This window comes from Glycine soja, chromosome 8, assembly GCF_004193775.1.
Source record: "Glycine soja cultivar W05 chromosome 8, ASM419377v2, whole genome shotgun sequence".
Lineage (NCBI taxonomy): Eukaryota > Viridiplantae > Streptophyta > Magnoliopsida > Fabales > Fabaceae > Glycine > Glycine soja.
The window spans coordinates 37,323,673-37,395,761 of record NC_041009.1 but is presented as its reverse complement, the minus strand read 5'-3'; the positions used below and the strand labels follow the sequence as shown (position 1 = coordinate 37,395,761).

At 33.3% G+C, this 72,089-nt stretch overlaps 2 protein-coding genes and 1 pseudogene across 4 annotated transcripts; 2 read left to right on the top strand and 1 right to left on the bottom strand.

Annotated features, from left to right (window-relative positions):
* Nucleotides 1–30,492: 30,492 nt before the first annotated feature.
* Nucleotides 30,493–41,372, bottom strand: LOC114423045 (uncharacterized tRNA/rRNA methyltransferase slr1673). Of its 3 annotated transcripts, XM_028389652.1 has the most exons (4): nt 41,017–41,372; nt 39,964–40,255; nt 38,052–38,102; nt 30,493–30,944 (listed from the first exon to the last, which is right to left on the bottom strand). In XM_028389652.1, exons 1-4 carry the CDS (start codon nt 41,253–41,255, stop codon nt 30,552–30,554), a joined length of 975 nt encoding a protein of 324 aa, XP_028245453.1. In that variant the 5' UTR covers nt 41,256–41,372; the 3' UTR covers nt 30,493–30,551. The 3 variants fall into 3 exon arrangements, with proteins under 3 accessions (XP_028245453.1, XP_028245454.1, XP_028245455.1); XM_028389653.1 differs by lacking the exon at nt 38,052–38,102; XM_028389654.1 differs by lacking the exons at nt 38,052–38,102; nt 39,964–40,255; nt 41,017–41,372 and adding an exon at nt 33,005–38,027.
* A 1,070-nt stretch (nt 41,373–42,442) lies between these two features.
* LOC114423046 lies at nt 42,443–50,753 on the top strand (annotated as a pseudogene).
* On the top strand, nt 43,010–43,554 carry LOC114424135 (protein phosphatase 1 regulatory inhibitor subunit PPP1R7 homolog). Its single transcript, XM_028390996.1, has 2 exons — nt 43,010–43,258; nt 43,327–43,554. Exons 1-2 carry the CDS (start codon nt 43,010–43,012, stop codon nt 43,552–43,554), a joined length of 477 nt encoding a protein of 158 aa, XP_028246797.1.
* Nucleotides 50,754–72,089: the final 21,336 nt, after the last annotated feature.

Here is a 72,089-nt window from a genome sequence, read left to right as displayed (position 1 = left end):
TAGCAAACTGAGTAAAATGAAGTTGAAAAATTGTAACACCTATGCTAGTCTACTTGGAATATAATGATTCAGGTTATACATTTTGCAAGGATATGTAAATAAAAAGCATAGGCCAATAAGCCATGGGCCATACTGCCACAACAAGGATATGTATCACATTTTGCAAAAAATACAAAAATTTATATTGGTGCTAGGTCCACGGGCCATACTGCCACAACAAGGATATGTATTACATTTTGCAGAAAATAACAAAATTTATATTGGTGCTAGGTCCATGAACAATGTATATGGTTTATCTTAACATGCATCAAATGATCAAAACATATGAAAACAAAAAATTGCTACTGTCATTTTCCCTTTTCTGCACATGTAACACGCATCAAATGATTGTGACACATGTAACATTTTAAATAAACAGGAAAATCATTTAAATCTGTAAAGTTTCTATCCTATTCAATGACCAATCGTGCAAACAATAAGATCTTAGTTACAAGCATCATTTTGAGTGTTCAGTACAAAGTATAATAAACAAATCCAACATAAATGACAATGTAAATCCAGGTGGGTTAATTACAACATACTACTGCAATTGAAATAATCCCAATGTAACACCAAAAGCAGCAGAGAAATCCCTGCAGATGGGATGCCTTTGTAAATGTTTGATGTTGGTTGGCTTCTTGTGGACACTTCAAAATTTGTTCAAAGGGTTCAAGTAAGGAATGATTATTATATAGAAAAATAATAAATAACATCTAAACAGCAAATAAATCCATCACACTAGGTAACCTGACAAGATCTGATTTACATTTATATAGTTCATACACCAACAAACAATTTTGAAGAATATAAAAAGATCATATGTTTATTGCTCATGATTCTATCCTAGAATTAGCAGCAAATATAATCACAATTAAAAAAATGGAAATAAAATAAATTCTAGTATGTAACTACATAATTGCAGTGGAATCAATAATGTACAGTGACTACAGTCAAAGGAAACATGGGTGGGAAACAAACAACTTACGGAAAAAGAAAATCACCCTATAGATAGAGAGGCTATTTTAATCACACAATTGTGTGGTTAAAACTAATTTCTTAGCATATGAAACTAGTACTTCTGAGTTCTGAGTATAGAATGCATCTTTAAAATAGAGAATATCACTACAATTCTGAGTTTTGATTATATTAAATCAATTTCAAATCAATTCATTTGTATTTTGATATGTGCCTTAAGTGTATCTTAGTTAATCTTTATCATTATCTATATCTGGTGAGTGGTCTATATGTACAGGCCAATCATGTCCAACTCACTTTGTATGTTCTGCTTTGTACCTTTTGTCCTGAGAGGAAGCTCAGAAATTTCAATCAGTGCCGCCCAACACCCAAGCCAATCCATTAATTATTATTTCGTGCTGTCAGCATAATACACAAAAAGAGAAATGAAAACTACCAAACTGGACCAAATTATAAATATATGCTCTAGTTTTGCATGATGTGGTTGTTTCACACTGAAAGTTGTTGCTACGTTCTGTTTAGCCTGTTTAGTAGTAACCCACTAAATCGTAAACACAAAATGCAAAGGACAACATGCGCCCACAAAAGAAAACAATGGCATCAGTGCATGTCCAACACTTCACTTCACCCATATGACATGAATATGAAGCTTCCAATTAAGACAAACAAACCCAATGGAGTGAGGAGACACACTTTGAACCACTCCATACCCTATGCACCCTAGGGGAGCCCTGACCCTACCCTCATAGGTCAACACATAATATTATGAACCTTTCTCTTCTCTCTGCAATGCCTCACCACCCTACTCTGCCTAATCCAAAGGACAAACAAGTATATTCATACATTTATCTAGCTTTTGGGTTTGGATTTGATCATTTGAACTTTGACGGTTTAATTTTAAAGTGGTCCTCCTTCTGACTTGTTGGCTTGGACCATTGAAATACATAGGCTTTTAGGTCTTGAACTGCATGCTATTTTGTTTGTTTGACAAGGAATTGAAAGAGAGACCTTGGTTGATTCTACCATCATTTTAAAAAAAATAGCAAAATGGAGGGACATCTCATGAGGAACCTCTAATATTATTGAATAGGGAGGGGATCAAATACACATTGAAACTACTAATAGAAGCCTACTTAGAATATTATTACACATATTGCAAATAATTTTATTGAATTGTAGTTCCTCAAGTTCTTAGAGTATGTTTGGATTACCGTTACATCTAATTGATCCAATGATAAACTCAGCTCATCACTCACGTAGCTTTTTCGTTTGTGTGTTGAAAAGTGCAAATTTTTCATTCAACACTCTTCAAACAGATATCCGAACACACTTAAACATTAGAAAATCTCTCTAGAAAAAGGTGCTAACCAAGTATTATAAGGATGGCAAGATCAAAGATTTAAACTTGCACTCGTAAAAAAAGTGAGAATTCCTACACTCTTAACCACTCATATCAAATCACATTGATATAGTATTATTGGTGCATAAAATAGAGAATATTCACTACATTCAGGAGGGAGTCAACAATTCCTATGATACTAACACACAACAGTTACCACATAGCAACAATTATATCTAAAGCACTAAAAAAAAGAAAACAATAAGAGGAAGAAGAAGCAAACCAGTGCGAGGTGAGCCAATGTGTGGATAAAAAAAATAAGAAGCTAAAACTCATCCATGTGACGTGAGCCAAACTCAGCCATGCCAGGTGACCCAAACTCAGTCATGATATTGAATACAAAAAGATGCAGAGGAGAAGACAAAGTCGCGAAAAAGATGCAGCAAAATACCTGGGTACGATGGTGAGCTGTCACGGTGGCTGTAAAGGGAGATAGAATCGCGAAGATGAAGCTTAGACGGAGAAGAGAGCACGAGGAAAATAGGGCTCGTGTTCTAATTTTTTTAAATGTACCTTCAACATTGGTTTTCAATACAAAACCAATGTTAACAAAGCAATGTAAACGTTAACATCAGTTTTATTGAAAAAATCAATGTTGACTTATCAAACGTTAACATCGGTTTTTCAGAAAATCGATGTTAACGAACTTACATTAACATTGGTTTTTGAAAAACTGATGTTAACGAACTTACATTAACATTGGTTTTTAAAAAACCGATGTCAACTAATTTACATTATTTACAATTATGTCACCGTGTTTATGTTAACATTGGTTTTATCAAAAACCGATGTTAGCCTGACGATGTTAAATCTACATTTTCTAGTAAGATTTAAAGGCTTGATTTTTATGAACATTTTTTTTAATCATTTGTGTTTGTGTAACCACATATTACTTTTTTTTCAACATATACTTTCTTCAAACTAATAATAATACTCAAAGAGATTTTTTAAGTTTTTATTTTATTTTTTTCTATCTTTGTGCCTTTAGGGAAAGGAAACCATTGGAATATTTAACTTTAACTTCTTCTTCTTTATTTACTTACTTTATTGTTTGTTCTTAAGTATTTTTATAGGTATGCAAGAAAAAATATAATGATTTTTCCATTATTTCATTCACTTGCTATAAGTTTTTTTAGTTAATTTGTTATTATCTTTGTACCTTTAGGGAACAAAAGTCATGAAATGAGAAGAAATGTGATAGACAAAGTAAAGAATATCTTACATTTTATAGACTTTTTAAACTATTTTCTTCTTATGTATTATTTTTGTTTACTTTATTGTTTCTTCTTAAGTATTTTTACAGGCAAAGAAGAAAAATCAAACAATTTTTTCCTTATCTTTCATCCATACTATAAGTTTTTAATTGTTTCTTATTATCTTTGTACCTTAGAAACAAAAGTAATGGAAATATATAATTTTCTAATATTCTAGGATGGTAAAAACATGTATGGTGCTGTGTTGGAAAAATCTTTGATTTGAAGAGAGAACAAAGAAGAAATGGAGTAAGCAAAATAAGAAAATCTCTTACATTTTATAGACTTTTTTATTTTTCTTCTTATGTGTTAACTTTATTTACATTTTCAATTAATTTTGTCTTTTATTAATTTCCTTTTGTTTTTTATTGCTCTGATTTTCTTTCTCTCATTTTTGTATGTAGTTGACAAATTTGAAGTTTGTATGCCATGAGCCTATAAGAAAGGAAAAAGAAAAAAGGAACATAATTGTGAAGAAAAAGATGATATATATATATATATATATATATATATATATATATCTTTTGGTCTTTAATCATGTCATGTTTATATTATTTAGTCATACAAATTTGTATTAAAAATTGATTTTTGGATTTGTATTTGGATAAATTTTTTGTTGAATTTTATATTTGGATCATGAACATCAAATTATGAAAAAAAATGACTTAATTGATAATTGATAATGTTAGAAAATAGTTTTGTTGAATTTTTATAAGGTATTTAAGATGATCATGGTTATCAAACTCTCAAGTTAACTCACTAACTCTTATGAGTTTAAGAGTCTACTTGTTCTCTGCGAGTTGACTCTTGAGTAAACTCTGTTTTTAGTATATTCTGGGCAAACTCTATAAACTTTAAGTAAACTCGGAAGACTCTCAAGTTTACCACCAAGTCAACGAGTTAGCAAGTTAAAAAAATTAGACCAAAATGTAAGTTATTTTTTTTATCATTTTTTGTCTGTTTAGCATATACCTTCATTTAGTGTGTATTCTCAAATACAAAATTTTCACCTTTAATAATATCAAACCCTTTTCTCTAATAACATCAAACTCTCGATGAAAATGATCTATCACTACTATAATCTCTGTAAGTTATTATCTAGTAGTGTTGTATTATTACTAGACTTGATTATTTAACTATTCTGAACTTTATGATTTATTGTTTTGCTTTATTATATTGTTGAAATGCTTAATTAATATGTTATTTATAGATATTTTGTTATTATTTTTATATGAAGTAGACTCTTACGAGTCTACGAGTTGAGTTCACGAATCAAGTTTATGAAACTCTTACAAGTCTGCGTAAACTCTCGAAAGATGACTTTTCCTCTTAAGGGGAGTTTATAAAATGAATTTATGTAAGCCATTCAAATATTCTTTTACAAAAAAAAAAAACATGAATTTTAATATCTTTAAGCTAATATCTTCCTATAATGACTTCAACATAATATAATCCTTCATTTTTTCTCTTATAACAAAGTAAATAAAAAAGACTAATTAATTATTTCCATTGTCCTAAAAAAAATTTATTTATCAAACGCTAACAGAAAAAATAAACATCATTATATATTTTTTATAATTTGTTAATTTTGGATATAAATATTTTGAAAAAATAACAAACTCAAACACTGTCAAAGGCAACATGGTTTGATTTTTTTTTATTTTTTTTTACAATTACAAATATGTGAGTCATATTGGATCTTTGGGAACCATCACAAGTGCGGCCGGCCTATATTTAAACAAGAATCTCCAGCGGAGCCTTTTGAATCATTTTTTATAAGCATGAAATTCTAATCATTAAATAATGTGTTTCCATATTGTGACAAAAATTAGATCCACGATATGTACATGTATTTTTCCGACTACTAATCACAAAAAATTATTTGTTATTATTTTTGTTAAAATTTTGAGAATTTATTTATATCTCATTTATTTGGAAATGAATTATGGCCTATTAAATTTAAGGTACATGTGCTCTTGAAACATTTAGAATTTTTAATTTTATATATATATATATATATATATATATATATATATATATATATATAAATTGTTTTAACTAATAGGTAGTTCTTCAATCAATTAATTTGAATAAATTATTTTAAATTATGATATAGTAAGAAAATAACGTCTATATTTACATTGCAGTGAAATATATTTTAATTTATTTACTTTCACAAAAGAATATATTTTAATTTATTTAAGTTGTCTCACAAAATCTGTTTACCTTCTCAATTTCTAAAATATTAACTAATTTTGTTTATATTTTTTATTTAATTATAAAAACTAAGAATTTTTAGGCAAATTGTTATTATTATTCATTTCTAATTTATTATTTTCTCATTTAACTAAATTATTTAATATTTACTTTGACCTAGATAATTTTTTATACATTGATATTGAAATGTAAATTTTTTAATATAGAAAAAATATATAAAAAATAACACATGGAAATGATTTCTTTTAAAAAAGCAAATAGGATAATTTATATTTAACTCATTGGAAATGAAAATTTTACATAAATCACATTATCATCTAACTTATTAGTGTACACTATTTTTTTTTTATTTTGGTTATAATAAATTTAGAACAAATATTTTAATATAAATATACTGAAAAACTTATTCTAATTTACCGAGAACTACTAAAACATTTTTTTTATCTATTATTATACTAGTTTGAATATAAATATTTTTTTCTTACTTCCTATCTTTTGGCTTAATAGCTTTTAATTTATTCAATATTTTTTTTTATCTAACATGGAAAGTATGAATAATTTAGAACAAACCGGATAAAAAAATCAAAAGCTTAAAAAAATACACTTACATCATAGGATTAACAAAATAGCTTAAATCACATTATAAAAAAAAAGGATTACACACTGATGATAATTTAAAAAGTTTTACACCAGCATCTAATCACAACCCACCTTGTATGTTAAAATTGTTTATTAACAATAAAATTAACAAGAGAATCATGTTTTATTTTAATTTGAATATTTTTTAATTGATTATTGTAATAAACAAAGATTTCTCTTTTCTCTTGCTTACTAATTGAATGTATTCTTTTATTTAATCTAATTTGATTTTTTTTAAAAAGTCATTAATTTATATTTAATTAAATGAAAAAAAATGAAATTCAATTTAAATTTTGGTTTCAATTGTTACACATTTAAAATTTAAAATCTTAAAAAGCCGCAGAAAATTGTTACTCTTTTCTTATTTTTACACATTAAAAATGTATCTAATTAATTTATTAGTATAGAAAATATGGATAAAGCATAGCAAAAGAATAAATATTTGGTACGGAAGTACATTAGCATATGAATTATTATAAAACTTATATTTTATTATAATTTTAGTATCTTTTTATAATTCATTATTTTAATAATTTTGGTATGAATATATTTTCTTCCTCATTTTCTCACAACTTATTTTCAAAATATTTTTATATAAACAAATTTAAAAATTATTTTATCTAATTAATTTATATTTAACAACGTAATAAAAAAAACAAATTAAATACATGTATTTGTTAATACTTCCATGATGAAAGTTGATCATAAAATGATTCACCCCCTTATAGCTTTTTAATTAAGCATTTAAGTTATTTTCACACTTTAATAAGCATTTTTTTTAACTACAATTGCAATATTATATTTCTTTAACCTAATTAAAATCTTTTATTCTAAAAAAAACTAATCAAAATCTGAATTTCTAAATTAACTTTTCTCAAATCCTCGTGGAATTATCAAAATAGTCTAACTTAATTAATTGAACAGGTTGTATGAGTATTGTTAGTATTTGATATTATCTTTGATTCCTAGGATAAAAAAAATCCTGCTATAATTTTAACAATTTAATCAATCAAAGTTTTTGAGTAATACTTATAAGTATTTTTTATATGTTGACAACAAAGATAAGTAAATATTTGTGTCGTCCATTCACTCATGAGTCAATATACTAGGAATGTGAATAAAACATAAAGGAAGTGAATAATTTGTCATTTGTTATTTTTATTTAGTTTCAATCTTTTTTTCATAGTCCTACGCAAAATAGATGAATAAATATTTTAATTCATATCCATGTTTATTACTGGTGAGATGCATCATGGGAAGGTGAGTAATATATGTTTTTAAGTTTGTCGTTTAATTTTTTATAATGTTTGTTTTATGATAAGTCAAAAAACTCTTAAATATTCTGTTAATTCCGTGTAACGCACCGGTAAAAGAACAGTTGTGAATAAAAGTAAAACTTGAGAATAGTAAATGGATATAAACTTTTTCCTTGATAAGTTGAACACTCCATTTAAGTGGGAAAAAAAGCCAAATTACAATACTACCTAACATTAGGAGTGCAAGTCAGTAATTGAAACTTCACCAACAAAAAAGTCAGTAATTGACAACAGTGGTCAACATCACCCAATATTAGAACAGAAATGCATAACATGAGGATTTAAAAAAGATGAGCGCTGGACGATTACGACTTGACTGTGAATAAAAGTAAAACTTGATAATTTTATTATGTCTAGCATGAATACTTGAATAGTGGTTAACTCTTATTTACTGTGTTAAATTCCATACCGCTAAAACCAAAATATCATGTTCTATTGATTGAACATTAGAGGAGGCTTATATGTAAATGGATTGGAATATTTCTTGCGCATTTATTTGATAATTTTTTTGTTCTATAAAAAAATTATTTGTTTCTCTTTCAGTTTTATGCCCCCTTTATTTACATTGAGAAACAATTTTTATTCATAATCTATACATAAGTTTTAATGTAAAATTTATGATTAACATTAATTTGATAGTATTTCAATCACATTAATCTACAGTTTAATATTAATTTTATCGAAATTAATTTTAAATAAATTAAAACAAATGGACACTTATTCTATAATGACAAATTAAATGAAAGTAGTAATGTTATCTTTATAGTTTTATCATTGATTATAAAACCTTAAAAAATCATTTGATTATAGAAATTAATTATTCAAGATAACTTTTTTAAACATATGCATAATTAATTTGAGAGCTTAAATTTGACCATAAAAAACATATGCACGTACTCCCATATTTTTTTATCAGTCGTCGATCTTCTTTTTCAACAAAAGATTCTGTCATTGAAAAATATTCCAAGCGAACAATAATTTTGGGATGAGATAACAGTAAAGTTTATATTATAAAAGTATATCATAAAAGAATCATATTTGATATAATGAACGGGCACGCGCCCACGACTCAACTTGATTTTCGGATATATAGTTACGAATATACTCTTTTATCTCTTTTTACGGTGAACTTTTGAGTACATGAAGCATTTACGCATTTTTTTTCTTAGTACGAATGTTTGTCATTTTATTTAAGTTAACATTGCTAGAAATAAAATTTAAAATTTCTGATTAGAAATATGATCCATTATTTCTTCAGCAGTTGGACTAGTAGTCAAGGAGGTGTTCCTGCCTTGATAATTTAGGTTTGAAAATACCGCCAGCACCAAAAGGAATTAATTCTTCCAAAAACTATAAATTGATGTTGGAGGTGCCCACTTAATATGTATTGGAAAGATCTTAGCCCGGTTAAAAGCTTGTCGGACATACTATAGGAAAAATTAACATTAAAGTGAAAGTTCCGTTAATAAAGAGAAACTTGCACTATTATAAAAAGCGTCGTAGACTGATTTTATGACGATTCCACAAAAATCAATGTCGTAAGTAAAGAGGTGATATTTTTTTAAATAATTGAATAAAATCATCTTTAAAAATACATTATGACATCATTTTCTTCAAGAACTGATGTAGAATGCGAGAATACAATGTCGGTTTTAGAAAACCATCTTCGAAAGGAATACTAGAGTACAATGTCATGGGCTCTCTCTCACTCATCCTTATTTTCACCTTCTTTTTCATCTCTCTCTCCCTCCTCCCCAACCTTACCTCTACATTCGTGACCTCAGCATCTGCAACATCAAGGTCTCTACCTCATTCTTATTCGTCACCGTACTCATCTCCCCTTTCCCTCCCTCAAACGCATAGTTTCAAGAACCCAATGATGCAACCCTATTCGATCTACTCCAATTCCTTCACGACACCAACTCCTCCTTCTTCATCAACCTCTACCCTTACAATCTTTATCACCTTAACCCCAAGATTCCTCTCGGAATCTCACTTTTTCAAAAACATTCGTTTAACTTCTGCAACGACTTCACCTTCGATGTTCGATACCGAAACCTCTTTGATGTCATGGTCAACGCCATCATTTTCTCTCTCTTTAGTTTCCATTTGATTAGAGTCTTTCATTGTGGTTTTTGATTAGTGTCGAATTAGCTCCATTCTCCAGTTTGGCTTGATTCAATGGAGCAGTACGCCTGGTCTAGTGAAGGTTCGTGGTCTGATCCGCCACCAGAATGGGTCAGGCCTGAAGCCCAAACCAGGCTCGAAGGTATCTAATTAATCTATTTTGGTATTATGTTTTTGGTGTTTGTGATTTAAGGGGTTTTTTTTGGGGGGGGGGGGGGGATGTGAAGCAGGTTTGATCTTGATTGTGGAAAATGGAGAGCCTATGTGGTAATTGGGAATGGGTGGGGCTGGGGAGGAATTGTATTCACAACACCCCAATGAGGTTGATTGCACTTATTATTGGAGGACTAGTTTTTGTGGCTTCAGTTACCGCTGTCGGTTCAACCATCCTCATGATTGTGTCGCGATAACTATTCTTCTTCTTGCTTTAAAGGGTTTTCATGATGTCATTATGTGCTTTTATGTTCACAATTTCATTTGATCTTGCTGAAAATCATGATGTTTTTCGTTATTTCATTGAGATTAAGATGTTTGCATTGTGCACTATGATTTGGTGTTTTGTAATTTGTTTATGTTTATGTGTTGTTTAGGTTGTTGGAGCTTAGAGGATTGTAGGGGAGTATCCGAAACGAGTAGGCCAACTTATGTGCCAAGTGTTTTTTATGGTTTTGCTGAATGATTGAGTTTGGTGGTTAGGAGGTGTTGCTACTACTCTCGTGTCACTAAGTTATTATGAATATCCATTGTGACCGGTCTGTGTCACTTTTTTTAATTTACTTATGGCTAAGCGTGTTTTGTGAATGTTCAATTTTGTTTTCTGACTGTGGAAAGATTTTGATCTGAATTTGAATGTTTATATATGATAATGATAACAGGGAGAGAATGAGTGTTCTTATTATGTGAAAATGCTCACTTACTGTCTCACACACAGTCACACTTACTCTTTCTCTTTTTCAGTAAGAGAAAGAAGTTGAAACATTTCTCTTTTTGTATTTCTTTCTGTTACTAAGTATGAATAAATTTGTGGTATGATCACATGGTAGGAGGATTTACTCTTTGTATTTTTTTTTTGTTTTCTAGAGTTTGATCTATGTATGTGTATATGGTAGGAGGATTTGCTTCTTATCTGTTGGGATTAAATAGGACGACTTATGAGTTGTCAGGAGTTGGAAATGAAGGTAATAATCCAGGTGCTATTAAAGAACATGCATTTGGTTGGATGATTGGCTTCCTTTTTGTGGTTTGATTTGTTGGTCTCTTTGTCTTGATTCCACTTAGAAGGTATACTTTATATATCCTTTTTTTTTTGCTTTGTTTTGTTTTGGATGTCTATGTTGCACATATTTCTATGACTTGTAATATTGGATGCATATATGTAGAACTTTGTAACAACTCTTGTTGAATTCTTCAAAAGGAAGTGCCTATATATATATATATATATATATATATATATATATATATAATATTTTTCTTCCTAGTGTAAATTTAACAATAGAGACAACAATAGTTTGTCCTGTATGTGAAGCAAAAAATGCACCAAATTGGCAAAAGAAATTAGCAGAGGCACTTGCAAAGCATTTAACTAGTTGTGACTATAATTCTAGCCTTCAAGGTATATTTTCAAGATCACAAGTTTAAGATTATATACACCTCGTTATTGTCCATTTCTATGTTTCCAAATTCTCATCATCTCTAAAGGTTATTGTTAGCTGCTATTATTCTTAGTTGTTATTAATACTAGTATTTAGTGTTAATTTGTAAAGGTTTAAGTGTACTCTATGGACTGATGCTGAAGTTAGGATTTTAGTTTGAAATTCTTAAATATGTGTGAATATAAATGACCAACAACTAATCGTCCTACATAACTTCAATTTAGGAACAATATGTGCTAAGCTCTTTCTGGAGAAAGAATAAGATTTATAAGCATGGGGATACCTTTGAATTGTTTAATAACCATAAAATGCACATGTTGTAGAGTTTCATTTGATAAACATGAAGTTGGCAGGTTAAGTGGCAGGTGAAGAAGCTAGTTATTGAAGGAGTTATTTCACCATATAAATGCAAAAAGTGGTTTGTCTGGAGTCAATGGTATGCTCTCAACTCATAAGGTTCTAAGTTTTAACACATTAACTTTTGTATGAGTAAACCTTTTTTCAAATTTACTTGGATTTGTAACTCATTTCCTTGGATTTGAAATTTCCTTGGATTTGAAATTTACTTCTACTCTGATACTCTTTCTAATTAACAAAATATCATGTTTCATGGTGTGCATGAAGGGGGGGTATTGGTTCTTAATCTTGCACAATTAAATTTGTTATGTATAAATATATTGAAAATTTGAATTAGCAATTCAAGTTATTAACATATGCCAATCGTATTATATTACATTATCCTTGTTTATTTCATACACAAGTTATATGAGGGTAAGAAAAGAAAGGGAGAGAGTGAAAGTCTCTTGAAAGAAAGGATTTAGGAGCACTAATACCAACACCATCATTTTCATGAACATAAGCAATCTAAAGCTTTAAAATTCCTTTTTATGTTAATTTAAATTTGTTTTCTTTATCAGGGTATGCACAATTTTATTGTAAGCCTCACTTTAAGGTACAACTAATGTCTCTTTGTTTTTTGGCCTGAGAATATGCTCGATGTTCTTTCTGCATGCCACAAGTTTTGTTAATTTCTCTTTCTAATTTTAATTTATATGAGTATAAAATGTCAAAATTATGGTCAGAAGACAGTGAGCTTACCTCTATTTGGGGAGATTTCTATTTTTTCATTGGCAGTACTATTATTCTATGTGGCATTTGCAATTTTCTAGGCTACTACTAGACATGAATCATATTCATGGACTGGCCAAGACTTCCTTGTAAGTTTCATATTCTAGTACCTGCAAGATGGGTCTTTCTATTATTATTTTAGTTTCTAAATTCAAAAATTATATTGTTCAAGATGCTTAGAAGTTAGAATAAGAATTTTTCTTCTTTGACAAAACTTCTCCATGAATACAGAAGTTAGGAACTTTGTATGAAGAACTACAACAGAAGTTGTAGTGGTTTTTAGTCTACATCTTTGTAGTGTTTATTTTTGGATAATTCCTATTTCACTTTTACACACATTTAACCGAATTCACTTATATACAAACATAGATGTGCACAAATACACACACACACACTGGCACATTCAAGTGTAAGTATGTTAGAGAAATTACAAAAAAACAAATATTCTTGGTATAACAAGTCATCTAGTTTAGGTATGGTGTATATATCAAGTGGTTTATTATATTAACAGGTGACTATTCATTGACCATTCTTTGAGTGTTGTTAACTACTTGAGTGGTTAGTAGTTCATAAATTACAAATATTTTTACCAATATTTCATTGTAATTTACCCTATTCCTAATCTTTAAATTAGTTGTTGTCAAATCATTAAATAATAATGTCCAAGGGTAAATATGCATTTATGAGCCAAATACAAAATTAGGATCTTGGTTGGTTCATAGTGGGCTTTCTGAAGTATTAAACCATTGTTATATTCTTGTTTATTTTTAAAACAATATTCATAGGACTCAACATTGCACATGTAAAGAGCCATTTGCAGGTATATTCATTATAAAAAAGTTCAAATATACAACTTAATAGGGTAATTGTTAGCTAGATTTCAAAATAATTTATTGTTTCTACTTTTGTGTAATGGCTTAGTTATATTTTTTAATTCAGATGTACCAAAGTAAAAAGCTTGATGAGTCTGACTAAGGTAAAATTATACTTCACAGCTTTTTGCGTTGTAAGTTGTTGTTGATGCTAATAGTGTTTTTAAATATGCCCAGGTATCAATATTGTTATAAATGTAAGTGTGTGTGTGTGTGTGTGTGTGTAGAGAGAGAGGGAGAAAGAGAAAGCGAAAGAGTGTTCTAATATTTTGGAATGAGAAAATACTTTTCATTACATTGATTAACATAAGTGAACAATATTTATATAAAAGTAGAATGATTGCAGTGGAAGCTTAGTTGTTTGATACAACTGCCAACAAGCTTAACAGAATTCAAATAGAATCCTAATAAGCTCTAAAACACTAAACTAAATACTCTAACATGGATTTTGTGTGTTGTGTTTCTGTTTTTAAATAATACTAAATGGAAAAACTTGCTAATAAGAGGTGACACCCATGCGAATTATTAGCATAGATGTATTGGAATGGTAGTTGTCAAGTCCATATTATAATGGTGATACTGAAAATTGGAGAAAAGGTTTTGTAAGATAATCAGAGATTCTGAGTAAGACAAACTATGCAAAAATTGCCCCCAGCTAGATGCTTGAGAAATATTGATAACATATTTTGTCACTGTCATAATTATAAGGTTTAAACTTTAAATGCATTTTTCATCCTTATTTTATTTTATTTTTTATGTTGAGGAGGGCTAAGCCCCAAGAAAAAAAGGCTAGACAGGAACAAATCTAGGAGACGAAAGCCCCATAGCATCCCTCAATAGGAGGAGCTGACATGGAACAGGGGGGGTCCAAAATAACATGCAAACCCATGGGCTTAGATGAGCAACATTTGCCATCCAATTAACATTTCCATCCCTATAGTTGATCTCAATTTTGGTTTAAATGTTTAATGTTTGGTCTATATAGTTTCGCTTTGTTTGTTTAGGTTTTTGCTCTATAGTTTCATTCTCTTTAAGTTTGAGCTCTTATAGTTACATGCTGGTTTGTTTTTGGTCCCTATAACTTACTGGACACTGGTTTTGATGGTTGTCTCTTAAAGGGTACATGTGATGTTATACTGTTGGTAGGACAGTCCCTAACCTAAACTAAATAAAAGTATATAGATCAAAAACCAAACTTTTAGAATATGAGAACTAAAACCATAATTGAGATCAACTATACAAATAAAGATGTATTTAAACATAATTTCTTTTTTGTCATTCATTATATTTACATTTACTTGGAATTGGAATTACAACAATTATGGGGTAGTAAATTCAGTATATTGGTTCTTCTTCCTACTTTTAGCATTTCCAAATTTCAATATTTTGTATGTGATTGTTTACTTTAACAATATAAATTTTATATGCCTTTGATTTGTTTTTTAGGTTTTATGTCAAGCTCGATACTTTTCTTTACCTATGCTGGAGAGAGATGGATTGCACTTTCACTCTTTAATTTTGCGTTAATTTTTCAAAAATGCTACTTTTTAAGTCAGTTCTATGAAAAACCATCTTAGAAATAAGACAGTTCTCAAAAATCGTCTAAGAAAGATTCTTCAGAAAGTCGTCTTAGAAAAGTGACTTTCTAAGTTCAAAAAATTGTCTTAAAATGTACATTTTCTAAGACAGTTTTATGAAGAATCATTTTTAAATCCTCAATTTTTTACATTTTTAAAAGAAAAAAAATTCTAAAACAGTTTCTATGAAAATTGATGTAGAATCCGAAATTCTAAGTCGGTTCAAAAACCGTCGTGGAAAGTGTTAGCTTTCCACAATGGTGTCTTCAAAGACGATTCAAAATCGTCATGGAAAGAGTGTTATAACTGTTTTTGAAAGCCTTTTTTTGTAGTTGTGTTGTAATAAATTATTAAGAGGTGGATTCGATTACCTAAATAATCTTGGAACCTTGGGTTGGTTGTCTTTTGGGTTCCTTTGAGAATCCACTGGGAACAATCTTTCTATATAGCATGAAGGAGATCTATGTCCTTTTTGCATATAAAAGTGACAAGTGATGAATGTAGAGGCAAAAGTTTTTGTAAGATTTCCACTTCCTTTGAAATTCATATCCTAGACTAGCCTTCCATGACACACTTTTGAGACCCCAATAAAACATCTAAATTGGCTCTTACCATTGTGAATTTGACAAGAGTCTTTTGTAAGTGCTAAATTTTACTCTCTAAATGCTTGTAATTTTCACAGGTAGAAGTAGATGCCTCGTTGATGGATTTACAATTGCAAGAGAGATTTTCCATGGATTTTTCAAGTTCCACTTTTTCTTTCTTAAATTATTAACATCTTTTTATAGAATTGTAAATTTCTCAATATGCCATGCACCTAACTTTACCTTTTAGAGTTCTATTGATAAAAGTGAGTCTTTGGACTTCATCATGCAATTCATTGAAGGCATTAAGTAAATGATCATAATTGTTATTGGATTCAAAATCACTTACATTGCTTCATGCTTCTTCATTAGCCATTAAACATAAATTAGCTTCCCTTTCCTCTGAACTTTCACTTGAAGAGTTGGAAGCATTTTCTTCCCAAGCTTCTTTCCTTGACTTCTTCCATTTTTCTCGCCAATTTGTTGGTTCTTCAAAAAGGCAGATCATTTGGATTTGATGTGGCCTAGTTTTTACGTTCAAAGCAAATGAAGTTGGGAGAAGCAGATTCACTCTTCTTTGGAATTCTCCTTTGAAATGATCTCATATCCTTGTTGTTGTTCTTCTTGAGAAATTTTCTGAACTTTCTCACTAAGAGAGTTAGGTTGTCATTGTCTAAGCCTTCAATTTGTTCCTCATCTTTATCCTCTTTATTGGAAGTAATGAGCTCTTATCCTTGCTATTGTTCTTTTCCTTTTCTTCTTCATCATCCATGCAAGTTATGTTTATCTAATGCTCCTTTAGTTTTGAGGCTGGATTATGAAGTTGTTGTCACCTTAGCCTGGTCAGTTCTATTTAATGATTTTAGAACTTTGACATTTAGCTATTCTTCCTCGAACAACTTTCCTAATGCCTTTAAGTGGTTGACTATGTGAGTAAACCTTTTATGAACATCAACAAGTGTTTCTCCTTTCAACATTTGGAAAGTCTCATATTCTTGTATGAATACATTCTTGATATGATCCTTACTAGGAGCGGATCACTTGATATAGGTCACGGAGTTTGGATGATGCCACTTTTAGAGAGGGAAGATAAGTCAGGGTAGATGCCACAAGGATTACCTTGATAAGTTCGAGATTAGTTCAACAAGGAACCCAAAGAGAAGCTCTCACAAAATATTCGCAAAATTCCAAAATTCCCTTCTATTGAAAACGAGTTCAATACATATAGTGTATCTGAGGTGCAGTTGGAAAGACACAAATTTTATTTAATTAAAATGACAATGAAAAATAGAAGTAGGCATGGGCCTTCAAATTAGTTTGGGCCAAAATGACAATGAAAAAATTAGAAATAGAAAAAAAAAACATATTTGGCATGGGCCTTCAAATTAGTCTAGGCCTTCAACAACAATTAAGATTCTTGGTAGTGCCTCTAGGCCTTCATCCTTCTCCACTTGGACCTTGTTAAGTATATATGATACCATTTGTTGGAGGGTATCCTCTGACTGTTTGGTCCTACTCCTGGTCATAGGTCCCTGTATTTGGACAGTTTTAAGAGTCTCGTCAATTCTTCCTTGATCTTCTATCATCATCTATGTCTTCATGGTGACTTGAATTAAATCCCACATTTCTTTGGCTGAATTACTAGCGAAGATCCTGAAAAATTCATTAGAGTTTATGGTATAATAAATTATATTCATAGCCTTAAAGTCATGTTAACCTTTCTTAATTTCTGCATCAGCCATATGTCTCATGTGGTTTTTCAACTGTTTTTCCATCAACAACAACTATTAGAAATTAGGCCATTTATCACTACATTCTAAATCCATCTATCAACAATTTCCATTAAAAAAAATCATTCTTGTTTTCCAAAAGGGATAGTTTATACCACAAAGCATAGGTGGTACGTTGATTGATGCACCTTCAGCAAATGGTAATTGATTCCTTGTCATTTTCCTTATCTTTAATTAAAGTCTTGATTATCTTTCAAGATCTATGGTACCAATTGTTGGTCCATTCAAAACTATCTAGAGGGGGGTGAATAGGAGTTCATGAAAAAATCTTTTTCACTTTTTCAAAATCTTTTGAAAACCCTTTTTACCACCCTTTTATATTGGATCAATTGAACCAAATGGAATCATGAAATCAGAGTTATATGTATGATGGAAGACCCTTGAAAACATTAATCAAATTACAAATATACAGAATCAATTGAACAAAGATTCAATTACTAAAATCAAACAAATCACAAAACACATAAAAGGAGTTAAGGACAAAAAGATATATGACTCAAACAATTTATATTGATTCAATAATTTTTTACCTACATCCAATTAGATTCAACAAACCTAGTCAAATATTTTCACTAAAATCCTTTTTAGTTACAATCACAATCACACACATAACCAGACTCAAACCATTGTTGAACCCTACAACAATGCGAGTCAAAATAAAACCTTTTATTAAACCCTACAACAAAGACCCTGAAAAGCCCTATTTCAGAAATGAAAAAGAATATTAAAGGAATGAGATCCCTGAATCCTTGAAGCTCTAAATCAATTTGCTCAAGGTTGAACACTAGTCATAACTTTGTCTTCAATCTCCATGATCAAGGTTGTAAATCTTGGTGATCTTTATCACCTTTGCTTGAAAACCCTTTTGGCAACTTCGTTTCAAAAAATCACAAATTTAAAAAATGATTTGGAAGCTTATGGACTCAATAGAGGTTGGGTTATTTATAAAGAATCGGTTAATTGACAACTTTAATCTATTAAGGTCATCTTATAATCGATTAAACCATTCTTACGGACCTGGGTTTCCAACGAAGAACAATGCAATTGATTACCAACACCTTGTAATCGATTAAATCGATCTTAACAAAGTCATCAATGAAACTTAGAAGCATTGTAATTGATTACGACAAAGTTTTAATCGATTAAATCGAATTCATAGAGACTCCTCATAAATTTAAAAACAATGTAATTGATTACCAAAATCATGTAATCATTTAAATTGATAAATCTTAATTAAATTGAGAATTAAGTAAGCCTCTTAGACCAATTTCGCCTTGTATAATTGGTTACACTCAAGTGGTAATCAATTACCAAGCTCATAATTATTCAATGAATTTCTAAAATTTCAAACATAACAAACCAAAAGTACAACAACTGGTAAAGCTAAGAAATAACTAATCCAATAATCAGTTCTAATCACACATGTCTAGCTCTAAACAAACAATACAATGCCACATCCACTATATGTGTTTTGGTATGCCAAATTATCAAAATCAAAACTAAACTTGTGAAGATGAGTCTTCAATCAACAACCAATTAGTTTTTTAATTTTTAGTTAATTTTTCAACTTTCAACTAGTTTGCCGAATATGAAAAAAAATTAACTGATAAGTTAGCTGATAAATGTCAAATTACATAAAAAAATATATTTAATATTTCTAATGTTTAAATTTATTTTTTATAAATATTTTTATCATCTTAAGAAGTGGGACAATAATTTTGTATTATAAAATAATAGTGAAGATTTGGTGATTTTACTTATATTTTTTTAAATAATTTTTTTAATAAACTAATATTGTTTTAAATCAATTTTAATTTTTCCTTTTTTCTGAAAAAGTATAATTAAATTAAAAAAATTATTTTTTTAGAATCAAATTTTTAATATTTAATATTTTATTATAATATTATTTTAAAATGAAAAATAAAAATTATTCTTTCTTTATAATTTTGATTTTTTATCACCTTTTGTTTAATGACCAATTATTTTAAATAAACATAAAAATTAAACAGTAGATTAATTTATTAAAATAAATATTTTAACATTAACTAAAATAATAAAAAATAGAATTTCAAGTTTCATAATAGCTAAGCAAATAAATATGGCATCTAGTGTTTGTAAGAATGTTAAATAAGTAAAAAAAATTTAAGTTGAATAAAAGATAAAAATGATTTTTAATAAATTGGTGAGAATAAAATTAAGAAGAAAAAAGCTTTTAGTTTATAAGATAGCTTATTTTTTTAGCTACTTGAAGTAGCTTATGAAAAATAAAATTATGTCAAAATAACTTATAAACTAGTAAAAAGATTATAAACTCTTTAAAATTCTTACCAAACATAATATATATATATATATATATATATATAATAATAATTTTATAATTATATATTACAAACTTTAATTATATCAAAACATCTTTGTACTGTCAAAATAGTTTATAACTAAATTTTAATTAAATTTTTCAACAGGTTTTTTAAAATAAATATTTAAAAAATCAATTTAATAAGTATTATGTCAACCTTTTAAAAATAAATTAACCTAAAAAAAATAAGCAATTGTATATTAATTTTCTATATTCAAGTCAAGGAAAAAAAATCCCCCAATTGTATACGGCGTTGTAGTAAACGAACATATATAAAAAAGAGGAAAAAAATTACATACAAAATTTGATATAATCATTTAATCACAATTCATCATACATAATATATTTTTTAATTTTTATAATAATTAATTTAAAAATTATATCAATAATGATTTATGATTATGTAAAAATATTTTACACCGATGATAATCATTAAACTTTACAAAAAATATGTTTGTAGAAAAGACAAAGTAAATATTTTTTTTTAAAGAAAAACAAGATTACAAATTTCAAATACCACCGAGAACCTTTGTGATTTTTTATAATAAAAATTGGCATATTCATTAACTACAAATTCTATAGGAAAGTATCCTATTAATTACATAGTGTTTATAAACTTTCTCCATTGCAAAAGCTTACTGAATAACATTAAATTATCAAATCTATTATAATCAAATCAACATATGAACAATAAACTAATAAAATCATTTGAGGGTAAATTTATAGTATTATTTTAGGTCATCACAATATTAGTGTAAAATATTTATACTGACTTTTTAAATAATTAATTTTTATTAAAAAATTTGATTAATTATCTTGAGAGAATCTTCTTTCCGTTGTAATAAAATAAAATGGAGATCAGGAGATGTACTGTAAGTAGGAAGAGACGAGGAGTTTTGATGCTGTTTTGCGCGGTTCTGAAAAAAGAATCTCGATTGGTGAGTTGGTGAAAACTAAAGAACAGAGGGAACAATATTGCCCGCCTCTATACTCGTAGAATATTTAAATGGGTATAATTGGTCACACCAATGGCGTTAGTAGTTGTTCTACAGGTAAATTATAGCCAATTATAATGTCAGATTTTTGTGCAAATCATTTGAGATTGATAGTGATAGGTTTGGCTTTGTGAAATACTGTAAATAGACAGCAACCGCACTTGTTACCACTAGGCTGACTAGTAAGGGATCTAGAATCTTATTTTTATTTTTAGTTTACGAATCATAGATAAATATTTAATTTATATTTTTCAAAAAATATTTAAGTTAGATGATTAAAATTTAAATAATAAATAAATAATTTTTAACATATAATTATGTTATAATTAAAGTTCATAATGAAAAATATAATTTATATTTTAAATTTTAAATTTAAAATGAAAAATTAATTATAATTTAAGATTATTTTTAACTATATTGATAATTTATTTTCAAAAAATATTGAAAATTAATTGAAAGATGAAAATAAATTTTAAATGATAGACAACTAAAAAATTCAAATATTATATATGTGTATAAAGATAAAAGAAAGATAATTTAAAATGAATGAAATAGTTTTTTTTATTAATTACAAATATAGAATGTAAAATACACCTAAAGAATGAAAAAAAATAGTAAAAATGCTTAATTGAGAATGAAAAAAATAAGATTAAAAATAAATTTGTGGGAGTAATATTTATATTATAAGTAGACTTATTTTATTATATTTTAAATTATATAAATAAATAATAATTATACATATCTATACATAAATAAATAACAACTAAAAAGTTAATAGAGACAATTGCCCCCACAATAATCAACCTGCATCGCCCTACACACAGTACTGTATAGCAGTTAGCCAGCTACCTTTTCCGTTGTTCTTGTTTGGTAAGAAATTTCGAAATTAAGATACGAATTAAATACATTAGAAAGATGAAAATAACTCATTTTTAGATTAAAATAAAAGATTTATATTTAAAATATTATAAATTTAAATTAAAATCTCATTTAACAATAAAATTATCAATAGAAAATCAAATATATAAAAGATATAATTTATCATGTTTAAAATATCTCAAACCATCATAATCATTATCTTTATCATTATCATGATCATTACTATCATCAAAATGACTAACTTTGGTCCCTTATTTATAAAATCCTTGTTTTTCTTATAACTAATAAGACTATTTTAACTTTTTTATTTATAAAAATAAGATTAATAAATAGTCATTTTAATCCCTTAATATGTAAATTGGTAATAAAAGAATGAAAATTCTCATTTATTTATTCCGTATGTAAGAAAATGTGTTAATTATATTTTGTCATTAGTTTTGTGAGATGATTTTATTATTAAATTATAATATTCAAGAATTAATTTGATATTAACTTATGTTTTTTAGGATTAATTTGACATCAAATTATAAAATTTAGGGATTAATTTATTGTTAGGACTTGTATTTATCGCATTTATTTCATATTTAAAAATTAAATTTGAAATTTTATTTTTTAATTATTAAATTATGATCAATTTACACATGAGATAAAATGATAATTTACCCAAATAAAATCACAGACGACACATTCTTATAAATTAAAAACTCAAAAGCAACACACTTTATTTTTAAAATGCTAAAAACGAATATTATTCTATCGATAGAGATTAAAAATACATTTAATATGAAAATAAATAGTCATGGTAAATTTTTGTTTTAAAATTTTTGCAAGTGTAAATATAGCTATGCAATAAATTCATGTTTTTCATATATTGCATTTTGGTCATTTTTCTTTGCTCCAATCTCTCACTCTCGTGTCTTAAAATCTCAACTCCATCTTTTTGTCCCTCGTTATTTTTTGCCACCCTTCTCCATTTCAAAATCCAAATCCTCTCATGATCCAGTACTCCATTTTTATTTGATATTTAAAGTGCTTTAAGGAAAAAAAATATTTTATAAGAATTAAAATAAAAAAACCACTAAACAACATACACGAAAATTATATTTAATTTTTTTAAAATCACCCTCTTGTATCCCACGTTTCCGTCTTAAACTTTACGACTAATTTCCTCCGTCCTGCTCGGCTGCACCCTCATCTCAAAACTTCAACCACCAATTATTTTTGCCACCTTTCTCATCTCAACTCTTCATACTCAAAACTCTAACTCTAACCACCAATATTTTGTCCAACTTTTTTTTTTAATCCCATTTTCCTATCTCATAACTCAACCAACCCCTTATGTTTTTGTAACCAACTTCCTCTGCTCCACTTTCCATCAAGTCCAACCTCATTTTAATTAAAATATAATCTAATGTGAGAAAATAAAGAAATTTAATAGCAGTTTGTTGTCTGTCAATGTAAAATAATTTACATCGATAAATAATGCATAACCATGAAATTCAAAAGAATAATCTTACTTTCATTTTTCTATTTTTTTACATATGATGAATAAGTGTTAATTATTGCAAATATTAACACAACTAATTTGTGGATGATCTAAGCTTTGTTAGATACATCGGTATATATATATATATATATATATATATATAAAGGGGTTTAGTAATTAGTTTATTATGTATGAGTTATTGTATGTCTTTGATTTTTAAGAATAAAAAAATACATTTATTATTATTATTTAAACAAAACACAAACCATTTGAAAATGGAATTCTCCTTTAGAGAATGATCCAACAACAAAATGTTCACACTTATCTTTAGTTAGTCCACGTGAATTCTAATTCTGATGCACGATGACTATTTAACCTTTTTTAAATTACTTGGATTAATATATAAATATAATGTAAGATAGTATACTATATACAATAGATACAAGAGAAATACTAGATAAAAGAAATGAGAGTGTAGCATGCGTCAATTGGAGGGTCTTCAAGTTTGTCTCCTACAAGAAGAATCAACAAACTGGCACTAATGCTCAGATTCTATATAAACTAGTAATGCTCTTTCTTTTGTCTTTTTGTTTTCCTATGAAAAATAATTAAATGTTTGGACCAACCATTTTATTAATAATTGATTCTATATCCAAAACCTCCATCTATTGTCGTTTTTGGCGCTTTAAGATGTTGTCATGGCCACCTAAAATAGTATATCACGGAATTTGGAAATGATTCTCACATTTGTTAACCATGAAAACATTTAGAAATATTATTCTTATTATATAATCTATATAATAATAACTGAAAAAGTAATTGATATATGCGGAGTTAAGGAGTTAAGGTGTGTAAGGAGACTCCATCCCTCACATCTTTTATTTGTTCATAATTATTTCTTATTTTGCGCGGCAAATTACAAATTAAGAAATTACAACTATTAATATAAAGAGATTCTAGATAAGTATGGAGAAATTTCTAGTCAAATTATCAATTTTCAAAAATCAGAAATCTTTTTCAACTCCTATACTCCTCAGCATCTCTTCACACTTGGGTTTTTCAAAGACTATTGGCTCCACCAAATATTTGAAACTACCTTCTGTTGGCAAATGGAGAAAAATAGTATTTGACCTCATCAAAGATAGAATTTGAAACCACATCAATCATTTGACGAGTAAACAACTTTCAAAGGCGAGTAAAGAAATTCTTGTTAAATGTGTTGCTCAATCAATTCCAACTTATTGCATGATTGTCTACTTGCTTCCCTTCACTCTAGCTACAAGATGAATTACAGAAGATGATGACTTCTTTTTGGTGAGACTCTAACAACCAACAAAGAAAAGGAATTAAGTGGCTAAGTTTGGGACAAGATGACTATGAAGAAGGAACATGAAGGAATGAGCTTCAAGCAATTGCATGCTTTTAACCTTGTCATGCTAGGGAAACAAGCTTAGAGATGGATGACCAACCAAGATATTATAGTAGCTCAAGTTTTTGAAGTCAAATGTTTTCCAACGGTGAATATCTTGAAAGCTTAATGAGGGCACAATCCAGGTTTTATATGACACAATATCCATGCTTCAAGGATAGTGGTAAAAGAAAGCGTGTAATGGAGGATTGGCAATGGAAATTGCATTCATGCATGGACCCAACCTTGGCTCAAAAATCACAATGATCTCTGCATCTTATCCTTTGTATAAATTGATGTAAGATTTGAGTTTCTAACATTGGATCTGTAGGAACCCCTATAAGATTTGAGTTGTTAATTACATCGTTCTCTACAACTAATGTTGAATTTGCTTCTAAAACTAAAACACAAGGTCTCATATATGATCATCTTCACTCGTTGTGTTCATCCCCCCCTCTCTCTCAAAACCTTTCTTTGTCGAAATCCTAACACCACCACCAGCTTGCTACCACCTCACGCTGCCACCTCTGTCTCTCTCCGATGCCCTCTCTTGAAATCCTTTGTACAACATAAAACAAATTAAAAAAAATAATATAATTTTTGTCTCCCAATTTTTCTAAATCGTGATTTTAGTTATCTTATTTTTTAATTGAGATATTTTGTTTCCTACTTTTTAAAAATCCTTTGTCCCTCTATTTTATAATTGAGATGTTTTGTTTTCCATTTTAAAAAAAATATGCAACTTTAGTTTCCTTTTTCAATATTTTAGATTTGACTATGTACTTTTTTATTTTTTTAATAAATTAGTTTGTTAGCAATTAAATAATTTTTAAAAAAATATTTTTCATGTAGATAATAAATAGACATGTGTCAATCAACGTTTACCGAGTTCATAGATTAACATTTAAAATTGGAAACAAGACTAAAATTGCAAATTTCTTAAAAATGAGAGACGAAATATCTCAATTAAAAAAATAAGAAACTAAAATCATGGATTTTTTAAAAGTAGAGAATGAAATATCTCAATTAAAAAATAGGGAGACTAAATCACAAATTTGAAAAAATAGGAGAACGAAAAATGCATTTTATCCATCCTTTATAATTTATTTATTTATTTATACTCTCTTATCTACTCATCCAAATAAGCCAAAAAATTCTTCATTTTTGTTTCTTATTTTTATCCATTCTAATAAATATCTTTTACTCTCCTTTTATTTTATTTATATCATCTTATTTTTTCTTGTTATTCATTCCTCTTTGACTATTTTACTAATCGAAACAAAATTTAATGTAAATAAAAAAATTGAATAGAGATGAGTTGATATAATAAAAAAGATCAAATTTTTACTGTTTATTTGAGAAATAAATAAATGTTTTTACTTATAATCACAAAAATTTTCCCCTAAAGTGAGGGAAAATGTTTGTGGCATTTGATTTTTTTTTTTGTTTTACCTTTTGTAAAATTATAAAACATAAAAAAATTTATGTTAAATGAGTATAATAAAAAAGTTTAATTTAATTTTTTAAATAGCTTAAAAGACCTTTCTAAATTATTTATTTATTTCTACTTATAAAATCTAATCTCTAATATAAAATTATTAATTATAAAAAATATATACATATAAAAATGAAAAACCTTAATTTAAAATGCATAACACGTGTTTTCTAGGTTTATTTCGTATTTGGCTTGATTGATTATTTTAGTATACTTTTATTCTATATTAATAAATCTTGGCTTTGGATTGCATCACAAAGTCTTTAGTCGAAAAGAAGAAGAAAAGCCTAAAATTGTGTGTATGACTAACACCAAAAAGTTCTCTAATTTGATGTTGGTGTTCTATAAATATGTTGTCCCACCTTCGTCCATAACTCTGCAAGAAGAAATTATTAGATAGCCCTAAATTACTATTTATTTTTAATGGTGACTAAGTGATACATATTTAAGTTTTTTAATTGAAGAAAAAAAATTAATAACACTTGATTATGTGTCATGTAGAGAATAATTAGGATTTTGGATATTAATTTGATCATCATGTAGAGATTGGTAAGAATCATACACCAGATCATTCCATGACTTTTCTTCTCTTTTATTTTGTTCTTTTTTTACTAACCCAGGACTATCTTGTGCACAAATCGTTATTTATTAAATTTAAGATAGGACAAGAAATTTAGATGTACGAACCAATTTCACCAGTCTTCTTATTTGACTTGGAATTTGTTAATGTTGAGTACTATATATTTCAATGGATTTGTTGCATATTGTATATGATACAAAGTTTAATTAGATTCAAACTGTTAACGAAAAAATAAAATTAAAGGTTACATATTCAAACTTGAACGGTGAACGTTCAGCAAAAGCAACTTGAATAGTGAACCGAGATATCATTCTATATTTAGACATCAAATTCAACTCCCATGCAAATCAATAACTGTTTCATATTCCTTTGGCGATTTGGTAGTGGTCAACGACTGCACCTCACCGGCCCTCCCTTCAACATAGACTGCTATATATAAAACAAAAATATTGATAAATATTACTATCCTATGTGTTAGTAAGACATAGTAAGAGAAAGAATAAATATATATATATATAAAGAAAATAATGTAAAGTAATTTTATACTTTCAATTTTTTATTGATTGAAAATGAAAAAAAAACAGTACATTATTATTAAAGTCTAGTTATATAGTATGTGTGTACGAGAAATAATGAAAATAGAAAAAAATAAATAAATAAGAATAAATGCTAATTAAGGTATTTGAAAAAGTATAACAAAATTAGTTGAAAAGTTAGTTAAAAGCTAAAAAGTCAAATATTTAGAATAGTTAAAAAATTAACTTATTAAATTAAAAGTATTTAGTAAAATTAGTTGTTAAAGTAAGTGAAACGTATAAAATGATAAAAAATAATAAAATTATAATTTATTTAAAAATATAACAAAAAGAATGAATAATTATATCGAAGATAAAAATAAAAAAATATATAAAACATTAAAATTTAAAAGCTAGTGTTTTAATATATTCACAATTAAATATCCAAAAAATATTAAAAATTACTAAAAAAGACTTATTTATTGAACAATCAAATAAATTTTTTAACTAATAAAAAAATATAAATTAATTAAAATATTTTATCCAATATAACCTAATTGTTACTCACATAAATAAAACTACTAATTGAGGCAATCTTTTTAGACCAACACTAATTGTCTAATACACGCATCTGTCTCTTTATATTATGGACAAATTTTTTTCTCGTTTTTTTTTTTTGTGTTTTAGATAATAGAACTAGTTTTCTTCGGCTTGAGAAATGCTAGCACATGCATGCTGCTGACTGCAGCAGTTATTGTAGAACAAGAAGATTGTGCCTTGAATTGAATCTGGAAAAGTTCAGGTTTGCAGTTATCTATTCGGGACAGGTTTATATCAATTTAATCCAATTAATTTAAAATTAGCTTGATCATTCAATAAATCTAATCTAAAATTTAACTCCAACCAACAATAGGTCGAATTTCTGGTTGGACTGTTAGACTGGTCGATTCGAACTTGCAATGAAGCAACCATTAAGTATCTTAAAAGATTATTCTTTCTTTGATGAGACTTATCACATATATAATGTCCTTATTCGTCTATTAGGACTTTAGGAGTGGTGGCTCTTTTCCATATATTTTACAATTAGTCCACAACTGTTATTTTCTTTTTGACAAAAATCCACGACTGTTTTATACTATTGTTTTAAAATATATTTATCTGCCTTGTTATTCAACTTTTATCAACTGACAAATAATCTAATATAATTTTGGTATAGACAATTAGTTTCTTTTTTATTAACAATAATCATACTCACTCGATTCAGGATTTAGTTATGCTTAAGATTTCTTATTCCTCCTTAAAAGTATAATATGCGGGGATCAAACCTCCAAAAATTCAAATCCTCCCACACAACTCAGCATATGTTGTCAAATAAGCTACACCTATTAGTTGTAAATAATTAGTTTCAATTATATGCAAAAACACCATCGTGATGTTAACTTTAAACATCAGCATTCTATTAGATGAAATATGTCTCACCCGTGGACTCAGTATCATTAATTTACCGGTGAATTTCGAGGTAGAGAGAATTTTTGTGTATATATATAAAATAGGAGTATATGTTAACCTTTATATATTACAGAAAAAGGATTCTATATCAGTAAAAATTCCTGCAATTAAACACTTAAATATTTAACATATTACTATAAAATAATAACACGTGTTCCATATGATATTCATTAAAAAGAAAATTTGACGACAATGTTAGATATGTATAATTTATATACAACAGAGAAAAACTGCATCTAATTAAATAAATATAATATAAAAGTAAAAAAATAAAAACATGACGTTTTATTTAATTAGACATCCTATTTTAAATTATATATGCATATGGTTGGATTAATTTTTATATTTTCTAAAATGAATAATATTTTCTTCAATGAAGATTTCAGTATTACTAGAAATTTTCCATCCATTTGTTAAGTAGCACTTATTCTTGCAAAATGCTGCAACAATTATTTCATAGTTAGTCATAATTTTTTTTATAGAAGATAATGCTCTTTACCTATCAAATAATAACCAAAGTTATATTTAATTATAGGTTACATTGATAAAGCTCTAACTTGGTATGTTGCCAACAATTTGCATATATAAAATAATCAAAACCTCGATTATCAATTTGATAACATTGGTTTCTTCTTTATTATTTACAGACATTTGACTTTGACTTGTGGAATTGCTTGGTCACTTTTAATTTTTAAATAAATGAGGAGGCTTTGGACATTTTACTTTAGACCAGTAAAGAATTTCACCAAAGGATGGTTTGAGTGCCTATAAAACGACTGAATATTAATTTTGGTCCTTATAGAATGTTTCTAATAAAGTTTTCTTTAATTTTCATCCTTAAAGAATATGATTCCAATTGCTTATATGTTTAACAAAATGTCAAGTGATGATTCCAATTCCCAAGTTACATTCTCTGATGTCTATAAAACTGTCAATATATGATTTCTCTCTTTTTTTGAAAAAAAAAATTCTAAAGTAAATCTTATTTATTTATTTTAAATAGACAAATAACAATTTTCAACAAGAAAGAAAAACAAATATTTCTTTTCAAGCAAAGACGAAAACCAAAATTCACCCAGAGAGATCAAATTTAGCGATTTCAAATCTAAAAAGAATGAAAACCAAAGATTTTTTTTTTATAAGGACCAAAATCAAAACTAGCTTATTTTATAATTATATATACAGATTCAAAAAGTAGAGCAGAAATATTAATTTTAGGCTTTAAGACATTTTAATTCCTTTAAAATGAACAAATTTTGATTTTGGCCCATATAACTAGTTTTAATTCCTCAAAAATTATTAAACATTATTTTTTGGTTCTTATTATCATGCATCACTCATTAAATGTGTTTAAAGAAAGGTCAAGTGACCACTCTCTAGATGACACGCTAATGTTTGTGATATTATGTCACACTTTAGATTTCTAAAATGAATGTTGTTTATTTATCTTCATATGAATGTTAGGGACCAAAAATAGAGGTTTCAAATTTTAAAGGATGAAAACCAGAGAAATTTTTTATAAGTACCAAATTAAAATTCATTCATTTTAAGACTTTCAAGCAATAATTTTAATGTTAAGAGGATAGAAAACATTTTTTTTTGTTTTTTCAAAAACCAAAATTAAAATTCGCTCATTTTATATGTACTAAAAACATGTTTAAGCCCTAATTTAAAAAAGAATGAAAAAAAAGGACAAAGTTGCAATAGCATGACAAGAGGAGGCTTATTAGCTTAAATGAGACCTTACAAATACAGAATCATGGATTCTTTGGTTGGAGCATGTACAAGAAAATTCCACCAGCAACTGAAACATTGAGTGACTCATATTCTCCAGTCATTGCAATGCTCACAAGCTCACATGTCTGCAGGGATTTTTCTGAAAGGCCACTTCCTTCACTGCCTAAAACCAAGCACAATGGTGTATCTGATAAGGAATCACAGAAGCTTGGAGAGAGTGAACTCACTGGCTTGACCAACCCTTCATGCTCTGGATGACCAGCCAGAAACCTCATTTGGAATTCTTTTTTGAGCGACTCCAGGTGATTCCAACTGCCAGAAACAACAGGGAGCTGAAACGAGGCACCCCGGCTAGCCCGAAGAGCTTTCTCATTGAATGGATCACAGCAGCCGGGGAGAAGGAAAACTCCATCCTGTCACACATGCAACAGTTTTAATTTTGTATGAAAATTTTAAAAGAATTTTGATTTCTAATATTTGAAGATGAGATATTATAATTTTCTAAAAGATTAATGAGGATATACAATGTGTTAGAATATTTAAAAAAATTAAGGTGAATAGCTTGTGACCAAGATAATCCCTAACACAGCAGCTTGAAAATAGCCTCAAGTCCTCCCAAGTTAAACTCAATCAACTTGGTGCTTCCAACTCTTCCAATGCTTTGTTTTCTGTGTTATTTTTAGCCTCGAAACAGAGCATCATTGCCTCTGCAAGTGGGCTGAGAGTCTGATCTATTTGGTCTTGAAATTGATCATCTTTTCTTATTTAGATTCCAATGTTGCCATTGCCATTAGACTCAACATTTTGGGATCACCATCCTCCATTTGTTGTCATTCCCTCATGAGTCATGCTTCTGCCTTGGGGTCACAGGACAGCAATCCTCATCTTTCATTGGAATTGTTTCAACTACTCATTGAGTAAACTGGCAGAGTGGGGGGAAGCTTAGTTATGATTCATGAGCTTTAGAACACTTCCACTATCGATGACCCATCTCCCTCCCTGGAAAAACCCAAGTCTTGTCTATCACTTATGATTGTTGATTGTTTGATCGTTGAACCCCTAACCTCTTCGGCTGCCACTTGTTCCTTCCATAAATGCTCTTTTATGGAGCCACCCACAATGGTCGTTTTTCCTATAGGTCTGATCAATCACTTACCTTTGTTTCTCTAGATCAATTCCTACCCCATCATTCAAGATTACATCTTCTCTTGGATTTTCTGGCACTGAAGAACCTTCTTTTCATTCTTTGTATTCTTGTATCCAAGTACCTTTGTTTCCTCTTCTGTTTTCATGCTCCCTTGATACCAGTTCCTTTTTTTGAACCCAAACTATGCAGGCCTGGGTCATATTCAGGCTGGAAATGCTTGAGTAAAGCCCTTTGAAAACTTTCCCATGAGAGCTTAGGTTTCCTAACCTCCTATTGTTAGTACCATTGGTAAGCATCATCTCCTTGAAAGAATGGGATTGCTAAATATTTCTTGAGTTCTCTCCTAAAACATGCAATCTCTTTCTTATTTATAGAAAACATGCCTTATTTTTCTAATTCTCTCAACTCTGAACTAACTAACCAACTAATTATTCCACTATGGGTTATCTAACAGTCTTTTATTATTGAGCTCCTTGTTTTATCTTGCCACAGCAACGAATGACTAGCATCAAAGCTCGTTGGTGTTATATGTAATGTCCCTGTAGAACTCCTTAGTTCCTTTTCGAAAGGCATTTCCTAATTATAGCCTATTCTGGTATTTAAATTCAGAATACGGGGATCCCAAAAAAAGATGTTTTCTTCTAAGAATTTAGAAAGAATATAATATTTATATATATATATATATATATGCATGATGAAGGGACAACTGAAGTTGGACTCCATCACTAAGTTTTCCTAACGTACACAACATCTCTCTCTCTCTCTCGGGTTCCTTTTTAAATCCTTTCTCCTTCGCAACTGTGAATGCCACAAAATCACTTAATTTACAGCACCACAGCAGCTGAGACATGAAAAATATGACGCAATCTAAAAATTGGTAGCATCCTAGGGTGGTGACTCAATGCTCTCTCTTGTGATAGAGGTGCCATAGTGCACGATTAACTATGTACCACATCAGTATACCCAAGGGGATATTATTCAGTCTCTTTTATCTCTCTTTTCCTCTTCCTCTACCCGAATCCTTATAATTTGAACATAGTTCTCAAGCCAAATGGTAATACAAGACAAATTTATTTGATGATTACATTATAAAACATAAATTATTAGGAAACAGGAGGAAGTTCTCATTGAGGAGAAAATGAAGTTGTAAATTTATTCCATGTGACTGTTAATGCCAACAGATGACAACATCACCAATTTAACAGAATGATGAATGAGAGTAACCTTCTACAGGTTTGAAATGTATAACTACAAAGAAAATGCAGTTCATCAACATTCAACAACCAATTAAAACCAGTCAATAGAGGAAGAAAAGGAGGGAGAGACCTTCATGGCAGTAGATACGGAGGAGGCGGCGTCGGAGGGAGCGTTGATGGCCGAGGAAGATAAGTGCAGAAGACCAAGTGACGTCGCGCCATCAAAAACCCAAAAGGGAGTCTCATCCCAGACGGTGATGATGGGTGCGGCGGAGGACAGGGACGGTGGCGACGAGAGGTCAGGAGGATCGGCGGTGGTCTTGGGGGATGAGTCTCGAAACGGCACGGCGACTGGGACGACGAATGGCAATGACCCAAAGGACAAAGCTATTGTCCGATGGGTCGTGAAACAAGCGAACCAAGCTCTGACAGGCGTTAAATGCCTCCAGACCAATGACAGGGAGCATTCAGAGATGCAGGAAGAAGGGAAGACAGAATTAGGGGAAGAAGAAGACCTTGGGGGGGATGTCAGCTCTGACGACATGGGCAACTTGCATGAAAATGGTATGAAGGAGCAGACAAGAAACGTTGGTGGAATGGCGTACGAGGAAGAAAAAGCAGATTTTGAACTCTCCTCACCAAAGACATGTGAAAAGGAGAAGTTGGGCCTGCTGGGTTCGGGCCAGACTATTAACACCCCCCCTAATATATGCTCCACCCCCAATAAAGGCCCAGTTTTAAAAGCAACACCTCTTTTAACCCCATTGCTTATGTATTCCCGTAAAAGAAAGTTGAAGAGAGCTGAAGCCCATATAGGTGAGGCTGACTCGAACCAAACTGCTCTAAGCCCAGAGCATGTTCAGAGTGGACCGTACCAGCAGGATAATGAAGGACATGGATCAGCTAACCCCCATATACAATCAGAAGTTTCTTTAGCTCAAAATAGGCAGCAAAACCAGATTCGGGAGCAAAATTTGGACCTTCCAGAAGAAAGCTTATGGAGAATGATTAAAGAATTGGGATTGACAACAGATGCTTCTCAAAGAGATTATATGAAACAATTGAAAGAAATGGAAGAGAGAGACGGAAAAGAGGCAGCTAGCTTGGGTGGAAGGGGAAAGTCTCTATGAATATCATTTCGTATAATGTAAGGGGGCTGGGGAGGGGGGTTAAATGGCAAGCAATCAGAAGAATGGTAAAGGAGCATCATATTGACCTTTTATGTCTTCAAGAAACAAAAAAGGAAAGTATTAATAAGAGTATGTGCAGGGCTCTTTGGGGAGATGTTGATTTCTGCTGGGAGGAGGTACCATCAGTAAATTCAGCTGGTGGTATCCTTTGTATTTGGAATCAAAACTCTCTTAAGGTGGAGAGTAAATCTGTTGGAACAGGCTTCATTCTTTTGACAGGAAAGTGGGGCAAAGAATCCATAGCAGTGCATGTTGTGAATATCTACTCCCCTTGTAACCTGCAAGACAAGAAGGTGTTATGGGATAAAGTTTCTCAGCTGAAAAACCAGAATCCAAATGGATATTGGTGTATTATAGGGGACTTTAACAACATCAGGACAAATGGAGAAAGAGTGGGGTCTTCGCAGAGGGGGCTGGTGGATGGAAGCATAAGGGATTTTAATAGCTGGATTGAGGAGCTGGAATTAGAAGAAGCGCCATGGGTGGGAAAGAGATTTACTTGGTTCAGACCTAATGGGTCAGCGAAAAGCAAGTTGGATAGAGCCTTTGTTTCCCCAGAATGGCTCTCCAAATGGCCTGGATCAATCCAAACACCGCTAGCCAGAAATTTCTCGGATCATTGTCCCATTCTATTTAGATCCAAAACCAATGATTAGGGTCCAAAACCGTTCAGATTATTGGACTGTTGGTTATCTGAAGTATCCTTTAAGAAGATGGTGCCCGAATTCTGGTCATCCAACAATCAAAGTGGATGGGGGGGTTATGTTCTGAAAAACAAACTCAAAGCTCTCAAATAGAAGATAAAGGAGTGGAATAAAGATCATTTTGGAGACACTTTCAGCCGCTTCAAGAGGTTAGAGGAAGAATTAAACAAAATAGAAGAGGACTCAGCAGATAGACCATTGGATGATAATGAGCGGACACTTAAAAAGAATTTGCAGCAGCAGGTTTGGGAGGCAGCCCAAACTCATGAGTCGCTGTTACGGCAGAAGGCAAGATCCAGATGGATTAAGGAGGGTGACTGTAATTCGCGGTATTTTCATTTGTTGATAAACTCCAGGAGGCGATCCAATAGTTTAAATGGATTGCTGGTTGATGGGGTTTGGAAGGAGGAACCGGCTGAAGTCAAAGAGGAGGTTAGAAGATTTTTTTCTCGGAGGTTTCAGGAAACAAATTTTCATAGACCAACTCTGAACGGGATCAGTTTCAGAACCATTGATTCACAGCAGAATGCCATGCTACTGGAGCGCTTTCAGGAAGAGGAGATAAGAAGGGCTGTGTGGAGCTGTGGTAGTGACAAAAGTCCAGGGCCAGATGGGTTCAATTTCAAATTCATTAAGCAGTTTTGGGAAGTCATCAAACCAGATTTTCTTCGATTCTTTGATGAATTTTATGTTAATGGAGTCTTTCCGAGGGGTTTGAACGCACCATTCATAGCTTTAATCCCGAAGGTGCCGGACCCTCAAGGCTTGAATGAATATAGACCTATTTCTCTCATTGGTTGCACATACAAGATCCTTGCTAAGGTGTTGGCTAACAGATTGAAGAGAACGTTACCCCTCATAATTAGTGAGTGCCAATCAGCTTTCATTCAAGGTAGACACATGCTTCATAGTGTGGTGATTGCTAACGAGGTAGTTGAAGAAGCCAAAAGAAGCCAAAAGAAGCCAAAAACCTTGCATGGTTTTCAAAGTGGACTATGAGAAGGCGTATGACTCAGTGTCTTGGGATTTTCTGATTTACATGATGAGGAGAATGGGTTTTGATCCGAAGTGGATTCGGTGGATTCAGGGATGTCTTAAATCAGCTTCCATCTCAGTCCTGATCAACGGAAGCCCTACGAAGGAGTTCTATCCTCAGAAAGGCCTTAGACAGGGTGACCCGTTATCACCCTTTTTGTTCAACATTGTTGCCGAAGGTTTGAGTTGCCTAATGACCAAAGCAATTGAGGGAGGATTGTACAAGGGTTTCTTAGTGGGCACAAAGAAGGTGGAGGTTAGTCTTCTTCAGTATGCAGATGACACGATATTTTTGGGAGAAGCAACCTTAGCGAATGTAAGAACTATCAAAGCAATTCTCAGAGCTTTCGAGATGGCATCGGGGTTAAAGATAAATTTCGCCAAGAGTAGTTGTGGGGCCTTTGGGGTGTCTGAGCAGTGGACTTATGATGCATCCAGTTATCTCAATTGTGGGTTGATGTCTTTTCCTTTCTCATACCTTGGAATACCTATTGGTGCTAATCCTAGAAGATGTCAGACTTGGGAACCCTTAATCTCGAAGTGTGAGAGAAAATTAGCGAGATGGAGACACACTTGTCTTTCGGGGGGAGAGTGATTCTCATAAATTCCGTGCTAACATCTATTCCAATTTACTTTTTATCTTTTTTCAGGGTCCCGAGGAAGGTGGTTAGTAAGCTAACCAGGTTACAAAGGAATTTCTTGTGGGGTGGTGCAGCGGATCAAAATAAAATTCCGTGGATCAAGTGGGAAAAGGTTTGTAAGCCTAAGGAGCTAGGTGGGTTGGGAGTCAAGGATATTGTATCGTTCAATGCATCTCTATTAGGAAAGTGGAAATGGGAGATGTTTCAGAATCAGGAGGAGACTTGGTCTAGAGTCCTTGAATCGAAGTACGGAGGTTGGAGGAGTCTTGATGGAGCTTCGAGGGACAACACTGAATCATTATGGTGGAGGGATCTAAAGATAGTCAATCAAAGTCTAAATCAAGATCACCAGCTGAACAGGTTGATTCTATGGAGGGTCGGAAGTGGGGATAAGTTTAAGTTTTGGGAGGATAGGTGGATAGGAGGAGATAAAAGCTTGGCTGAGATATATCCTAGATTGTACACCGTATCAGATCAACAACATCAATTCATTCATCAAATAGGTGCTGTGAAAGAAGGGGGGTGGGAGTGGAATTTTAAGTGGAGGAGACTTTTGTTTGATAGCGAGATAGGTATGGCGGATGCTTTCCTCCAGCAGCTGGAAGGGATCATAATCAGACCGGAAGTAAATGATCATTGGAAGTGGGCGGCGGAGCCTAGTGGCTGTTATTCAACTAAGAGCGCTTACAAGGCAATTCATCATGTCACAGTGGAAGATGGTCAGGATGGAAAGTTCAAGGAGTTGTGGAAGCTTAGGGTCCCTCTGAAAGTGGCTATCTTCGCGTGGAGGTTGATTCAAGACAAATTGCCAACTAAAGATAATCTGAAAAAGAAGCGGGTTGAGTTACAAGAGCAATTGTGTCCTTTCTGCAGATTAGGGGAAGAGACTGCAGGCCACTTATTCTTCCACTGCAGTAAAATTAATCCTTTATGGTGGGAGTCGCAGTCATGGGTAAATATGATGGGCGTTTTCCCTTATAATCCAGATCAGCATTTTATGCAGCATATTTGTGTAGTTCCTGCAGGGATGCAAGGAAAAAGAAGGCAGTGGTGGTGGTTTGCTCTCACTTACTCGATTTGGAAGCAGAGGAACAGTATTATTTTCTCCAATGCGGTCTTTGATGGCCAGAAATTAATGGATGATGCAGTGTTCATGTTATGGTCATGGCTCAGATGTTTTGAAGAAAATTTCTCTTTACATTTCAATCAATGGTCCTCAAATCTCAAAGATGTTTTTCTTAGGACAGCCATTTGAGAATAGTTGAAGGCCCTGGTCTTTCTCAGTAGTTTGGGCTATTCTAGCTGCTGTATCTTGTTTGTCCCGATCTATCTGTACATTGGGTTTCCTATTGTATTTTCTAGTACCTCTGGTACTCATCTTTAATATAATATGTTATTTTTGCTGAGCAAAAAAAATTAAAACCAGTCAATACTCAACAAATGACAAGATATGTTCCCATTCTCTGAAACTAGTTAAACTTAAATATTAGGAATCATATACCAGATATATAAAACAGGGTTAGAAAACCATGAACAGAGGAACAATATAATGATAAGAAAACAATGTTCACTGACACCATGCCCAGGGGAGGAAGATAATTGCTTACCCATCTGAAGGCCACGGCTGATCTGAGCAATGTACCAAGATTACCAGGATCCTGCAGAGAACAATTCTAAAATATCACATATGGCACATGACGTTTTTGAAACCAGCAAGATTGTTATGAAATTTTCTCTTTGCAACATTGACGTAGAAGTACATATGATTAACAAATTAGTTGAGCACTTTTTGTCACTGAAGTCCATGAATATTCTGCATCATCACTCATCAACAAATGTCTCCTATATCCTATATGAAGGATGAGGGGGAGGGCAGAGATGATTCTTAGTGTCTTTTGAGGAATGAGAACTTAAAATTTTTTTTTGGTCATTAGAACATAGACTATATAGATCACTCTTTGATATTTTGCTCCGTGTGTGATCATTGATCAATATTAGAATTATATATTATTCACTTAATTATCATTAGAGAGCAATTAAGGATTTGTTCATTATTACTTAGATTGGATTGATTCTATGTAATTAATGTAGATCCTATTTGCTCATTATAAATAAAGGTTGTGTGGTCATACACAACACACAACATAACACAGTAAAACACTGTCTTATATGGTATTAGAGCTAGGTTCTTCTTGAGAGAGGAATAAAAAAAACCCCGTGCTCCATCGGGGACAGCTAGGTTCTTCTTGAGAGAGGAATAACAAAAACCCATGCTCAACTGGGGACCTACGGTCCCCGGTGGACCTTTCTGCTTTCCAGCGACCCATTTCAGCATTTCGGTGAGCCCTTTTGCTCATTAATGAACCTTTTCGGCCAGAGACCCCACCATTCAACTCATCGGGATTTGTCTAGTTCTGGCCACTGCCTCCTCAGCCGGTGTTTCACATGCACCCATGCACATGATCTTTGCCGTGCCAAACACCACCAGTCCACACCTCAAACCAGCATATCCGGCCACATTTCCAGCCTTTGATTCTGGTGACAAGCTCCCATCACTGAGACGGACAAAGCCTAGCCCCTTTGAGTCGTTCCAGGACTATTTCGTTTGTCGGGCCTTATTTTTTGCACTTGATCAGTTTTTCCTTTGTTTTACTTTTTCACGTGGCCCCTCTTTGCGGTAAACAGTACCGCATGGCTGCTCTGCCCTTGTTTGGCAGACTTCCCAATGCCTTTTCATCAGCACTTACCTTCAAGCATTGTCATCACATTGCCAAAGACCGTCACGACATCAACACGCACAGCCAACTCAAAACACTGCTGCACGTGACCCCATGCAGAGCCTTGGGGCATGAATTTCATGCACATGACGTGTGACACATCTCCGGCCAGCATCACACTGGTCTTCTCTCCCTCTGCCTCAAGACATCCCTGGTGGACCTCTATGCTGGCCTTTGTTGGCTGTTGCTGAGCCATATTTATCTAGTGCAACCACACGACTCGAATCGCCTTTAATTTCTATCAGGATGACCACATTTGTAACAAACTCGGTTCATATGACATATATGCTCGAGCTTGAGGGGGAGTGTTAGAAGTATATATTATTCTCTTAATTATCATTAGAGAGCTATTCGGGATTTGTTCATTATTACTTAGATTAGATTGATTCTATGTAATTAATCTAGATCCTATTTGCTCATTATAAATAAAGGATTAGTGGGTCATCCAAGACACACAACATTATACACAATAAATAATTCTTATAATCAAGATTGGACAACCTAGTGTTTTTCAGCAATTAATTTTTTTAATGAAAACTCAGTAATTAAATTTAATCATGTGGGATTTCCAATAAGAAGTGTGTAGGGCCCTACTTTAATCAGCAGTTCACAAAATTGACCAAACAAAGGAAAAACCAGGATTGTGGCACCACCCACGAGAGAAATGCACTTTGGTAATATCAGGCAAAAATTCAGATTTCAGATCTAAATGGTAAAATGAAGAAGTAACATTGTGTGTCACCTGAATCCCATCAAGGACTAAAATTCGATGAACAGATGGAAACCACTTTAGGCAGTTCTTCTGATGATCATCAACACTGAAAAAACTGGCAGGAATTTTCATAAGGGCAATGGCATCAAGAGATTCAGTTGTTTGCAGCCCTGAAAGCTTTCTCATCACTACGGAGCTCACGCGCACAACAGAAGCAGTGGATTTATCCAACCCATCAGGAATATCAGCTTTATCAGGAAGAATTAAACAATCCATTAAAACACTTCCATCTTGTATTGACTCTCGAAACCTGCAGATTTCTCTGCAAGTAACAAATTTATGTCATCTATCCATGTAATCTTATTCCATAATTTTAGCCATACCATTTGTTCTTTAAAAGTGGAGAAATAAAAAAAAACATATAAAATAAGTTAAATCAGATGAATTACGCCATATGCTGCTAAAAATTGTAATTTTGTACACATATAGGGGATCATAAATGGAGATAAGAACACAAACAATTAAAATAGGTTCAGGCAAAACTTAATTTTCTGTACATTGTTCAATCAAGTTACTTTGAGGATTTGAGCTACACTCCTTCCTTTCCTCCTTCCTATTTCCAATTTTCCTTCTTTATTATTCCCCTTTAAACAAACAGAGTAATGCTTCCTTTCCAGTAAACTTCATATTAATTAGGTTAAATTAGTTTTTTTTTTCCTTTAATTTATTATTTAGGTTCCATTTAGTCCTCTAATTTTTTGTTGTTCAATTTGGTTCACTGATTTTTAAAACTGATTAAATTTGGTCTTTCGGTGAATTGCAAGAAATCACACTTTGTGGCAGTCCAAAATCCCACTAAGTTGTTTTAAACCGCCATAAAAATGCACATTTCCAAAACCCACCATTTTTTTTCTCAAAAGATTGGAATTTGGACGGTCATGTAACTTAAAAACACAACATTTACATAACCAACAAACATTATTTGAAAAGAAAAAAAAATCATAAAAGGGTCACTGTCAAAGTACCTCAACCCTTAAAAAAAAAAGGAGGATTGAAAGAAAAACAGAGGGGAAGACATGAGACCTTATAGGGGTAGCACCCACAACAATAGCAGAAGCATGAGAGCGACGATAAGAAGAGGAATTGCGAAGTTTGAGGCAGTGCTTCACAAATGGGTTCGAAACACTGGTTATCGGCTTCGGTTTTTCTTCGTGAGAGGTTCGTTGTTGTTGTTGTTGTTGTGGCGGTGGCGTTACTGAAAGACTTGGCTTAAAGCACCATATTTTATGTGTCTGAGGATAAAAGATGGAAGAACATTGCATTTCGGTTTCTCCCTTTTTCCGCTGTTGCCGATGGTATTAAGTATTATGCTGTATGACTAGAGCTTCGAAAATTTTGGGGTGAAAGTAAAAGGATTTTTTTAGGAGAGCCCACCCAAAAGTAACATTAGTCACATGGCTTAAAATATATTATTTTATTATTTAACATTTAAAAAAGAAAATTAAAAATAGAGAAAAAAAATTGAAATTAAAAACAAAAATGGGTTCATTGAGGTTACAAAGCGTTCCACTTCCTCTATCGATTTCCTGCGTCGACTTCAACGTTCCACTTCAAGCATTGTGAACAATTGAAGAACTCTGTTTGCACTTTGCAGGTTTGATTTCTCTCCCATTTTTGTTTGTCTTCTTTCCTCTTTTTCTTTGTTTTGTTGTTGAGTTTATTATTGGTTTCTTTCATTCTCCTCGATTAAGCTAATCTCTGGGTATCTCTACAACGGTCTCAGCAAATGCCTTTTCTTGTTTTCCTTCGTTCTATTTATACTTATATTCATCTAAGCATATGATTATCTTAATGTGTTAAATCAACAACAGGAGTAATGAGACCAGATTGAAGTTGGATGTTACGGAGAAAGGATCGCCTTGGTCTTGTAAGTGAAGAATACAAAAATGGAGTTGATGGTTTCATTCGAGTTGCTAAAAGGAGACCTGGAAGTTGCAGATGAATTAATGCACATTCCTTGTCCATGTGCAAAATGTAGGAATCGTTATAGGGATGAAACATTTTGGGTGAAAAAACATTTATATGACCATAGATTTGTGGATGAAAGATGAGGGGATAGTGTATCAGCATCTGTTATCCCAGACCGCGTTGAGGAAACAGAAATCCTTATGTAGACATGGTTATGAATGTTGTTTGTGATAGATTAAATCCAGAAGTGGGGAGATACAGAGGAGGATCCAAATTCGAATACTTCAAAGTTTTATAACTTATTACAACAAAGAAAAGGAAAGCAAAAGAAAGCAAGAAATTAGGTGATGTTTGATTTTATTAAATCATCTTTACCTCAATCCTCGAAAAGCATGGTATGAACACTACTATAGAGAAAAAATGATACAAAAAAATATATTGGAAGTCTTTGATCATTTTTTTTAAAAAAACAACTAGTATGCATGTGTATATTCTATCATGATTCCATATGACATGATTATCATTCCTCACAAGTCATTTTCTATTAACCTAGTTAAATTAATGCTTCACTAATAATTTGCCATGCTTATCATCACCGGTCTTCATTACAAATTATTACTCACTCATGCATCATCTTTATAATGCTTATCATCCTCACACTCTTCTATGACTTATAAATTGAAATTGCTAATTTTGTAGGAAACAAAATTAAAAGCTTCCAATGTGAAATGCAACATTCTATTCTATAACCCAGATGCCACAATCTCACCTTAACCCTTATGTAATTTTCTATACCACAATATCCTAAACAAACTTATTAGATAACACCATAGCTCCATAATAAGTTCATCTAGTAACACCATACTAACAATAAGCAACATGAAATAAACATGTCACTACTAGAAAAAAAAAACTTTTAACTTCGTCATTATCGATAAAATCAATGTTAAAAATAGAGTGGTAGCATAATTGTAAATAAATTGAATTTGGTAAGATGTTATATTGTTTCCTAAATTCATTGTGGATTTATACAGACCCTCATCCTCCGTCTTGACTACCAATTTCCTAACCCTAGACCCCTCTCATTTGCAGCTGCAATAGTGAAATAATGAAGGAGGAGGAATCAATAGTGGTTTTGGTTGAGGACGAAGACGTTCCTTCATCGACGCTTCTGGATCTCACGAGCTACCAGCTCCACGACCTTGACTTGGTCGAGTTGCCACCCTGCCTCACCGTGAATCGCTTGTCCATGCTGGACCTGCGCATAGGGAACTCTCCCTTCTCCCTTCGCCAAAACCTCATCACCAACGCTGTCGTTCTCCCTTTCTTTTCCCAGAACGGCCTCTCCACTCTCGAGGTACCTCTCAATATCATTCATTAACGCTCTATCTGGATGTGCTGAAATTCTTTGTCTGGATATTGAAGAACATTCCTGATGTCGGCGTATTTAAGAAGCTTCTTGTTTTCAATGTTGCGTTCAACGAGATTAGTTCGCTACACGGCTTTTCCAGGGTCTCTGATACCCTCAAGGAACTCTACGTGTCCAAAAACGAAGTTGCCAAGATTGAGGAGATCGAGCACTTCCATCAGCTGCAGCTTCTTGAACTTGGCTCCAATAAATTATGGGTAAATTGTCGTGATGGGTTGAAGTAAGGTTGTGAACCCTGTTGTGTCACTGTTGAAACTTGAAACCCCTCTCCTCCTTTGTTTCTTCAATGCCGTGGTGGAAGAAGAATAGAGAGTCTTAGTCTCCGCTATGTTCCGCAGAATCTTGCACACTTTCAGCCTGCGCCCACTATGTAACAACGCGCCTTCTCACCACTCGCCGCCACGCCCTCAATGTCCCTCCACCCCCTTCCTTCCTAATCCCACGATCAAGGCCCGTTTATTCCAAAACATCCCAATCCAACGAAGCTGATGAAACCACCAATAAGGTCCGTGAGTGAGCGACTCAATTACTCTGCTAAGGAGTATACACCTTCCTCATTTTTTTATAAGGAAAATGCTACATGTTATACAATGCTAAAATATGAGTATTTGTTTCATTATTGTGAGCTGGTGACAGGTAGAAAATCTATAACAAGGCTTTCAAAGAATTCAGGATGATGGTCAGGTCAGTGAACTTTTTCGTTAATTTCCACTTTGCAAAGAAAACCAAAATAGAGGCCAAAATTACTCATGCATTTCAAGTTTCAAATTTCAACTATGTTGTATTTACTGCAAATGCTGAATGGTACAAAAAATAAAATAAATTTTGCACATGCTAAAGCTCTAGATCAAACAATGATTTGTAAGTTAACTTTGCTTTGGGAAATGAATAGCGGCTGGTTCTATACCGTTTTGCTGATTTTGTGTTCACTTGGGATGGATTTGCTTTGTACCAGGTACGGATGAGGATTGGATTTCCAATTACTTGTCATGGTCAGGAGAGTAGAAATCGAGCTGCTTGCCAAAGAATTCCTCACAGGGTATGGACTGATGAGGAAGGTGTTGAGCATGTGGAGGTAAATCTAACAACATTTACTGAAATTTATTTGTCAATGCGTACACATTTTATAAGAACTATTTTGAACTTTGATAAATCCTTGGGATAAGATAACAAAACAAAAAACTTCAAGAAAATGTTGTGAGGGAGGAGAAAAAGATGAAAAAGAAAGGAGAGAAGAGAGGCAAGGTGTAGGAGGGTTTCATTGGGTATATTGTTTTATTGTTCTTGTATGTCGGGTAACCATGTTAATAGTCAGTTACAATAGGTTTGTTTGTTACCTTGTTATTTGTTAGTTAGCTCGGGCTGGGATAATTAGAGAAATAAGGCATTTGCCTCTAAATAAGAAAAAAGGCACAGAGAATCAGAGAGGAGGTGGTGGGACCTTATCAAGTTGGAAACATTTGGACTCTTAGAGAGTGAGGGAGAGGTCAGGGTCTATCGAATACCTTAAGCATTAGTATAATTCATTTATGGCTCTGTTACCAGAGAATTGTAGTAGAGAATAATTCAAAGGCACTGACAATGAATGGAAGTTTACTTACTTGATTGTTGAGACTTGAGATTAGAGCACCATCTACAACACAAATAATTGTGGAGTCATACATTCTATCTTATAGTCCAACCAAGTAGCCTAGATGATATATGGTTTTGTTCTGTTACATTTGCGGATTACTCAACCTGTAGATAGTAGACTGTTATTTGTGTTTCTTTTTTGATTGTGAGGTCATACTTTTCACAACACAAATTATAGGTCATAACCCTGCTGCATAATACTTCCTAGATAAAGAAAATGAAAGGATATTATTGTAGCTGAGCTTCAAAATGTTATGAACTTAATTATCTTATTTTCTGCACATTGATTAACCTGTTGCAAATGTTAGGCATTATGTGTGTGTGTGTGTGTTATTTTGCACTCAATTCTTTTCCTTCAGTAATGCCCCTAATATCTCACTTAAGCTCTTGATTATATTGGATTGTTTGTGAATAATATCAGGCTATAGGCACTATTCAATGTTTTTTTTTGTGTGTTTTGGCTGTGTATTTCGATTATCTTATGTGTGTCAACCTTACTACAAATTCTTTTATTAGAAGGAAAAATACCTTATACATGTTCTTATTATAGTCCAATTCACATGCAATTCATATTTGCACGCATACATATGAAACTTGAAGAATCATAAGAATTTTGAATTTCTGATTTATACTAGAAGGTAAAAAAAACCTTTTACCTGTTCTTATTACAGTCCAATTGGTATGCAGTTCATATTTTCACGCATACAAATAAAACTTGAAGAATCATAAGAATTCTAAAATACTTGATGCAGATCTTTAATATTTGGTCCATTATGGATGTTGCATTTTTCAGCCATAAGCATTTACCGCCTTAGCCAGTCCATGTTTCTTGAGGGATGAAAGTTGAAAGAAGGAAAGAGAATTAAAGAAAGTCAAATATTGTGAAAAAGTAGATCCCAAGTCTCAGGTTCAGAAAATTTAGAAGTCTATGGACATGAAATTAGAAAAAAAGAATCATATATAAAATTTAAAAATGAAACTAATAAATGCTTGTCACAGGAGCTCAAATGGATGAGGAAAACGAGAGAGGAGAGAAAAATACAGAAGTCCCTGTTGGTTAAAGAAGTGGTTGGTTTGCTACTCAGATTATATATATATATATATAAAGGGCACTGGTCAGAGGTAGAGAAATGGAATTTTAAATGATCAATTAGTACATGATTCCTGCGGTCGTATTGATTTTTATCCATATTTTAAAATAACTCATGAATATACTAATAAGTTTATGTATTCTAACTTTATTATTGTAATGCACGTCCATTCATTAGTTTTTTTTTATAGGCACTCCCATTAATTAGCTAGTTTAGTACCTATATATAAATCCTCAATTTAGAATTTAATCATATAATTAAGGTTTTTCTTCTCCATGATTTGTTTAGTGGAAATTTATATTTATTATACAATTATAGTAATTATAATCATAATTTAAAAAAGAATCATATCTATGGCAGGACTGTTGTTTTGGCTTAAATGGATGAGGTGTGACTTAAACTAGTAAAGAGAAAAGCTTACTCTAGTCCTAAGTAACAGTGGGAGCCTTAAACTTTATAATTTCCAGCTTAAATAGTACTAGCAGCATATTTAAGTGGCAGACTTGTAAATACATAATGATGTATTTAGAGCCATTGGTTGACACTAAGTTCTAGAAAGTTGAGTCTAGCTAGAAGATGAAATTTAATCAGAAATTTGAGAAATATTTGATAACTTAATTAAGAAAAAGTTAAAGGTTGATAAATTAAATAATTAATTAAATTAAAAGTATTTGATAAAAATAGATGTAAAACTAGTTAATAAATATTTGATATAAAACAACACTAAAGAAATATTTTGTGAACTTGGAATTTTAATTGAGCTAATAGTTGTTTGAGGAATACTTGGCTTTCATGATAAGCTATCTATTGAATTCATCATGCTCTTGCAAACTACTATGCAGTACGTATGGTACCCCTTTTGTATGCTATGGTTTTTAATATAATCATTTATAGGTAAACACGGCAGCAGAGGTCATATATGACCTCGTGGACCCTACTGCTAATTTAATATTTGGTGCAGTAATAGATCCATCACTCAGTGGTCAAGTAAGTTAAGCTTTGTAAATCTGTATCATTACATTTGTTCCATTTTATTTGTCTTTTTTTTTAAAAAAAATTGTTCCTATTTATGTCTTTTTAAAAAGTTCAAGACAATATTAAATACTATCATTCCAATTATTAGAAAGTTAAAAATAATTTTAATGAGATTATTAATTGCATTTCTCATTTCATGTGCTATCATCTTAAATGAATAGAAAAAAGGAATAGTGGTATAACTCCAACTATATATTAGTATGCATAATCTAAAATGCAAGGTTGTGTCAAGTTCATATTACCTAGCTTGTTTCCTTTTAGTACTATTTAATTTAAATTAATTTCATCATTCTTATCCCAAACCCACTCCAGCTTGCAATGTTTTTCAAGTTTATTTTTGGGGTAATTAAATTACAGGGTATTTTTCTTCTTTATGCAACCTTTAGTCTCTAGGAAATTGCTTTAAACTCTGAATCATCTTTAATTCTTGTTTCGAATCAATTAATCATTATCAGTAGTTGTTACACTTATATTTAGATCTTTTATATTTTAGGATATTGATGTTTTGAATGGGGATAACATGGGATGATGATCAAAATTGGATATTTGGTAAGATCCCGTCTTCTAATTTAATTAATTATTAACTTAAAGTTTGTTATTTAAGCATATTATTTTTCATAGTAAAATCAACTCCCAGTGTGAAGACGTAGGAGTAGTAACCAATTACAAGAGTAGTATTTGATAGAATGAGAAAGGAGGCCGAGTAACGAAATCAGAAAAGTAGCAGAACTAGAGAGAGAAGAGGAAGTCAGAATTACATCACACAATCCACACCATCAACACATTTCCTTCTCTCTTATACACCTCACCCTTCATGTGTATTCTCTTCGCTTAGAGTTGGTTATTTTAGGTTATTTTTTGCCTAGTGCTTCTTCTCAACTCCTTGATTTTTTAGATCCTTGACTGCCTGGTTGCCTAGCTGTCCCATTTTCCTATTTTCTGCTTAGTCATCACACAATTCACACCCTCAAAGCTCGACCGGAATAACTGTCTATGTGGTTTGCGTCTTGCTTCATCTTTTTTTGTTTTTTTTAAATTTCAAACACTTCATTTAACTTAACATCACTCTCTAGCTCTTCTTTGTTTGCAATTGAAGAGCAAAGAGTGTGGCAGAACATGTGAGTCAAGCTCTTGTTTAGGTACTAAATTTCTATATAAGCTTAATCAAAATAAATTTTAAGATGTAACATTTTTCATTCTAAGATAATTAGTTTATTTAACATTTACTCTTAATATGACTTATATAGTGACTAGGTTGCAATTTTCATTTTTAAAATGAAAATATTAATAACTTATAACAAGTGCTTGGTGGACCAATATTGTTTAAGAAACATTAGTTACTTGCCTTGCCTAAGTAATTGTCCTATTTTAAGTTTTAGTTAAAAAAATATAGTTTTACTTATTTTGTGGTAGGATATATATGTGAGTAAGTTGAAAATGAGTAATATTTATACCTTATAGTTTGATAATTATCTTTTGAATTTGTTTTTAGATCAATATTATGAGATTACAAGTAATGTGATATTGTAATGAAAGTAATATTTTAATTTAAAATTAATACATTTTTTATAAATTGATTCTGGTTGGTTTATTGTAAAACAAATAAAATATTAAATTTTTTTTTTATAAAAAATATCGGTTGGTTTAAAATTGATGTAGAAAGTATTCTTACATCGGTTTTGCCAAAATCAATGTCATAAGAACAATTAACATGACAAAACCTGATGTTGTATATACACTTTTAACATCGGTTTATTCAGAATTGATGTAAAAAAACACTTTAGAATACATAAATTAACATTGGTTTTATAAAAAATAGATGTTATAAAGGCACTTTTTATATCGTTTTTTTAGAACCGATGTAAAACGCATTTCAGAATACACAATTCAACATCATTTTTTTAAGAAACGATGTTGTTATGCACCTTACAACATCTGTTTTAATCAAAACCGATGTTGTTTTTGCTTTTTTTTTAATATATTTCTTACATACGGCATCCGTTTTCGTAATAATTAATGTTATGTAGTGTATGTTAACATCGGTTTTTTGAAAATCGATATTAACATTGATAATGTTAACGTCGGTAGTTTCAACATCGGTTAAAAATCGATATTAAATGTCAAAAATAATCGATGTTAAAAGTTTATTTTTTAATAGTGTGTACTCAAGAAGAAAAACCAACACTGGATAAGGTATTTTACTTTCATTTAAGTAAAACAACAATGCAAAGTACCAACATAATATATGTCACCACTACCTATCTTCTTGATGTAGATTGTAAAACAAAACAATGCACTTTAGATGTAAAGTGACCTCAAATATGTGTTGCCAAAACACAAGCTAACAGAATTAGAGCTCTCACAACTTCTACAAGTGGAGCCACCACCTTAATCACATAACTAGGGTACAAACCATTGCTACAATAGCAATCACCTCACTACAAGAAAAAGACTAATTAGTGATGAATTTTCACCAACGGATTCAAATTCGTTGGTATTTTAATGTTACTGATGGAAACTTATCGACAGAAATATGTCGGTATGTGATCTTTTTCGATAGGTTTTACATACGGATTTAAATGCATGGGCAATTTTGTTATTTACCGATGGATTTGACCTTCGGATTTTTTCTGTCCGTGTTTATAAACTTATCAACAGATTTTACCAACAATTTTTACATTGATTATAAAATTCGTGGGTTACATAAAAATCCGTGGGTAATGAAGAAAATTAAAAGAAAGAGAGAAAAACAATTTGATTTGGTGATGCCAACAAATAAAAAGTATTTTTTATCATGCTTAAAGATATTAAATATTATATACATATTAAAAGTTTTTTATTCTTATTATTGATTTAAAATGTTTATAAAATATATTTTAAAATAATCATCACACAAATTCAAAACATGACACAAAATTACAAATTAATTTTATCATTTCTAAATCTTGAGGATGTTGTGGTACTTTTTAATAGTTGGCAGGGCTTATCTAATACCAGGCCTCTAGCCAAGTAGTATGATAAAAATATATACCTTAATTAAAGGTATTAAACATCGGTTCAATTGACACATTTACCATTTTATTATATGGCTATAGTTAATGTTAAACAGTCCATGTCTCTAATTTAGTATTCATATATGGAAACAAAATAAATTGTTGAATGCTATCTCTTTTATGTTGAGGAATGACATTAATTGCGCATAGCTTGTTAATATACGTCAATTCTAGCTACTTGACCAATTTTAGGTTGCAGCATAAACAACTTTTTTTTTCATTTTTGTAGGTTTGAGGTATTAATGAGAGAAGTCATTGCAAAGGCTATGAAGAATGCTATGAATGTCTTATGCACATTCAACCTTCTTGCGTCATCTGGAGCTAAAATTTGTTTTGTGATTTTCTTAGTTTTGTGCTGACCCAGTCTCCGCGTGAAGGAAAACCAAGTGGTAGATTCTCTAGCCAAGACAAGGACTACTAATAATGATGATCGATGATCAACTGTTGATTTTGGATCTCCCTCCAGCTTCTATCTTCTATTTTTCTTCTAGCTGACATAACAATGGTGACTTTTGCCCGTGTATTTATAGTTTGAAGTATTCATTAGGTCATTGCAAAGACAAAAAATATTGCTAGAAATGTCTTTAAGCAAATTCAACACTTCTCGAACCATCTCAAATCTTATTTGTGATAATTGTGAACATTAACTGATTTTTTTACTCAAATAATATATCTAAAAAATTATTTACATGAATGATACAACACAATATTCAAAGAAATTAATTCCCTCCAAATCAATCTCTCACATGCTGTTTTTTTTTTCTTAGTTAAGAAATCGATTTCTTAACTACATTTTTTTATACGGTTTAACTACATTTCTTTGTTGTTTTTTTTTTTTTTCAAAACCAAGTTAAGAAATCAATTTCTAGGGAACTCATTCTTAATTGATTTTTATATTTTTTTTCTTTTTTTTAAATTGTTTTTGTATTTTAGATTTTTGTGTGTTATCTATATTTATGTTTTGTTTACATTGAAAATAATATTATTTTGCATGTTATTTTTAATTTTTTTTTTGCATATTTTATATTTTATCATTTTTTGAAGGGTTGAAATTCTTTGATTTTTATTTTATTTGATTATTAAAATACATAATTAATCAACAACTTAATTGAAATTAAAAAAATATTTAACCAACAAGTTGAGTTAAACTAAAATATTTAAGTTACAAAATAAATATGAAATTACAAACAATAGAACAAAATATTTAAGTTTGAAACAATACAACAAATTTTTTAAAATACAAATAATATGATATAAACTTAACGTTGTTGGCTTGAGCCTACACAGTGGGGGTATTTATTTTTTGAATGACCTGGAATGCGGCATATGGAACATCGTTTTGGTTGACCTAGTTCTTGGATATCCATTTTGGTGTGTATACGAGAGGAGACAAGACAATCTTTAGAATTTCTTTTCATCTTTAGGTCGAGGCAAATTCTTGGCTTGTGACACGGTGTCCAATATGCTTCATTGTGAAATTCCCCAAACAATTCTTTGTACACGTTAGAGACATTTTCCAATATATACATAGGATGTATATAGTTCCTATACTCATGTTGAGCATGCTTACAAGAAGTAACAACATGAGAACAAAACATGTGCATTTTTGGAATTTTCCACAGTCACACCACCTTCCATCCAACCTGACCGTGAAATTTCCAGCAAGTCGAATCTCTCTCAGGTTAATTATCTCTTGGACTAAGAACTTGTGTCACATCAATCAAACTTAAGAATAATATGAGTTTGCCTTTCTTTGTGCATCTTCCATAGCCTTGTTTAGTACTTGTGTATAAACTTGGCTAGATGTAATCATTGTTGCGACTTCTCTCCCTCTTTGGTTGAACAATGCATTTCACCTTGTATAGGTTGATTTTACTAGCGCACATATTGGTAAATTTCATGTTTTCTTGAGTACTTAATTAATTGACTCAACAAGATTGATGGTCATGTGCCCCCATCGCCGACCACCATTCTATGTGAGAGTCCACTTTTCTTGTGGAATCTCCCTAAGCCAATTAATTGCTAGTTCAGCTTGTGCCTCCTCCCTCAAAGTTTTATAATAGTGATTGAATTGAGGTTTCGTCCTTGCATAATACTGACTAGTTATAAACATACAATTTCAATTATTATTCATAATACAAAATTAAGTGATATTTACTATACAGAGAAGAAGTTTGACACTCACACATATTGATAATTAGTTTTTTGGTGTCATTGTTCTTGAACCTTCTTATGTAATTATGTTCAATGTGTCGAATGCAGAACACATGTATAGAATTTTGCGTCGCCCACCCACTATTACGTCTTGAGTAGGCATTTTTTATTGACTTGTGCCTATTTGAAATCAAACATATACCATCTTGTGGGGTGACATGCCTTTTTAAAATTTTTTAGGAAGAAAAGTCATGCTTCTATTGTTTCACTCTCAACAATGGCAAAGGCTATTGGAAGGATTTTATTGTTGTCATCTTGTGCAATTGCCACAAGGAGGGTGGTTCCTTGTACTTACCATACAATCATATTCCATTGACTTGAACTATAGGCTTGCAATATTGAAACCTATCAATACACGCCTTGAAACTCCATAAAAGGCAATGGAATTTCACAAAACCTTCTATTGTTTGACCTGCTTGTGGTGGCATTTGATGCAATCCTATGCCACAAGGGCATTGGATAGAAAACTCCAAATAGATTGGGCCAGAGATGCAAGAGAAGGCCCTAGGGTTGTTATGAGCCTTAGGGTAGATTTCGGGCCCATAGGCTAAGTACGAGTCCACTTATCTTTGTAAATATTAGATTAAGGTTTCATTATTTTTGGGCCTTGTATTTAGGGCTCCATAATGTAGGTAGGGTACCCTAGAAATATAGGATTTTTTAGCCCTTGTATTTTAGGGCACCTAGACTAGTTTTTGTATTAGGGGTAGTTTTATAATTTCACATGCACTAAGTGAATATTTGATGGGTGTTGGGAAATAAATTTAATTGAATTGGTAGAAGCTCAATCCAATTAAATTTTAGAGGGGGAGGTGAGCATTTGCTTACTACACCTCATTGCCACATCATATAGTCACACTTTGTGCATGTCCTTCATGCTTTACATGCCTCATGACACCTAAGCACACTTAGTGGAGAATCTTGGAATTGATCTTGGATTAGTGGGCTGAACCATAACTAAAATTCACTAATCATAATTAGTGAAATTTTGGCTCCACAAATTCAATTTCAAATTCAAATTTCCCTCCAATTTTGTGTGACACTTAGGCTATAAATAGAGGTCATGTGTGTGCATTTTTTTTAACTTTGATCATTTGAATATTAAACTTCAGATTTCAGAGCTCATTTAAAGCATAAAATTTCGTGCTCTTCTCTCCCTCTCCCTTCATTCATCTCCTTCTTCCTCCAAGCTCTTATCCATGGCCTCCTATGGTGGTGAGCTTCTTCTAGACTCATCTTCTCCTTAAAGTGGCGTCTCCTCTCTCTCTCTTCCTTTCTCCATTCCACTGCCATTCATCTTCCAAGAAGCAAAGGAATCCATTGATGAAGAAGATCGTAGGCCTACAAGCTCCAATGGAGCTTACATCAGCATTGGTAGTTTTTCCTTCTCCACGACCATATCAAGAAGAAATTCATGTATAGCTTGTAACAATCTCAATAAATCGTGGAACTATCTTTAATAGTTATCGTAGAGCATATAAGATAACTTTCCATTATCTTGGGAGATTGATGGATTTGAACATGTATGGGGTTCTCAAAGCTTTTATATTTCACACTTGTTACATGCCAGGATGTATGTTGTCCTATACCTCCAAGCACAACCATCGTCATCACAAATGATAATTAGCTTTGTTGAGTTCGATAGTTATGTCTTGTAGTTAGCTCCTTTGCTCACATGATACTGCTGCAAAGCATGTTATACTTCTTTTTTTTTTTACAATGCATCCCTTCAAAGAGACTCCACACCAGATGTTGGACTTATTCGCGATCCAATGTATGATCATATTTAGAATCTTCAAAATTAGATTCGAGGACAACATTATGCATGTGTGGTGGCATATAATATGGTGGTATGGTTGTTATTGGAGAAACATTCTTAACTTCTTTCTCATGATCTTCTTGAGATTGATCGCGTAAAACTTTGTCTTCATCCTCACTAAAGGGACCAATTTCTTCGTTAGGTAAGTCAAGCTCTGTTATAAACTCAAGCTCATTTGGTTGGGTTGATGAGGTAGGCTCTGCTGTAGGGGTACTCTAGTAATGGTGAGGTTGATACTCAATAACACCAAATGTCAGTGAGTCTAACAATTGGTGGAAAATGGTGCGGAAAGAAATTGAGTAAATGAATATGTGTTTGGTTCAAATAAATTTTCTTGGGTTGCATCAGATGTATGTGAAACATGGGACTAGGGATTTGAATAATATTGGGGTTTATGAGATATTGGTTGAAGGTTCTAGATGTGAAGTGTATGTAGCTAGATGTTTGCATACAATTCAATGCATGTAAAAACCTCATGTTGGCGTGCAACAACAATCATACCTTTGACGTATTCATCGTCAACAAGTTATACTAATGTAAAATGTAAACTTGAGCATTTTGTCCCAACTAGATGTGGGTATCGAAATGAAATATCACAAACTTGGTCCAGTGGTTGAATTCAGATCCTTTGGTGGATTTTTCTTTTCAAGGCTTCAAGTGTGAGGTCTCTCTTTGTTTGAAAGAACGTTGGACAGGGGCATTGAAATGTCTTTGTTTGTTTTGATTATTTAATCATTATAGCACACTAACCAATTAATAGATGAGGAAGACATGTGTATTGTGTTAACAAAGTTGGAAGAAAGTAATAGAGAAAGAAAGTGTTGTGCAAATGTGTTAAATGAAGGTGAATATGACTTCTATATATAAGGGTTAGGGTTCAAGGTTTATGACCTAGGGTTAGGGTTTGAAGCATTGGATTCCCCAACGTAAAGAAAAAGTGTTTGTAACACATTGGTGTAAAACAAAAGTGTTTCTGACGCACTGACATAAAGCAAAAATGTCTCTAACGCACTGGCATAAAGCAAAAGTATCTCTGATGCACTAACTTAAAGCAAAAATGTATCTAAAATTTATGCATATAAGACCTTCCTTGTATTTCTACTAAGGATTACTCTCTTTCAAGTGTCTAACCCCTATAGATGATGCAAGGATGAATGATACATGAAATTAAAATAAGAAAGGGTAATAGGAAAGAAAACACTTGTTTGCATTGATAGATATGAAGCATATATTACATCTTTTGGCTTTTTAGGCCTGCCAGACCCTAATTAAGGGGGTTTAGCCTCTCATTGTCATGAGAAGATTTACAATTTAGGGGCTGATGTGAATAGAAGAAGAGGGATGGATAGAGGAGGAGAAGGGAATAATGGACATAGATAGAGGGTTTCCCCTATTAGAGATACTCAGATTTAGGATGTATTCATTAGAGAGCTCTGAGTCTCTGGGGTGGTTTAGGGATTGGTATCCTGACATGTAGATTGTTTCTTTCCCTTCTGCTTCCTACTCCTTTTATAGGACTAAGGTAGCTTATTTTTCATGTTGACTTCACGTTGAGCGCAGGCTTTCGCGCTAAGCACACCTTTGGGCTTCCTTGTGGCCTTCTTTGTTGGACCTTGTGGCCTCAATAATCTTAAGAGGGATAGGCTTAGAATACAGAAGAAGCAACAACAATCAATTTAACAATGTTCTTTAAACATGCAAGACACAATTGATTGCAACAAAATAAATAAGATAAGGGAAGAGAGAATGCAAACACAGTTTTATACTGGTTCGGCCACAACCCGTGCCTACGTCCAGTACTCAAGCAACCCACTTGAGATTTCCACTATCTTTGTAAAATCCTTTACAAAGTCTGAACCACACAGGGACAACCCATCCCTTGTGTTCAGATGCTTTACAACAAGAGACTCACAGTCTCTTAACCAATCTCATTGAATAAGAAGAATAGAAGAAGAATTCTCTCTTCAAGAGAAGAATATTACAATAAAGATCATGTAGGAATCCTTATAGATTTTGCAAGTGTTTGGCCAAGGATTTCTTTTGAGAAAGCATTTGACAATGAAGTTCTTTTGGAATCTCTCTCACTGTCTTTTGAGAGGATAAGACATTTTTGCCAAGCAAAACTCTCTATCTAAAATTCGTGCCCAAGTCACCTATTTATAGGCCTTTGATGACCATTCACAAATCTAATGAAAAGATGTGACTGTTGGCAGATTTTCTGAAAACTTTCCACTGGTAATCGATTATAATGTTTGTGTAATCGATTACACAGTTATAATTTGAAGGGTTATGACTTTTGAATTTGAATTTCCAAAGTTTCGTTGCTGGTAATCGATTACAGACATACGGTAATCGATTACATGTTGAAAATTCAAATTCAGAACCTTTTTCAACAGCTATTTCTCAACCCTGTCTTCTGGTAATCGATTACACTTCCTGGTAATCGATTACCAGAGCCTTGCATGTCTTGAAAGCACTTTGTTTTAAGGCAAGGCTTGGTCTTTAGTGAATCTTGAAACAAGGCTTTGTTTGTTGAAGCAATCTTGAATTATTCTTGAAGCAAATGCTTATCATTTGAAGCAGCCTTGTTAGATTCTTCTTTGACATCATCAAAATCATGTATACATACATTCACATTCTCCCCCTTTTTGATGATGACAAACATGTGATTTCTTCTCGACACCATCAAAGCTTGAATGATTTACATCTCCTTATTTCTCAAGCAAATTCTTCTTGATATCATCAAAATCTTCATGATTTACATTCTCCCCCTTTTTGATGATGACAACCACCTGTAGGTTAGGAGCAACAACAAAGAAAATATCTATTTGCATATAGTTTACTCCCCCTTGATTTTACAATGATTGCTTATATGAGACAATTGAAGATTTCATATTTTTCATATATAAAAAGTTGTCTCATAAAACAATAGATAATTTTTCTTACTATTTTATCTTTTATCTTTCTCTCCCCCTTTGTCAACATCAAAAACAAATCATGAATAGAAAGGAGAAAGATGTTACCACTTGTTGCAATGTATGAGAATCAAGTGATACCAAAAGGCATTAAAACAATCATTCAATATTAATCAAGCAAAAACAAGTACAATAACACATCAATCAAACACAATCAATCATCAAATATTTCAAATCAAATTAATTAAATTAACAATCAACTAACTATACACAATAATTTCTATTATTAAAAAAAATTCAAAATTCAAAATTCAAAATTCAAATTTCAAATTTCAATTTTTTTTTTAAATTTAAATTTTAAATTTTAAATTCCAACTTCCAATTTCAACTTTTAGTAGCTTCCCCCTTCCAACTTCCAACCTCCATTTTCAACTTTCAACTTCTAATAACTTTCATTTCCAACTTCCAACTTCCAGTAACCTCCACTTCCAACTTCCAACTTCCATTTTTAACTTTCAACTTCCAATAACTACTTCCAACTTCCAACTTCCAAATTTTAATTTCAAATTTCAAATTTTAATTTTCAATTTTCAAATTTAACTTTTCAAATTTCAATTTCAAAATTTCCTTTTCTAAATTAAATAGTTTTCTTAAAACATGAAACTAATTTGAAAAGTTTAATAGATTCTTTAAAAACAATCAAAAACTCAATCAGGAACAAACATCAAAGACAATCAAACACACAATAAAAAAATACAATCAATCAATCATCAAACACAGTCAATCAAATTCAATCACAATCATCAAGGACAGTCTAAACTCAAGTAGAAAACAAGCATCAAAAGTAATCAATCAAAGACAAGTGACCTGTTGGTATCATTTGATATTACTTGTTGGGGTTGTTGATCAAGTGGCCTTTGTTTGTTGTCTCCATATATCGCATATTCATTTATCTTGGAGAGAAATATGAATAAACTTTGATGCATGTCATGTGTTTGGAGAAATTGCTATCAATGTATCGACTTTGCTCTTCTCCATTTTCATAGTCTTTCATCATGATACCCAGACTTATGATTTTCTACTCTGAATCACTTGAATAATTTATGACATTATCTTCCCAAGTCATGTATCCTTTCTTTTCTTTCTTCCCTTTGAAATTCATCTTGTCGGATTTTTCCATTCTTCTTTTAAACACAGGACAATTGAATCTCATGTGCCCAATTTGATCGCACTTAGCATTTTGGGGCTAAAGAGGAATCTTCTTCTTTCTTCTTTCATCATCATCTTCTTTCTTCTCTAGTTTTTTTTTTATATAGTTGCATTTCTCTCTACCATTGTAGGAATAAAGGAATCAAATTCAATGGCTTCCCATATCTTTAGATCTATGGCTTCTATAAAGATCTGTATTCGGGTTTTCCAATAATGATAACCCTCACCATTGAACATAAGAGCCTATTGATAGAATTTCCCTCAGAAAATGGAAATTTGGATGAGGCCATATCTATTCTTGAAGTTTTTAAACTTTATACAAGAATCCTGCTCTGATACCACTTGTTGGACCTTGTGGCCTCAATAATCTTAAGAGGGATAGGCTTAGAATACAGAAGAAGCAACAACAATCAATTTAACAATGTTCTTTAAACATGCAAGACACAATTGATTGCAACAAAATAAATAAGATAAGGGAAGAGAGAATGCAAACACAGTTTTATACTGGTTCGGCCACAACCCGTGCCTACGTCCAGTACTCAAGCAACCCACTTGAGATTTCCACTATCTTTGTAAAATCCTTTACAAAGTCTGAACCACACAGGGACAACCCATCCCTTGTGTTCAGATGCTTTACAACAAGAGACTCACAGTCTCTTAACCAATCTCATTGAATAAGAAGAATAGAAGAAGAATTCTCTCTTCAAGAGAAGAATATTACAATAAAGATCATGTAGGAATCCTTATAGATTTTGCAAGTGTTTGGCCAAGGATTTCTTTTGAGAAAGCATTTGACAATGAAGTTCTTTTGGAATCTCTCTCACTGTCTTTTGAGAGGATAAGACATTTTTGCCAAGCAAAACTCTCTATCTAAAATTCGTGCCCAAGTCACCTATTTATAGGCCTTTGATGACCATTCACAAATCTAATGAAAAGATGTGACTGTTGGCAGATTTTCTAAAAACTTTCCACTGGTAATCGATTATAATGTTTGTGTAATCGATTACACAGTTATAATTTGAAGGGTTATGACTTTTGAATTTGAATTTCCAAAGTTTCGTTGCTGGTAATCGATTACAGACATACGGTAATCGATTACATGTTGAAAATTCAAATTCAGAACCTTTTTCAACAGCTATTTCTCAACCCTGTCTTCTGGTAATCGATTACACTTCCTGGTAATCGATTACCAGAGCCTTGCATGTCTTGAAAGCACTTTGTTTTAAGGCAAGGCTTGGTCTTTAGTGAATCTTGAAACAAGGCTTTGTTTGTTGAAGCAATCTTGAATTATTCTTGAAGCAAATGCTTATCATTTGAAGCAGCCTTGTTAGATTCTTCTTTGACATCATCAAAATCATGTATACATACATTCACATTCTTCACACTAAGCCTGAGTTTTCCCGCTAAGCCTGGATTGCGTGCTAAGTGAGCTGTCCAATTCTTCCAATTTTTCTTCAAGACTTTTTCTTCCAATTTTCGCATCAATTTTCCTCCAAAGCACTTGAAATCTTCTAAATTATGCTAATCACAAACTGCAAAGATATTAATATCTTTATTATTTCATGAAAAACAACAGTAAAGTAAAGAAATTGAAATCATTCTTAGCCAAATTGACTATCAAATTAACTGAAATTTCACAATTATGAATTCTACCTCACTTTGCTTTTTCCCAGACAATTTGATCTCGCATTGCTTTTTTTTTAAAACAATGTGACTGAATGATGCTTTTTACAAGACAATTTGATTGAACACTACTTTTTTCGAATTTTTCAAACCAGCCGTAATAAATTAAGACTTGTAAACTATTTATATTATCGATGTGATCTTAGCCGTTGGTATAAATCATGAGAGAACTGTTGATCACCTAATATAAATAGCAACAGGGATTAGATGCAACTCATAATCTTTGTCTGATATTCACCATATTGCTTAAAATATGGAGAGTGTATCCGTTCATGTGTATTGCGATGGTGACATGATTCCATCATACGAAGGGATAATGTTTGAATGCCCTAGTGATCCTAAAGTCATCACAATGAGTGATGACATACCGCTTGTGCCTTTAGAAAAAATAATTTTTGTCGCCAATGAAGGTTGTAGAATTTTACTTAATCTTTTTTTATCTTCAACCAATTTACGTAGGTGATGGTTGTGTTGAATATGACTATATGAAGCTCAAACACGACAATGATGAGAAAAAAAAATATTTTTTTTTATCTATTTGGAATTTAGTACCAAAGATCAGATTGAGTTGAATGCATGGTATATATTGCCATGGTATTAAGTAATTATAATAACATGATATATTATTAATTGTTGGTATTAATTAATTATTACAAATGTTATAATTTATTAAAAATTAAGGGTTTGTTTAACTTACCCTAAGTCAAAATGGGGTTAAATAACCCTATATATAATCACCAATAGAATTTAGACAATTGTCTTATTCTAAAATTTTATCCTTCATGTTATGACTATCACATCTAATGCATCATCTTTAATTTCTCTTTCGTATCAAAATTAAAATTTTATATTTGTTAATTGAAATTTAATGATGAAAATTATAAAATATTAAAATCCTTTTTATAATTCACTTTAGGTAATTAAATAGTTATTATAAAAAAAACTTGAGGTAAACAATTTTCAGTTATTTTACAACTTCTAAGTATAATATTTTAAATATTTTCCAACATTTTCATTATAATTTATAATTAAAAATTATAGATAAAGAGTATAACTTTTATTTAAAAGTTATAAATAAAAATTATAAAAGTTTAAATTACAACCATATATATTTTCCTAAGGTGAATAAATAATATAATGATTTAAAAAAAAAATTAAGATTTAAATATTTATTTATTAAAAAAATCTATAGATAAGCAGTTATACTTACCAAAATCTAGTGCTGGCAAATGTCATGGTGAACGTGGCTAAGGTGGATTCTTGAACTTCGCACATCGGACTCAGAGTAGCCTATGCTAAGAGGACAAAAGTGGGAACCTACAAAGCAGAGGACTTTGATGCTCAAGTAAGTACGTGAGTTAGGAGAGTATAAGTGAGTATGAAAAGAGTTCGCAAGAACATGGTATTTATAGTGTAGAGTGGAAGTTGTGGTCCTTGTTTGTAGGGCCTGTTACAATGGTGTAACAACCATTGCATATAATTATCGGCTTGTAGATAATAGCCAATAGATAATTGAGGCTTATAGATAATGTGTAGCTTAGATATAATCTATCAGTTGAGAGCTTGGCTGGTAAGAGCAAGATGTACATGCTCTTGTGCCAGGGATGACACGGAAGGTTGACGTGTGTAATAGAGTGTCACATAGCTTGCCACATGTATTTTGTGGACCGTGAACAATACATAAGTTCCCCGAGCTCTGAGCCGGCTTGTGGCTGAAAGAGGTTGTCCAATGTCGAAAGAGATATTCTTGTGTCGAGGGTAATTGTCCCGTGGCGTGGGAGATTGCCTGATGTCGGGGGTAGTAGCCTTAATAGGTAGGAGGGTCGCGAGTTTCAGCAGGTGTGAGAATTATAGGTCTGTTATGCTTGTCAAGGCCCCCCAGCTTGGACAAGTGTTGTCTAGGTTGCTTCTGTCAAGTTATTCAGGGTGGACATGCTTTTAGTTTCACAAGTGAGGTCTGATGTGTCAGGTGAAAGAAGTCTCTGTATTTGACGATTCTGCCATTTTCTGACCATTAGAGAATGCATTGAAGACAAACGTTACGTTTTATCTTTTGCTATCTTGCATACGTGTCACTCATGGAGTGGGCACGTACTGGAGACACAGATCGTGGTTGAGTGGAGCTGCGTTGTGGTGCGAAATTTTAGGGCACCATTTCAGCTCTTGCCAATTACTGAAGAGTCTGCCTCCCTTTTAAATGGAGTCGATGTTTGATTTCTAATTGTCACCATTTTCTGACTTTTTCTATCTCTCTCTCAAAATCTCTTTTCTTCTTGTGCTCACGATTTGTGATTCTTCTTCATTTGTCTTCTTCTCTTTTCAAGGTATTCTCCTTTGATCATGTCTTTTTTCCTTTCTAACTCCGTCATTGGCATGGGCGGTAGTGACTCTGAGGGTTCGATTCAGCAACACCTAGTGGACCAAAAGGTCATCTCCATCGGCAGTTCCTCCTTAGAGGGCAATCATCATGGGGCTTCTAACAGTGGATCCTCTTCCTCAGAAAGGTTGAGGGTTTTGTGCCATGCTGGTGGAGGCACTTCTGGCCTCCACAGGAAGGCGTAACCTTCCGTTGCTTCCCTAGTCGAGAAATCTGTCCTGGTCACTATGATTCTCCCCCCTTTTGTTTCTAGGGGAGCAAGGATAAGTGGTTGTGAAGACATTAGGGCGTCCTCCCTTGTGCGATGTAGCCATAGTATTGGGTCGCCATAGTCCCCCCTGTCGTTGCTGGTTTTGAATGGGTAAGGGATGATGTTTTGAAGTTTCGGTCATTCATTACGTTTGTGGCGAGCATCACTGTATTGCAACTCCAAGTAAAATTGGCAAGTCCTGTAGACTCTTGCAAGATAGTCGTCCAAGCTTGTGGGAGTGATGACTTCTCTTTTCTGAGGGCAGCATCAAACAATCCACCCATCTTTTTCATGTACATGTGTCTTTTCAAGGTCTTGGGTTTAGTTCTCCTCTTGACCGCATTCCAGTGTGCTCTTCTTGAGCACTTGAACGTGGCCCATTCTCAACTCCACCCCAATAGTTGGGCCATGGTGAGGGCCTTTGAGGTCCTATGCCCTTTCTTCAACATTCGGCCCAGTGTGCTGGTGTTTTTGTATTTTTTCTAGATGGAGTTAATGGACAAAAATGGTTGGATCTCCTTGAACATCCTGTCCAAGAAGTTGTTCAAGTTTGACTCGAATGTGTTTTTTCGTTTGAAGGACCATTTCCTTAAGGTTCTGGCTACTAACATCATGACTGATGGCCTGCCATTGATCTTTAACCGGGACAGGGAGCCCCGCTTCCCGTTCTAGTAGCAGCTTGATCCTACCAGGTTTAAGTCTTTCAACAAGGATCTGTTGACCCTTGTGGAGAGGGTCAACAAAGCTATTTTTGGAGCAGCTGTCGGCCTCATTGGACACACGGGGCATTTTGTCTCTTCCATAGATGAGCAATCCCCTTGCAACCTTGGACGATAAATGTACTACTTTTTCTTCCTTTTTGGTGTATGAATTAGGTATCGGCCTAGACTAACACTTAGTGTGACCTGCTAGTGGGACTGTGTCATCGTCTGCTGTCATTCCTCCTGCTAAAAAGAGGGGTCAACCTGCCATTGAGGTTAGGCCTATTACTAGTGTTGATGAGGTCTCCCCCAATGTTCCTTCCTCCATTTTGGCTAAGAGGAAGCGAGATGACATCGTTGGGGTGTGAGGACACAAGAAGTCAAGGGCCTTTTTTAGCCTTCACGCACTAAGGCAGGCTACAGGGTTGACGCCCGATTCAGGTCACCCTTCGAGTTTGTAAGATTTGCCTCCGGCTCCATCAGTTATTGAGGCTTATGTTCCTGTTGCTCTTGCTCCTCCACCTCTTTCTGTTGTGCCCGTTCAAGAGGTCGCTCCTACTGCTAAAGTTAGTGTACCAACCGCTTCAACTTGTCTTGTTGTGGCTCCTTCTAAGTGTCGGAGTGGCAACCACAAGTGCTCCTATGATGTCACCTCCTCCTTCTTCGGCTCCAATGGTTCCTTCCTCTATTATGTTGGTGCCAGTGTCAACTTCCACCTTTTCTCACCCTCGTGTTTCTTTGGACCATATTTACACCTCCAACGATGCTAATTCATTGTGGGGTATGGGTTACAAGCCTAATCAAAAGACCCCAATTGGCTTTGTGTCAGCCTTTGATAAAAATCTTATCCATTTAGCTGGGATCCAGCATTCTATGAATTCTGCCAAGGTCTTTCTCCAACGAAGTTTGGCAATCCTAGAAGAAAATGGCCAAAGGCAGCAAGAGGCACTAAGAAGGGTGATATTTTTGGAGGTTGAGGTTGCCAAATAGAGGGCCACTACTTTCCCAGTCTGGAGAGTGAAGCACCCTAAGGTAGCTAATGCCATCGTTGCCTTCATTGAACCTATGAAGTCAAACCACCAACGGTCATCCAAGGTTGACAATGTTCTGGCCAAGTTGCTACACACCAAGTTGGATGGTGATGAATTATTCAAGCGCTACAAGGACTTGCAGAAAGAGAAAGAAACTTGGTTGGCAGGGTGGAAAGCATTGTAGTGGAGAAGGGCGAGCTTGCCAAGGTGGTTCCTAACTTAGAGGCCTGGCTAAAGGAGTCGGAGTCCAAGCTGGAAGAATCCGAGTTGCGGGCGTCCTAGGAGAGAGACCGTGAGCAAGGAACTCGAAGAGGAGCTGCTGATGTACAAGAAGGAGGCTGTGGAGCAGCATGAAAAGGGATTTCACAAGGTCAATAGGCAAGCTGGGTTCTTCGCGAAAGACCTTGACTTGGGTCTTTTTTATCCTTTCAAGGAAATGAAGGATGGTATTTTGCTTGACGAGGAAGACCTTGACTTGGGTCTGTTACTTGTGGTAGTAAGGATGAGTCATCGTGACATGAGTCAAATCTTTGACGGTGTAGGAACCAAGACCTTGGCATAGTGAGTATAGGTCGCCTTGACAAGAGTATAATCTTGACGGCAGAGAAAGTAAGACCTTGACAGTCTTGTGTGAAATAAAGACATATATGGCATGAGATCATCTTATGTTTGATGTCAACCTGGTTAAAGGTCTTGTCACTCATTTGTTGATGCTTCCTTTTGCTTCGCGGAGTTTCTCCCCCGATGCTTGTGAGGAGATAGTTTGATTTTCACTTGATTGAAGGTCTTATCAACTGGTCTGGTGGTAGTTCTTTTCGACCTATGGAGCAACTTCCTCGATGGTTGTGAGGAGTTAGTACGACTTTTGTTAGACCTTGTGGCCTCTATAATCTTAAGAGGGATAGGCTTAGAATGCAGAAGAAGCAACAACAATCAATTTAATAATATTATTTAAACATGCAAGGCAAAATTGATTGCAATAACATAAATGAGATAAGGGAAGAGAGAATGCAAACATAGTTTTATACTGGTTCGGCCACTTCCTGTGCCTACGTCCAGTACTCAAGCAACCCACTTGAGATTTCCACTATCTTTGTAAAATCCTTTACAACTTCCGAACCACACAGGGACAACCCATCCCTTGTGCTCAGGAATCCTTACAACTCAAGAGACCCTCGGTCCCTTAATCAATTTCATTGAGTAAGAAGAATGGAAGAATAATTCTCTCTTCAAGAGAAGAATATTACAATGAAGATCCATGGATGAACTCTTAATGGATTTGCAAGTGTTTTCCCAAGAGTTCTTGAGAGAGCATTTGACAATGAAGTTCTCTTAGAATCTCTCTCATTTTCTTTTGACAGAGGATAAAACATTTTGGTCAAGCAAAAACTCTCTCTTTAAAATTCGTGCCCAAGTCACCTATTTATAGGCCTTTGATGGCCATTCACAAATCTAATGAAAATATGTGACTGTTGGCAGATTTTCTGAAAACTTTTCACTGGTAATCAATTACAATGTTTGTGTAATCGATTACACAGTTATAATGTGAAGGGTTATGACTTTTGAATTTGAATTTCCAAAGTTTCATTGCTGGTAATCGATTACAAACATATAGTAATCGATTACATGTTGAAAATTCAAATTCAAAACCTTTTTCAACAGCTATTTCTCAACCCTGTCTTCTGGTAATCGATTACATTGCCTGGTAATCGATTACAGAGCCTTTCATGTCTTGGAAACACTTTGTTTTGAGGCAAGGCTTCATCTTAAATAATCTTGAAGCAAGGCTTTGTTTGTTGAAGCAATCTTGTATTAATCTTGAAGCAAATGCTTATCCTTTGAAGCAACCTTGTTTGATTCTTCTTTGGCATCATCAAAATCATGTATACATACATTCACAACTTCCACTTGGTTGAAGGTCTTGCTGACTAGTCTGGTGGTAGTTCATTTAGACTTGTGGAACTTGGACCTTTGACTATGGTTGTCGAAGTTCCCAAGGAGTGAGCGGACCAAGGGTGTGCCTTGGGTTTTGTAGGAGTGTGTATTGTTAGTCGATGAATACGACTAACTTTTGTGTATAAAACATGTGTATATTTTATCAAACTTTCCCAATTTATGGTTGTTTTTTAATACTATAAGTACTTTTTGTTAAATATAGGTAATAGATAATTTATACTTTTATTTTGTGCGTTTAATAATCAATTTCTCTCAATTTCAAGTTAAATAGGCAACTTTGGCAAAGTGCTATTTTTCACTCTTTCGCTAAGTCAACTTGCTGACTTAGCGAGAATTCGCTAAGCACAACCTTTAGTGGCTAAGCGCGAGGAAGAATCCAGAAGAAGATGAGTTGTCAAGTCCGCTAAGCGCACCGCTCCAGGTCATCAAGCACACCGCTTCAGTTCATCCGCTAAGCGAAACAAGCACGCTAAGCCAAAATCCACTTATGCGCGCTAAGCGATCCAGATCTGCGCTAAGCGCACGAGCACTAACAAGGCCACCTATTTAAGCTTGAAATCAGATTTGCAAAGGGAGTTTGGCACTTTTCTTGAGAAGCTTTGCATGCTCAAAGGTTCTAGAGAGAGAAAGGTCCAAGTTCCAGAGAGTTCTGAGAGATTTTGCTGTGTGAAGATCTACAGAGACGCGAGTTCGAAGCGGAAGCCGTTTTGAGAGCTTGAGATGAGTTTGTGAGTGATTGTGAGATCCTACAGATGAAGGAGACATCCTCACCACTTGTGTTTTTGTAGTCTTTCATCTTGTTCTTCTCTTTGTTGTAAAAGAGGTTTCCGGACTATGAAAAGCTAAATCCTCTGTTGGATCTTCCCTGTAGGTACCTGATGTAAATATATTTCTATCTATGTAATGATGTTTTGTGTGTTCTCTGTGCTATCTGCTTTTCATTCCAGTGTGCTTTTACCTTGATCACGTAGATGCATGCTTTGTTAGGGTCATTCAATAGTGAAAACTGGTATGATTCTAAAGTCCTTGATAGTACTAGACTAAGTTGTTGTGCTATCACGAGGAATCGGGGTACAAGAACTTAGTTGTGTATGTGTGTCTTAATGCGGTCTTGGTTGAGTTTAGTCTTACAAGAGGAATCTGCGAACGAGGCTTGATCAGGACTAGGCTAGGCTATCATGAGGAATCGGGGTCTAGCAGTCCAGGAGACAACATAGGAACGCATGAGCATTGTTAGATAGAGAACATCCTTTTAAGCATCAGGAACCTATGAGGAAGACCAACGCATTCTCTACTTGTTTTTACACAGTATTTCTCTTGCGTGATTTTCTTTCTTTTTGCCTAGATAGTTTAAATACCTGTTCATAACCACAGTCATATTTTCATACCAGACGCCTATTTATCGAAATAGCTTGCCAGATAACACAAGTTCCCCGAGAGTTCGATACTCGATTCTTACCGTTTCATACTCGGCAAGTGTACCGGATCACACAAGTAGTATAAAACGGTAAGAACCGAGTATCAGAAAATTGAGAGAAATTGATTATTAAACGTACAAAACAAAAGTATAAATTATCTATTACCTATATTTAACAAAATGTACTTATAGTATTACAAAACAACCATAAATTGGGAAAGTTTGATACAATATACACAGGTTTTATACACAAAAGTTAGTCATATTCATCGACTAACAAAGGGCCAAGGGGAGCTCAAGCTGTGGAGATTATCAGGATGGGTGTGTAGCACGTTTGCAAACTCTTGGCATCGTCTGCATCTCCTGGTGAAGTTGAAGGCGACAGCCCTGAGTGTTGGCCAATTGTAGCCAGCTCACACCACTTTAGTGGAAAGGGAGCATCCCCAGTGTGAAGGACGTAGATCCTTTCATGAAGATCTCCTGTGACATAGTCTGCCTGTTGGTTGTTCAAGCATTTGAGTAAGGTTGTTGTCAACCCTTTTTTGAATAGCTCACCATCAAGGATGACGTAGTAGCTAGCCTTTTGTTTTAGGTGTCAGGCTTTATTCTAGTTTGGTGGCAATGCCCCATGAATTAGGAAATTCTTGTAGGGTCATCCAATCTGATTCCTCTTCTTCTCCGGCCATAACTTCCTCAATGTCTATGGTAGGACTTTGGAGCGTCTCCTGCATAATAGTCTTGAGGTGCCCAGTCTTTTTGGTGTTGGTCAGCTTGGAGAGTAGGACTACTCTGGTGTTTCTCTCCCTGGATATGTAATACATTTCAAAGCATTTGAAGTCGTCAATTAGAGTTTTGGCAATGTGGTAGTACTTGAGTAGTATTGTTTTCTTAGTATGATATCTGTAGGCAACTTGCAATTGGACAATTTGTGAGTCAGTATAGCATCTTAGCTTTTTGGCTCTAAATTCTTTTGTTAGCTTTAGGCCTACAATGAGTGCCTTATACTCAACTTGGTTGTTTGAGGCTTTGAAGTTAAGCTTGAGGGCTTGCTCTAGGGTGACACTATCAAGGCCTTCGAGGATGATTCCTTCCTCGTTGCCCTTCATGTTGGACGCATTGTCAACGTATAGGCCCTACCAGTCTTGGGTGGTTTGGTCGTTTCCAGCAAATTCTACCCGAAAGTCTGCCATGAACTGTGTCTTCATGGGGCCACGGGGTTCGTACTAGAGACCAAACTCGAAAAGTTCTACAGACCATGCCACCATCCTCCCTGCTAGTTCAGGCTTTCACAAAACTTGTTTAGATGAGGTAGTTCGTCTGGACTACCACTTGGTGACTCTAGAAGTATGGCCTGAGACGTCAGGCCAAGGTAATGAGTGTTAGTGCCACCTTTTCTATCATTCGGTAGCGCTTCTCAGTGTCATGGAGTATGCAGTTGGTGAAGTAGATGGGAAATTGGTGCTTCCCTTTCTCTTGTATAAGGGTTGAGCTAACGGCTTCGTTAGTTACCGAGAGAGATAAGAGTAGGGGTACTCCTGGCCTAGGTCACTCAGGACTGGTGGTGTGGCAATGGTCTTCTTGAAGGCCAAGAAGGCTTGTTCACAGTTCTCGTCCCATGGGAATGACTCAGTTTTCTTGAGCAATTTGTAGAATGACTTCGCCTTTTTGGCGAGCTTTGGGAGAAACCTGGATAGGGATGCTAGTCTACCATTCAAATTCGGGACTTCCTGGATGTTGGTAGGGTTGTACATCTCAAGTATGGTTGTGCATTTGTCAGGGTTGACTTCTATTCCCCGATGTGTAATCATAAAGCCGAAGAACTTGCCTCCGCCGACCCCGAAAGTGCATTTTTTCGGGTTGAGGAGCATGTCATATTTACATATTTCTCTAAATACTTCTTCCAGGCCTATCACATGTTGGGCTATGCTATGGGATTTGACGAACATGTTATCAACATAGACCTCGACATTTCGTCCAATCTATTGTTTGAAAATCCGATCCATCAACATCTTGTATGTAGCACCTACTTTTTTAAGGCCAAAAGGCATGACCCTGTAGCAAAAGTTGGCATCTTCAGTGATGAATGTCGTTATCTCCTCGTCTGGAGCGTGCATCAGGATCTGGTTATATCCAGAGTAGGCATCCAGGAAGCTTAGTACTTGGAACCCGGACGCTCCATCGACTAGCCTGTTGATGTTGGGCAGAGGGTATGCATCCTTGGGACACCTCTTGGTCAGATTGGTGTAGTTGGTGCACATTTTCCATTTTCCGTAGGACTTTTTGACCATGACGACATTGGCGAGCCAGGTGGAATACCTGACTTCTCTGATGAAATTGGCTTTTAGGATTTTGTCCACTTCCTCTCTAACCGCTTTGTGTCATTCTTCTCCCATCTTCCTCTTCTTTTGTGGCACCGGTTTGGCATGAGGATAGATGGCGAGCTTATGGCAGATAATGTTGAGGTTGATTACCAGCATGTCAGATGGTTGCCAAGAGAACGGGTCTGTGTTCCTATGTAGGACATCAACTATGCGTACACTGCCTGGGTTTGTGTCCAAGCTGCAGCTTGATGAGTTCTTCAATAAGCTTTGGGCCTCTATCAAAAGTGTCATCGCACAAATCTACATCGAATATGTTGTCCAGGCTTGCTTGGTAGACGGTTAGGACTTGAATTTGAGACCCTTTGTCTATGCTCATGACTTGAGTACCACCACCCGCTGTAGGGTGAGGCTTTGTAGGCTCCCTGGTGGGAGGATAAGGTGCCACTTTTAGGCTTTCAACGTAGCAATGTCGTGCTTGGGTTTGATCTGCCTTGATAGTCATGATCTCTCCTGTCAAGGTGGGGAACTTCATCTTCAGGCACGGTGTGGAGACGATGGCTCTGAGCTCGTTGAGCGTTTTCTTGCCAATCATAAGGTATTTACATCGACTATTAAATACTTGATTGTAAAGCTCCTTGAGAGTTGGCCATGACTAAAGGTGGTCATTAGGTCAACATAGCCTCTGGTCTCTACTCTTTCTCTTGTGAAGCCAAGGAGTGGACTGACTTGAGGCTAGATGGTGGCAAGAGAGACTTCAAGCCTCTGGAATGTTTTTTAGTATAAGATGTCGATGGAGCCGCCCTGGTCGATGATGACCTTGGACACCATGAAGTTGGTGATTACAATGGAGACAACCATGGGTTGTCTTGGTTGATAGGGTTGATACCCTTGAAGCCTCTATTAGTGAAAGTGATAAGAGGGAGACTTCATGGTGATGGTGTATCAGCATAGTTGATGTCAATGTCCCAGATGGCGTGGAGGTGATGCTTGCAAGAGTAGCAAGAATGCCCTTCGTAAGAGAATCCACCCACAATGGTGTTGATTACACATATGTTTTTCTGGGTGGGCTTAGTTTCCCATTCTTGGTGGTGTCTCTGTCTTCCTCGATCTTCTGCTTTGTCTCTTCTTCTATCGACATCGTGGTTTCTGTTGTGATCCTCTTGGTGTCCTCTGCATCTCGCTCCTGCTGCATGATTGTCTGGCCTCTTCACGAATTGGGCTAGATACCCAACATATATGAGCTCTTTAATTTTGTCTTTCAGGCCCTGACAATCTTTTGTGTTGTGACCATAATTGTGGTTGTATTTGCATATTTGGTCTTGTCTAACCCCGGCCTAGGTGAAAGCGGTGGAGGTAGTTTTATTGGTTCCTCCGTGTTGAAAGCCTCCTTAAAGATTGTAGTGCGATTGGCTATTAGGGGTATGTAACACTCGTACCTAGGCCCTTTTGGGAGAGGCTGGTGCTTGTCTGACTTATGCCTTTTGTCCAACTTGTGTGATTCGGTCTTGTTACCTCCTTCTTTCTTGTTATGCTTTTGTCTAGCTTATCGGACCTTATTCTTGAACCTAGACATCTCTTCCATCTAGATGTAGCCTTTGGCTCATCCGCGCAACTCGTCCATGCTACTAGGGGTTTTTTGCAAGACTGTTTGCAAACTTACCAGGACTTAGAGTGAGGAGCATGGAGTGTAATGCTACCTCTGGGTTGAGATTATGAATTTGGACATCAATGCGGCCAAACCTGTCCATGAATTTCTAGAGAGATTCATCATTTTCTTGTCGCTAGCTGGCCAATGTGGCATATGTCATACATTGTGATCGACTGGTTGCATATTACACACTGAAACGCTCAACAAGAGTGTCGAAGCTGTCGATGGACCTTGGAGGAAATCCACTGTACCAGGTTAATGCCTCCCCTTTGAGGGACGTTGGGAAGACACGACACAAGATTGCATCGTCATTGGTGTACAAATTTGCCTGGATGAGGAAAGCATCTAGATGTTCATCTGGATCGGTGGTCTCATTATACCGCTCTAGGTTGAGTGATTTCCAACCT

Bases quoted from the DNA above. Each gene is read 5' to 3' on its own strand.
- LOC114423045 (XM_028389652.1), bottom strand. From the start codon at position 41,255: ATGCAATGTTCTTCCATCTTTTATCCTCAGACACATAAAATATGGTGC. The intron at 40,256-41,016 runs GTCTCATGTCTT...TGTTACTTGCAG, and splicing joins GTGGGTGCTACCCCTATAAG to AGAAATCTGCAGGTTTCGAG. The intron at 30,945-38,051 runs GTAAGCAATTAT...CATGTGTGACAG, and splicing joins CAGCCGTGGCCTTCAGATGG to GATGGAGTTTTCCTTCTCCC.
- LOC114424135 (XM_028390996.1), top strand. From the start codon at position 43,010: ATGAAGGAGGAGGAATCAATAGTGGTTTTGGTTGAGGACGAAGACGTT. The intron at 43,259-43,326 runs GTACCTCTCAAT...TGGATATTGAAG, and splicing joins ACGGCCTCTCCACTCTCGAG to AACATTCCTGATGTCGGCGT.